Source organism: Musca autumnalis, unplaced genomic scaffold, assembly GCF_047663935.1.
Source record: "Musca autumnalis isolate F117 unplaced genomic scaffold, ASM4766393v1 scaffold_3, whole genome shotgun sequence".
NCBI lineage: Eukaryota > Metazoa > Arthropoda > Insecta > Diptera > Muscidae > Musca > Musca autumnalis.
The window spans coordinates 38,688,668-38,760,756 of record NW_027411866.1 but is presented as its reverse complement, the minus strand read 5'-3'; the positions used below and the strand labels follow the sequence as shown (position 1 = coordinate 38,760,756).

Sequence of the window (72,089 nt, the reverse complement as noted above, 5' to 3'; positions counted from 1 at the left end):
ATCCTGAGATGACAAGCAAAGAAAGTCCCGAGTGTAACTTTACCTAATTTTATACACATTATTCAAGATAGGAATTTTACATTAGCAGTCAATCCCCCATTATTATAAGTCTTCTTTTGTTAAAGTTTGGATTTTACGGACAGATTTATAGAAGTCCAATGAACTTAAAGTTAAAAGTGATCATTAAATTTCAAGTGGACGTCTTGGAAAAATTATATTTTTAATTCCTCCAAATTGGTTTATTTTACATTTTCAAATCCATCCAATAGTAAAAGAAAACATATAATTACCCAGTAACTTTTATTTTATTTTCAAAGAATATAAACATTTGTTAAAACTAAATAAATATTAAGCATTTTTAATTCGTTGCAGTAATGCTTTCTTGTAACTTTTCTTCGAAAAACGACCTTCTTATTGTTAAAGGCAGTGACTTTTGACGTAATAGATAATTAACATTTCCATTTGCTGTAAAAGTATCGTCTTTAAGGAGATTTCTCAATGCAATATTTTTCTTCAGCAGCTTGTCGTAGTAACTCAAGCCAGCCTGGACAAAACGTTCACCTTTAGAAGACAGCTCTTTGTCAATTTCAGTATCAAGTGTCACTTGATTGAAATCTTTCATAAAACACCATGTACCAATACCAAACAAACCTAAAATTGTGTACATGACCAAGCGTAAACTAAAAGGTCTAGCCAAAAGACCCAAACTGGAATTCAAATAACTACCAACCGTATAGACAGTTAAAAACGACAATGAAGGGAAGAGCGAATTCATTAGAACATATTGAGTTTTGGCCTGCAACAATGCCTTGCAAAACGCAAATATTTGTTCTTCTTCGGTAAGTATAAGTGCTTGCTCCAAGAATCTTCCACTCTCTGATGTCCAATCAATTGCTTGATCACGAAAACGTATTTCACTACGTTTTATATCATTGACACTATCATATTCAAAGTTTGCTGGTACACCCACAATGGCACCAAAGCGTGTCTTTGTGCATCCCACTAATGATACTTCGAAACCAAATACGGAGAACGGTTTTACAAGTGACAGTTCGTGTTTCTCCAAGCCACAAATTTCTTTGGCCTTTTCAAATCTATCCAAGATTTTCGGTGATATTTTTACAGGCTCTCCATGTTTATAACACTGCAGGAAGTTCTTATAATATTCCAGTCCAAAAGTGTTGGGTACGTAATTGAACAAGAACAACCCCAAGGTCGTGGCACCAGCAGCAACAAATGCCTTTTTACTTCCACCAGTTCCGATGAATTTTGTTTTCATAGTCGGTTTTATTCAATTATTTGTTTTTAAAAAATTAATAAAATGCAATACAGCACGTAACAGCAATAACACCGGCGCTAGAGATGACAAGATGACAAACAATCGATGACAGCCTCGATAAAGTATTTCATTCTTGGTCTGTTCCATCCCAGCAAACCAATCGTACCGATATCGTAACGAAATCGGAACAAATTTCGGACGTTACGTCCGATATCTGTAGTGGGATTCTGTAACTCATTTTTGCTGTTATCGATAATTGTCGGTAAAATTAAAATGCTTATAATTTCGATAATTAACGAAATTTTTCGGTAAGTTAACGATGAATAAGAAGTATTCGCTAGCCTCTACCGACACAAACAGTGATACCAACTTTTCTTTATGTTTTTAGTCATAATTTTGCGATTTAATTTTACCGATTTTTGTCGGTAACAGCAAAAATGAGTTACAGAATCCCACTACTGATTCGAAATCGTAACGATATCTTAACGAAAGTTGTATGAAGTGGTTGACATAATTTCGGAACGAAGTGTCGGAGCGAAATCGGATCGATTTCGGTCAGAATTCGCAACGAAATCGGAAGGAAATCCTGGGAAATTCGGAATTCGAATTTCTTCCCCCGAATTTTCGTACAGATTTCTGAACGATTTCGGAATAATGTCGTATGAAAATCGGAGGTACCTTCCGAACTTTCGTAAAGATTTCTGAACACTTTTGGAATAATTTCGTATGATTATCGAAGGAAAATATTTTTCTCTGATGCCTCTTTTTTATTGCTAAATTTTCTTTGTTATGTTTTTTATTGGAAGATTATTGGTATGTTCCTTTACTTTTGAAAATTGTAAAACCGGCAAAAGTAGTAAAAGTTGTAAACTGGTCCCATATAAATTGTATGGTGTCTGAAGTAAAGGAACGCTTTTCGAGTAAAAAGTGGTAAAACTTGAAGATTCTTGAACGTAAAGGAACAGAGCTTATAATTTCACAGATATCTAATGATTTTCACTGTTGTTATCATTTTGTAGTTATAATAGAACAATGTAAACTTTGTGTACGAATATGTTGAGTCTATCAGCACTAGCTTCAATTATTATATGTTGCATATATATTTAAAATATTTAAAAAATGTATATGCAATTTTATAACCAACCCTTTTGTTTTTCGACAACAAACTAAAATGTTGCTTATTTGATATATACAAAAGGTGGTTGTTGTGCGAAGGGAATTTTTTTTTCCGACATATCGATCCGAATTCGTAACGAAATCGGAAGAAAAACATTAGCAAATTCGAAGGGAAATTTACTTCCGACATTTTCTCCGAAATCGGAACGAAATCGGAACAAATTCCCTTACGAAAAATCGTATAGAAATCGATACGAAATCTGTACGATTTTGCTTCCGAAATTGTTTCGATATGTCGGACATCCGACATTTGGTTTGCTGGGATGGTACAATAATGTTTGGTTTACATTCGGCGTCGTTTCGTGATTTCGAAGGCGTTTCGTGATTTTGAGCGGAATCAAGCAAAATTTATCATGATTTCGCATACAAAAATGAAATCATCTCATTTCGTGATTTCAGCGAAATCAACATTGAAATCACAGTACACATGATATACAACCCTGGTTTTGCCTAAAAAAGTACCAAAAGTTGCAACACTTTTCACGGATCAGAATAAACAAGGTAGATGGTCACTTGCTGCAAGAAATTTTAGTATCAAAATTTGTAAACAATGTGAAAAAATATTGAATTACTTTGTTGCAATGCTATTTTTCATTGTGTTCCCGTACTTTTTTAATGGTAATGTTAGAAAAAAGAGGGAATTGTCAAAAATTGCTTCCCCATACAAATTTCTTAAAAAATAGGGGAACGGAACAATTACGGAAATTGCAAAAACTCCAGCAGAAATGTCAAAATTAACGTATCAGCTATCGTATTTAGATGCCAATGAACATGCTGCTAGTTTGTGCTAGGCCAAAATTGTATGGCAGAAAGCAGGAGAAGAGGGTGTTATTCAGCGCTATTTTTGTTTGCTAGATTCAGAGTACGGAAACGCATTTTTGGCACTAAAAGGGGAAACTGCTGCAAGTAGGAATATTTTGCAAAAATAGTAAAAATTAGTAGATTCTTGCAGTACTGGAACATACCAAAAATGTATTATTGTGATGTCTCAACGATAAAATCATTTTTTATTTTTTCATTTGTTAGTACTATACACAATTAATACGATATATAGATAATTTTACGATAATTTTCAAAATAAAGTTGTAAAGTCCTATATTGTCGTATATTTTTGATGACTAATTCAATTAACAACAACTTGTTTTGAAAATTCATGTTCGATCAGCTGCGCATATGCATCCACCTTGATCATTGTGATATGTTTGAAATCAACAAAAAAAAAAATAAGTGTAAACACCGGGGTGTATTTCAGGATTTCGTGAAATCCTGTGGATTTGGAGCGCAAGTGTAAACTTGGCATAAGAAAGGTAGATGCATCGGCGAATTGCTACAGCAAAGGAACTTTTTTGTAATGTAAAAGCTGTGTTCCAGAACTAAAAAGTTTTTACAACTTTTACACATTTTACTCCAAAAACCGTTCCCGTACACAAAAAAGTTGTAAAATGTTCACTTCTGTTTAAACAAAAATGGCGCTGAATGACGCTCTCTTTAAAAACTTTTTACGCGACAAATTTGGGCGAGTAAAAAAATAGTTACATGGTTGCCGGCGTCTGATTGGCTGATACGCCGACTTTGACATTTGTTCCAGTTTTTTTTTTGACGTATTTTCCATTTTTCCGTTCCCGAACTATTTCAAAAAACTTGTGTGTGACAACAAATTTTTTGCAGTTCTCTCTTTTACGAGTTTTACTATTAAAAAGTACGGGAACGAAGCTAAAGTGTCATATTTTTCGCCAAATGGTCTTTTGTTGTCTCTTTTTATCGTTTGTGTTTGTCTATAAAGTGTAGACATGCTATCTCTTACTTACCGAATCATACGGTTTTTTGTTTTGATTTTTCATGGCGAATACGTTTTAGATTCGATCAACTGGGCTGAGGCATCTACCTTTGTAATTGTACCATGATGTAACACCTTCTTTTTCCGCCATGGTTCCATCTAGAGACACATAATTTCATGCAATTTTTTCAATGAAATCACTCTAGTGTGGATTGGGACTATGAACGCCAAAATAATGGAAAAGTTTCGTCGCAAATTTTGCGCGTGTGACTCCTGAGCTAGTTAGAATTTTTTCGATAACAGTAGCAGATAATAGCTTTGTTTCAGAACTCAAATGTTTTTACACATTTTGCACATTTTCCCCCAAATGCGTTCCCGTACACCAAAAAAGTTACAAAATGTTCACTTCTCTTTGAACAAAAATGGCGCTGAAAAGCTTTCTCTTTAAAAACTTTTTACACGACAAATTTGAGAATTAATTGAGCGGCTTCCAGATTTTTTGACATTTCTACCATGTGTACTCATTTTCGACAGTTTGCTCTTTTGACATTTTTGGCGGAATAGGAAGGTGTTACATCGATAACAATAATCGGGCCATTTACCACACCAAACGTCAAAATATCGCATTACTGTGAATTGCTTGTTTACTTTTTGTATGTAATTTTATTCACAATAATGTTTTTTGACAACTAATGTGATAATCATCTGTTTTTGCCGCTGTACCTGTATTATTGTGCCATGGTTCCAGCCCTGCAATATGCTACTAATTTTTAATACGATAACAATTTTCCCTTTATGTTATCGAAAAAATAGCAAAAATTAATAGATCTTGCAGTTGTGGAACAGACCATTAAAGCTGTGTTCCAGAACTAAAAAGTTTTTACAATTTTTACGACTTTTACACATTTTACTCGAAAAAGCGTTCCCGTACACAAAAAAGGTTGTAAAATGTTCACTTCTCTTTAAACAAAAATGGCGCTGAATGACGCTCTCTTTAAAAACTTTTTACACGACAAATTTGGGCGAGTAAAAAAATAGTAAGCAGTAGTTTACACTATATGTAAATGTCATATGACATGAAATTTTCCATCGTTATATATTCGCTAATATGTGTAATATTGGAGATTTTCCTTACGCCATTTACTCTGTGCGTCCACACAAGCAAACATGTAAAAAAACTACGTCTCCACATTGCCTCCGTGGGTAAATATGGAATGTTTTTATTTCGTGTCATATGACATTGATAGATAGTGTAAATTACCTCTAACATGGTTGCCGGCGTCTGATTGGCTGATACGCCGACTTTGACATTTGTTCCAGTTTTTTTTGACGTATTTTCCATTTTTCCGTTCCCGAACTATTTCAAAAAACTTGTGTGTTTAAAAAAAAAATTTTGCAGTTCTCTCTTTTATAGCCCGTTTCCACGGTACGTCGTTCGTTCTCTATTCGTTGTTCGACCCATAACTACGAATAAATTACTTATTTCCCCACACAAAATTCTATGAACGAACGACGATTTTTCTACGTTGTTCGATTAGAAATACTCTCTGAACGACGAATAAGTATGTCCCATCCCTAACAAATGAGAGAATTTATCGAAAAAAATAATTATGACATGTCTAAATTCAAAATCGAAAAATTTGTTGAAAACACAAAAAACTTTAGAAAAAAGGAAAAAGATGAATGAAAATTAATGACCTTACATTTTATATAGATGCAGAAGGAGGATGGTTGTGTTTCCTTCTTGATTCCAAACACATTTCTTGTCCATTAGTTCAAAATCGCGTAAAAAATCAGAAACAAAAAGGAAACAAATAACTGAAAGACTGTATACACAAACATTGTTTTGACATGTCTCTCTCTCTTTAATTTTGAAAATAGAAACATATAAAAATATATTGAAAATACAAAATTCCTTTACTTTTTTAATAGTAAAAGTAGCAAAAGACCATTTAGATGATGATCAAAATCAATTGCGGTGTAATAAAATGCAGAGCAGTAGGCTTATTCTGTAACTTTTATCGATTGAAAAGTTGTTAAAATTTCTTTTGTTTTTGTAACAACTACAAAACAAACAAATGAAATTGTTGTAAAATAAACAATGAGTAAAGTTGTTAAAAAGTTACTGAATAGGGGGGCAGAGGAAGTTAACACAGTCACGATTAAATTTAATGGAGAATTTTTATAATTTGTGTTAATGTAATAAAAGCTTCGTTCCCGTACATTTAATAGTAAAACTCGTAAAAGAAAGAACTGCAAAAAATTTGTTCTCACACACAAGTTTTTTGAAATAGTTCTGGAACGGAAAAATGGAAATTACGTAAAAAAACTGGAACAAATGTCAAAGTCGGCTAAAAGCTAAAGTTAATATGTGCTAATGTAAGCTTTGTTCCTTTACTTTTTTTAATGGTAAAAGAGAAAAGTGTCAAAATTGCTCTCTCATGAACATTTTTACCAGAAAAGTAAAGGAACGGAAAAATGGTAGATCTGGTAGCAATGTCAAAAAGAAACATAAAAAATCAATTTTCTTCTTTTATTTCACAGTTTTTAATTTTGTTTTGTCAGCGTTCGAATTTTTCTTCAGTTTTTCGTTCATTTTTTTCTTCATTGTGAAATAATCGTCAAACAAATGTCGAAAAATGAGTTCCCCTATTTTTTACCTGCAGAAATTTGACTGGTAGCCTGTGGTAGAAGAGAAAGGCATATGTGCTCTCTCTCCTCTCTTACTCTCTTAAAAATTGAAAAAGATGTACTCCAACGGCACTTGTACTGATTAAACTGCATCCACACACGATCAGTTTTGCCGGACAGCTTTGCTCAAAAAATCGTCCATCTCATTTCGCTCACCCCAATGACATCGACGTTAAATTTAGCCATCTGTTTTTCTAGTTGGGCCAGGCGGGTACAATCGTTCAGGGTTCTTAACTGATGTATTGAATATTTATTGAAAGACTAAAGAAAAATGCGAACACATCAGGGATGCACAAAGAGAATCGGACACATTTTCTCTTAAATATTTCACACTGCATTTTTGTTGGCTTTTCTTAACTTTTTTATGTTTTAAAACTTCCATTGTATTCTAAAATAGTAAAAGTTGCATATTGTTTAGAAATATTTATAAAACAATGTGTATATTTTTGATTTTACTTGTGTCAATTATGGCTGAGATTAGGAGTAATCGACGCTAGAGTACTGTTTTGTTCACCATTGGTATACATTAACGTTCCATTCATGGTGGAATAAGAAGGTGTTACATCAAATCCATGGTGGAATAAGAAGGTGTTACATCAAATCATGTCAAACGTCAAATTTGCTCACAATGATGCATTACTGTGAATTACTTGTTTACATTTTGTATGTAATTTTATTCACAATAGACAGACAACGATAGAGTACTGTTTTGTTCACCATTGGTATACATTAACGTTCCATTCATGGTGGAATAAGAAGGTGTTACATCAAATCATGTCAAACGTCAAATTTGCTCACAATGATGCATTACTGTGAATTGCTTGTTTACATTTTGTATTTAATTTTATTCACAATAACACATTTTGACAACTGGTATGAAGATCAGCTGTTTTTGGCGCTACACCCAAGATCTATTTAACAGGTCACGTAAGTAGCACAAATACAACTCTGTTTTTGCCAAAAATTCTTCAATATGTCAAAACGTTTGTTTACGTTTTCATACAATTTATTCACAATAACAAAAAATTTGACAGATTGAAACCAATCATCTGGTCATTTTACGCAACCTTATTATTTCATCATGGCTACACCCTATTATTCCACCATGATCAAATCATACCAAGCGTTAAAATTGTTCACGATAACGCATTACTGTGAATTGCTTGTTTACCTTCTGTATGTGATTTTATTCACAATAGTGTATTTCGACAGCTAGCGTGATAATCAGCTGTTTTTCCCGTTGTACCCCAGCAAAAAATTTTGGAAGTTGTGCAATTGGAGTTATGATTTCACAACATCTTTCGATGTACTCGAACAGAGTTATGAAAAATGCACTCAGTTCGATACATTTTATAAGCAGTTGCTGTAGAGATCCCTACAGAAAAATACAGTTGGTTGATCCCTACACATTTCTTCAAAAGATAAACGAGAGTGTATACATATCGAAGAATTTGTTATAAAATAAAGAAATAACAACTTAAGTTGCGAACATTTTTGCGGTAATCCACGATACGGAAATTTTTAATGGAGTGGAGTTGGAGTCTATGCCGAAAGCTGAGCTAGTGATGGGAAGGAAATATAAAAAAACTTTAGGATGATGAAAGAAAATCAGATGCGCTTGGATTAAATCGACAACGGACGAACTAAGCTCAAATGTTATTGAATTTAATGGAAACTTTTTTTAATTTGTGTTTATATAATAAAGTTCTTTGTGTTCTTATCTTACACAAATAATAAATGCATTTTATTTATTTTGGGATATTTCGCAATGGCTTGCATTTTGATTGCATCTTTAGCCTGACTAAAAATGCAATCCGAAGATCGCATATAAATTCAATCCAAAGCACTGCATCTTAAGCCGTGATTTGGATCGAAAATGGAGTGCATCCTAGCTGTGTGCTGTGGAAGCAAAATGGAGTGCATACCAGCTGCGCGCTCTCTTGTAAAATTCATAAGTGAATTCATAGGAAAAATTAACAAAAACAAAAGAAAGAAGCGAACACTGACAAAACAAAATAAAAACAGTGAAATAAAAAAAGAAAATTAATTTTTTTGTTTATTTTTGACATTGTTAACAGATCTACCATTTTTCCGTTCCTTTACTTTTGTGGTAAAACTGGTCATAAGAGAGCAATTTTGACTGTTTTCTCTTTTACCATTTTTACCATTAAAAAGTAAAGGAACAGTAGTGGGATTCTGTAACTCATTTTTGCTGTTATCGATAATTGTCGGTAAAATTAAAATGCTTATAATTTCGATAATTAACGAAAATTTTCTGTATGTTAAGGCCCCCATCAGACCATCTGTTTTTTCACATGTATGACATCAGCTGTTCTGTATATTAGTATACCCAAAGTGACAACATACATGTGAAAAAGCAGATGGTCTGATCTCCGCCTAACGAGGAATAAAAAGTAGTCGCTAGTAGAGCTGGCAAAAAATCGATGGCACTATCGATAATATCGATTGTTATTTAAAAATTCAATATCGATAGATAGTTTTGTCTATCGATATTATCGGAATAAAAACCCCTAACCTGAAATCCATTGAAATAAATAGAAATTTCCCTACTTTTCGGTTATGTGTGTGTAAGAAAGTAAGTCCGTAGTCACACGTACACATTTTTCGGTAAAATAAAATGTATTTTTTTTTAATTTTTTATAAAATAAAAGCATTTGTTTATTCTCCTTTACTACTTTTGCATAATTTCAAGAAAATCGTTGACATTTCCGGCATTTTCATATCCAAATTAATGGTGATGACAGCTTAACGATAATATCGATAGCAATCGATATTTTAAAACATTATATCGAAAATATCTAATGTTGGGAATATCGATGGTTTGCCAGCTCTAGTCGGTAGCCTCTACCGACGCAAACAGCGATGCCAACTTGTCTTTATGTTTTTAGTCATAATTTTGCTATTTAATTTTACCGATTTTTGTCGGTAACAGCAAAAATGAGATACAGAATCCCACTACAGAGCTAGCAATGTCATAAAAACTTGAACTCGATCTAACCCTGCGTTTGCACATGACAGGACAGTTCATGTATTGATTGTCAAAAACCCAAAACTTGCCTGTGTGACGTAGGCGTCCAGACAACTGCAAAAGCAGTGGTAAAATTGTGAATGAAAATCAACGATTTCTTTTCGTTTTCCGTTCACATATATTATTTTTGTACATATTCTTTTGTTTTCATCACATTAGAATTATCATCCCACTTTTTTTCACAAAAATGTCAAAAATTGTTTAACCCGACTGTCTGTGAAAAAATTATGGACAGCTGGAAGACAGCCCACAAATGTATGTTTGTGTTAGTAAATCAGAGTTGTATTTGAAGACAAACTATCTGGTGTAAACGCCTAGTAAGAACGCATAAATTCATGAATGTTTTCAATGAAATCACTCTAGCATGGGCCGGGACTAAGGCCGCCATCAGACCATCTGCTTTTTCACATGTATGACATCAGCTGTTCTGTAGTATTAGTATACCCAAAGTGACAACATACATGTGAAAAAGTCTGATGGCCGCCTAGTCGATGGTCAGACTAGCACGATTTCAACATGGCGACGTCAAGTTTATAGGCGAGGGGTATGAAGTAGTGAAACCCATGTACATGGTTTTCTGTGTTTGTTGTGTTGCCTCTTCTTGTCGTTCGTTGCAAGATTTTTTCTTCCATTTTCTTTCATTGTGATTTTCTCAAGCCAACGTTAACAACGAAACAAGCATAAAAAGATTTAACAAAAACATTTTATTAATGAAATAGACAAGATTTAGCTATTACCTTAATTTAATTATTAATGTTAATTATTTTGTGTTGTTGTTTAGTTTATTTATATATGTTTGCTTTGTTTTTTGGTATGAGAAACACAACAAATGCGAATAGTAAAATAAAGGGACACGAAAAAATCTTAAATTTCTCGTTAACGTGTGTGGACACTAACGAAACTTGAAAAGAAACTTTAACGAAATTGGTTTCAAGAAACCTTGCTAGTCTGACCATCGACCTAAGTGGTCAATTCTGTCAAATAAATGATGTCAATTCCCAAAACACCTGTTTTAAATGCAAGTGTAAAATGTTTTTTTTTTCTCTCTAAAAAAGTACATCCTGGAAAGTAACCAGACAGACCTAATTTTTGCCATTTTTCCGTTACCGTACTTTTTAAACAAATTTGTATGGGAAAGCAGTTTTTTAAAGTTCGCTCGTTTGGTAGTTTTACAATTAAATGGTCTGTTCCTTTACTATTGAAAATGGTAAAACCCGCAAAAGTAGCAAAAGTTGTAAACTGCTCCCATATGAATTATATGGTGTCAGAAGTAAAGGAACGCGTTTCGAGTAAAAAGTGGTAAAACTTGAAGATTCTTGCACGTAAAGGAACAGTGCTAAAATAATACCGTCATGGAGCATGGTAGAACAAATACAAGGTAAAGTTAATACTACAACAAATACAACTCGAACAACAACCACATAGGAATTTGTTTTTGTTTGTAAACCTTAGTGTCAACGTAAATGTAAACAAAACAAGGAAATGTCTTTAAATAATTGGAATTTAAAAAACTAATATTTTTTCACATTTGATTGAATATTTTGGAAAACATGAATGAAAACTCGTTAGATTTTCAATTTGAATGTTTCCATATCATTCCACTAAATGCATAATTTCTCGCAGAAAGTAGAATACTTGCAAAAATGTTTCGGGTCGCTGGTAATTCATTGAAAAAAGAGAAGATGTTTCAATCATTTGCTTTTGAAAACAAAAAAGCACATGTTTATTAGGGCTTTATTCTTTTCAAGTTTAACAAAATACCACACATATTAACAAATATTGTACCGCCTCTATAAGCGATGTTTTAGTGTGCGGCATGTCGTTCGGACCTGGAGGAGGTTACATGTCAATGATATGAAGCCGTCTTTATGGGAAATAGTTTTTATTTCTGATGAATAAATTTGTTCTTCAAAAATATATATCCCTAATATACATCGAACATAAAAATAAATACATAAATTGTCGAATGGAATTTGACACTAACACTACAACCCAGTTCAGTCAGCTGGGTATTGCTGCTACCTTTTCTTGTTCTACCATGGTCATGGAGCTAGTGCAGTAGTTATACCCCGTTTATATATAACCGGATTTAACAAACCGACTGGGTTTTAAATGTCAATTCCATTGCTTATATTTCAAACAAATCCTCTCAAAGAAGGTTAACCCTGCAAAAAGCTCTAATATAAACAGCATATTAGCATGCCAACCTTGCACGCTGAACATCACATTATTCCGAGTATTTCACATATGAAAAACTGTTCTTTATTTAATTTACCCCCCGTTTACACATGCAAGTGACAGTTCGAAAAATACCAATACACTCACACATATTCACTGCCACACCAACTAACAACCTCACTGCCGATAAAAATTCCTTGTCAGTAATCAATGTAAAGGCCTGCGTACATAAGCTGCTCTGCCTGATTGCCTTGCTTTCCTGCTTCATTTTTGACATAATAAAAATAAAAGAATAAAGAAGGCCGAGGAAATTTCGAACTGGGTTGCCCTTTTCTTTTTTATTCTTTTATCAGAAGTAAGCAAGGTAAGCAGGCAATGCAGCTTATGTACGCAGGCCTTTAGTGCTTTGAAAGTAACTTCAATTTTTTTCCGAACGTTTACACATGCAAGTGTCAGTTCGAAAAAATTGAAGTTTCGACTATAATAGGTATACACCACTGTCCCCAAGTTACTTGCATGTGTAATCACCGGGTTATATGGGAGATGTCTTCTTACCACTCTCTTGTATCAAAGGGAAGTCATTAGAAACCGCGTTACATGAGGTGGAAAACTACAACTTTACCCTGGCAGCTTTCCTCGACATAGAGAGGACGCTTTCAGCAATGTATCGTGAAAAGGAGTTCTCTCCTCTTATTTGGCTTCAGGTGAAAAATAAAATGCTTGTGACCAGCAAAGGACTATGGTAGAGTTATAGGCCGTTTAGATATGAGTTCATTAGCCGTATTTAGCACATTATTGGGATTTATTTTTCACTGAATCGGACCATAATCAGCCAGATTGACGTATATGCAATGAAATTAACAACTTATAGTACTGTTACACTAGAGTTTTTTGCCGGATTTATTTGAAGTTCGCGCTATGGAATTGACATTTTAAATCCAAACCAACTGGGTTAATCCGGTTAAGTGTAACCGGGGTATTACATCCAATGAATTTACAAAACTCAGTATATTGTAAGCGTTAGAGTACGCTTCATTCATTCATTATAGGGAGTTTGTAAGCACAAGCTTTCAAAACTATCAATGATAACTGAAGCAACGGCCAAAGTCGGGAGCTGTTGGGTTAGAATTGATAATGTCGATTTTATTTGTTTTTAAATAATAATATAATGTTTGAATTATACACTGAATACTTGCGTAAATTCCTAGAAATAGTCTACTTAATTACATCATATCAGTATCTGATAAAAAAAGAAATGACCACAATGTGTATACAATGTACTATAATTCTAATAACCACAACGCAGTTCTGAGCGTAATAAAAAGAATCGACATCAACGTTTGTCTTATCATTTGTAAAATTTTGCAGGATGACTCAACATCGTAACGGACATTATTGGCATTTGGTATTTGCCACTTGTATTGCATTGCAATTAATAAATTTTTCTACATCTGTACAAGTTGATTCTAAAGACAATCAAGTGGAGGAAAACGTAAATTATTCTTATAGTGTTTGGATTGGTTCGCCTACATCTGAAGAGTTTAGCATATTACTAAGTTCAGCTAAAAACAATAGCTTCTTTGACGCCATGAATCAAGCTGCGCAAATCGATTCAAGGTAGTTTGGATATGTGTTGATTTTAACTATTTGTAATATTTATTTTCTAGATTTGATTTTAAATACAAAAATACTTCTTGGGGACACTACATCACCGAAATTGATGGAAAGGAGGAAAGTGTAAAGAAGTAAGTATGACTATTGTGAAGCTTCATTATGCGTATAAAAGCTGCATCGTAAAATTTTTTAATAGAAATTTCGTCGGTTTTTGTTGTTGTGGATATGAGAAAGTAGGGCGGTAGTCACACGTACACATTTTCGAAAAAATATGGCCTGTTCCCGTACTTTATAAAGTGGTAAAAGTCGTAAACGATTTTCATATAAATTTTGTGTGCGGGAACGCAAAATGTCTAAAAGTGGTAAAAATTGTAAAATCTTTTTAGTTCTGGAACACAGCTGTAATTGCATTTTTGTGTATTTTCATTAAACAAAAGCAATTATTTTTTCCTTTTTATCTTTCGTGAATTGCTCGTGCAAAATGTCAACAAAAGCATAGACATTTCCGTCATTTTTATTTCGAAATTAATGGTGAGGAAAATTAACGATAATATCGATAGCTATCGACTTTTTGAAATGATATATCTATGGTATGTTTCAGAATTGCAATAATCTACTAATTTTTACTATTTTTTCCGATAACTTAAAGGAAAAAATGGTATCGTAGTAAAAAATAGCAGCTTCTTGCAGGTTCTGGAACAGAGCTCTAATGTTTAACCTTCTTATGAAGATTTATTTGACATATACGCAAAGAATTTGAAAGTTGAAACTCATTGGATTATCTGAATCCAGTTATATGTAAACGTACTGTTACATTTACGAAATACAGTGGAGTTCAATCGTCAATTCCATTGCGTACATGCACTAAAATCCACTAATTATAATGCTTGGTTTACATTTACGAAATCCACTCGATTTCAACTGTCAAATCCATAGGTTAAATGTCAAACGAAATCCAGATGAGATTTCATTTGACGTTTGAGCTATGGAATTGACAGTTGAAATCGAGTGGATTTCGTAAATGTAAACTTAGCATAAGATGCTCAGAGCCAAAAACGTCCTAACCCAAATGTTCAAACAGGCTCTTCTCCTGTTTTCTGCCATACCATTTTGGCCTAGTAGAAACTAGCAGCATTTTCTGGTTTGTTCCTTTACTTTTGAAAATAGTAAAACCGGCAGAAGTAGTAAAAGTTGTAAACTGCTCCCATATGAATTGTACGGTATCCAAAGTAAAGGAACGCTTTTCGAGTAAAAAGTTGTAAAACTTGAAGATTCTTGAACGTAAAGGAACAGGGCTTTCATTATCATATAAATACGATAGCTGATACGTTGATTTTGACATTTAGGCTGCAGTTTTTGCAATTTTCGTCATTTTTCCGTTCCCGTATTTTTTAAGAAATTTGTATGGGAAAGCAATTTTTGACAATTCGCTCTTTTTTCTAACATTGCCATTAAAAAAGTACGGGAACACAATGAAAAATATCATTGTAACAAAGTAATTTCTATTTTTTCACATTGTTTACAAATGTTGATACTAATTCTTGGTTTATACTCGGAATCGTTTCGTGATTTCGAAGGCGTTTCGTGATTTCGCGCGAAATCAAGCAAAATTTACCATGATTTTGCATACAAAAATGAAATCATCTCATTTCGTGATTTCGGCGAAACATAGAAATCACAGTACTCATGATATACAAACCTGTTTTTGCCTAAAGAAGTACCAAAAGTTGCAACACTTTTCACGTATCACAATAAACAATGTAGATGGCGAATTGATTCAACAAAAATTGTAATATCAAAATTTGTAGACAAAAAAAAATATACAGTATGCAAAGTTCATATTCGTACACCCCTAAAAAATGAATAAAATCGTTATTAATTCCATATTTTATGTGTAAATATGAAATAATTGATAGGAACTATCATAACAAAGAATAACAAAACAAATTTTTAATTTATTCCGTCATTTAGGTATAGATGGCGCCTGTGTGGGGGGCAAAGTTCGTATTCGTACACCTATAAGCATGATATATTTGGAGTTTTTAAGAATTTTCAAAGCAAAATACCGCACATTTTTATTCTTTTCTTCTTTTGGAATGCCTCTACTATAAAAATATGTAAAAACAGCGGTAATTTTATTAAAAATTTTGCATGAATAAATAGTCGGACGAATATTTGAAATACTTAAGAAAAATGTGCTAGATATGATTAACTATTGCAAATTATTCCTGAATTTTGGACGAAAATAGCTAACAGCAGTCCTTCTGTAACAATATTCGAGGTCCAATATGAAAATAAATGTCGTCAGCGTTTGGAATTGCAAAGAAACGTAATTCGAGCTTTTGAAAAGTAAACACATTTTTGGTTTTTACTTGGTGAAAATCGCAAGTTTCGTTTTATATTTGACATTAAATGTATTGAAGTTTTAGAATATGGTTTTGAAAATCATTTTATGTTTGTTTTGTTTTAGTTGAAGATTCAATCATATGATTGTCTAAGTCTGGAGTTTCCCCCATTGGCTTAACTTCATCACTTTCCTCTTTGCAGAGAAAAATGTTTACAAAACGCACTGACAGCTTGCAAAATTAACTGATCGCTACCAATATCATGATTTCATCCCGGCGAAGGGAATTATCAATTGGCTTTTCAGTTTTTGAAATGATGAATTTTTAGTGAAAACCTGAACTCTTTAAGCATCGAGTATTCTCATGTTAATGAGAATGATGCTCACTTTTCGGCTTTCCCAAAAAACACCAGAACAAAATATTTGCAAGCTGACAGCACGATTCAACTAAGAAATCATCGATTTCTGTTAAGTTGAAATAACATCAACACAGTTACCTGTGAGTATGTCGTTGGAATTTTATTTACAAAATTCCGTTTTGCGCGAGCCTTCGCTGTTTTTTGTTTGTTTTGTTTTAGTTGAAGATTCAATCATATGATTGTCTAAGTCTGGAGTTTCCCCCATTGGCTTAACTTCATCACTTTCCTCTTTGCAGAGAAAAATGTTTACAAAACGCACTGACAGCTTGCAAAATTAACTGATCGCTACCAATATCATGATTTCATCCCGGCGAAGGGAATTATCAATTGGCTTTTCAGTTTTTGAAATGATGAATTTTTAGTGAAAACCTGAACTCTTTAAGCATCGAGTATTCTCATGTTAATGAGAATGATGCTCACTTTTCGGCTTTCCCAAAAAACACCAGAACAAAATATTTGCAAGCTGACAGCACGATTCAACTAAGAAATCATCGATTTCTGTTAAGTTGAAATAACATCAACACAGTTACCTGTGAGTATGTCGTTGGAATTTTATTTACAAAATTCCGTTTTGCGCGAGCCTTCGCTGTTTTTTGTTTGTTTTGTTTTAGTTGAAGATTCAATCATATGATTGTCTAAGTCTGGAGTTTCCCCCATTGGCTTAACTTCATCACTTTCCTCTTTGCAGAGAAAAATGTTTACAAAACGCACTGACAGCTTGCAAAATTAACTGATCGCTACCAATATCATGATTTCATCCCGGCGAAGGGAATTATCAATTGGCTTTTCAGTTTTTGAAATGATGAATTTTTAGTGAAAACCTGAACTCTTTAAGCATCGAGTATTCTCATGTTAATGAGAATGATGCTCACTTTTCGGCTTTCCCAAAAAACACCAGAACAAAATATTTGCAATTGATAATTCCCTTCGCCGGGATGAAATCATGATATTGGTAGCGATCAGTTAATTTTGCAAGCTGTCAGTGCGTTTTGTAAACATTTTTCTCTGCAAAGAGGAAAGTGATGAAGTTAAGCCAATGGGGGAAACTCCAGACTTAGACAATCAAAATCATTTTATGTCAAGACATACCGGCAATTACGAGAAATAATAAATTTTTAAGGAAGAAAATTTCCCCGAAAATAAAGCTTATCTTCAAAAGGTTACCCCACGTTCTTTCCTGGACAATTTACTTCATTCTTTTGACATTTTTGTACTCATTTTGCATCCTTCGGTAAAGAAATATAATTTTCAAGAAGTAAAAACCATTATTTTTGCAATTTGGCAGCCATAACCCTCGTTCATAGTTCGCGTAGAATTTCAGTCGTACGCATACAGTATGAAAACTTGTACAGTTTCATTTTTCTTCATAATTTCTCACAGTTTTCGACATAAAATTATTTTCGAAACCGTATTCTAAAACTTCAATACACTTTATGTCAAATATAAAACGAAACTTACGATTTTTACCCAATGATTACACATGCAAGTAACTTACAGACAGTTGTGTATACATATTATAGTCGAAACTTCAATTTTTTCGAACTGACACTTGCATGTGTAGACGTTCGGAAAAAAATTGAAGTTACTTTCAAAGCACTTACATTGATTACTGACAAGAAAATTTTGTCGGCAGTGAGGTCGTTAGTTGGTGTGGCAATGAATATGTGTGAGTGTATTTGTGTTTTTCGAACTGCCACTTGCATGTGTAAACGGGGGGTAACCTAGTAAAAATCAAAAATGTGTTTACTTCACCTAAACCCGGTTTACGTTCCTTTACATTTCCAAACGCTGACAACATTTACAGTCGGACCTCGATTATCCGTAATGGTCGGGACCGGAGGCATTACGGATAATCGATTTTCCCGGATAATGGAGGCAATGTTTTATGCAATTTTTGAACATATTTGTAGGTAAAAATGGCATAATATTGTACAATAATATGAAAATCTGCAATTTTTATTAAATTTGTTAAGGTAATCCACCAAACTTTAGAAGGATACATAGCATCATCATCATCAGATTCATCTGTATTCATTTTGTCCCATGGTTTTTGTGATACCATAAATACACAAATTGTGTAATACGGGAGAATTTGCAGTTTTCGTTTGTTTACCTTTTGTTTGCTTAATCAAATTAATTGTAAAGTGTATTTTTACTCCCTGGTAATGAAGTTTATAACGAAAAATGGAAGAAATGCAAAAAAGTCCAAAATGTCTTTTCTATCACGGATAATGGAGGTTCCCGGATAATCGATTCACGGATAATCGAGGTTCAACTGTATTTTCATATTAGACTTCAAATATTGTTACAGAAGGACTGCTATTAGCTATTTTCGTCCAAAATTCGGGAATAAATTGCCAGTAGTTAATCATATCTAGCACATTTTTCTTAAGTATTTTAAATATTCGTCTGTCTTTTTATTCATGCAAAATTTTTATAAAATGACCGTTATTTTTACATAATTCTATAGCAGAGGCATTCCAAAAGAAGAAAAGAACAGAAATTTGCGGTATTTTGCTTTGAAAATCCTTAAAAACACCAAATATATAGTGCTTATAGGTGTACGAATACGAACTTTGCCACCCTCACAGGCGCCATCTATACCTAAATGACGGAATAAATTAAAAATTTGTTTTGTTATTTTTAAATCTTTCTTCGCTATAGTAACCCCCATCAATTGTATCATATTTGCATATAAAATATGGAATTAATAACGATTTTACTCATTTTTGAAGTTTGTACGAATATGAACTTTGCATACTGTATATATATACATAACTTTGTTACAATGTTAATTTTTATTGTGTTCCTGTACTTTTTCGTGGTAAAATTAACAAATGAGCGAAACGTCAAAAAATAACTTCCTATACAAATTCGTTCAAACAGTGCGGTAACGGAAAAATGGCAGAAACTGCAAAAACTCTACCATAAATGTCTAAATCAAGGTATCAGGCGATCAGATGACAGCGAGCAAGCTGTTTCTACTCGGTCAAATTTGTATAGCAGAAAATTTTATTCTGCTTCATATAAAGAGAAGTGCGAGTTTAGTACGGGAACGCGTTTCTGGCAAAATAGTGCAAGTAGTACTAGTTTGCAGGTTCTGGAACACAACTTTCTGCCTGTTCCAGAACCTGCAAGAATCTACAAAATTTTCGTACGATAACAATTTTTCCCTTATGTTAGCTAAAAAATTTGTAGATTATAGCAGTTCTGGAACAGACCATTTATCAATCAAAATTTGTAATTATGGTGCTATTAGGGTAAAATATTTTTTGTACATTTGTTAGTATTATACACAGGAATTATGACATGCACATATACACAATTTTACGATGAATTTCGAAATAAAGCAGTAAATTTATATATTGTCGAATATTTTTAACGACAAATTAAATTTGCAAAAACTTGTTTTGAAAGTTCATGTTCAATCAGCTGCACTTATGCATCTACCTTGATTATTCTGATATGTTTGAAATCAACAAAAAATAAGTGTAAACAATTGGTCTGTTCCAGTACTGCAAGAATCTACTAATTTTTACTATTTTTTTCGATAACATAAAGGAAAAAATGTTATCGTAGTAAAAATTAGTAGCTTCTTGCAGGTTCTGGAACAGAGCAAATGGGGTGTATTTCAGGATTTCGTGAAATCCAGTGGATTTCAGAGCATAAGTATAAACCAGCTATAAAATTATGTGTTGCAGCATTTGACCTTGTTTATTGTGATACGTGAAAAGAGTTGCAACTTTTGGTACTTTTTTGGGCAAAAACAGGGTTGTATATCATGTGTACTGTGATTTCGCTGAAATCACGAAATTTCATTTTTGTATGCGAAATCATGATAAATTTTGCTTGATTCCCTGTTCCTTTACGTGCAAGAATCCTCAACTTTTACCATTTTCTACTCGAAAAGCGTTCCTTTACTTCCGATACCATATAATTCATAGTCCCAATTTACATTAGGCGAGTTTACTTGCGGCAATTGTCAGTTTGTAGGTGAGAGAGGGGGCTGAGAGGCAAAGGGTTACCATATGCCTCACCCCTCTCTCCTACAAAATGACAATTGCCGCAAGTAAACTCGCCCAATGTAAATTGGGACATATGGAAGCAGTTTACAACTTTTACTACTTTTGCCGGTTTTACCATTTTCAAAAGTAAAGGAACAGACCAAAATTCGGCTTTAAGTTGTATTTACATGAAATATTTGAGCCATTTAAATGGTCAATTTAAAGCATGGCATAAGCTGTGTTCCAGAACTAAAAAGTTTTTACAATTTTTACGACTTTTACACATTTTACTCGAAAAAGCGTTCCCGTACACAAAAAAGTTGTAAAATGTTCACTTCTCTTTAAACAAAAATGGCGCTGAATGACGCTCTCTTTAAAAACTTTTTACACGACAAATTTGGGCGAGTAAAAAAATAGTAACATGGTTGCCGGCGTCTGATTGGCTGATACGCCGACTTTGACATTTGTTCCAGTTTTTTTTGACGTTTTTTCCATTTTTCCGTTCCCGAACTATTTCAAAAAACTTGTGTGTGAGAACAAATTTTTTGCAGTTCTCTCTTTTACGAGTTTTACTATTAAAAAGTATGGGAACGAAGCTATAGACTATCAAATTTGATTGCCAAGCCGATGAACCCCTTACCTACGTGTGTGCTTGATAAGTGTGTAGCAAAGCGTTCAATCAGCCTTCAATCTGCAATAGAAATCTTCATATTTTCCTCTAAAAATTAATGAACTTAAATTTTTTTTATTTCTTAACAAACACAATGTTCAAACATTGCTTTTTGACAATTTGAAAATAAACCATATTCATCGGATTGACTGGGTTTCATTTTGAAAATCAAAACTATTTTGATTTTCCTCAATCCATAAAATTCACACACACATTCTCATATTTTGAAAAATTTACACATACTACTACAAATGTTGACATCAACATTTGATAGTGTATGGGGCACTTAATGGTATGTAGTTAAATCAATGACATATTTGACGCCAATACTTGTGAATTATATTTTATAGTTGTTTATTAATCACAAAATGAAATTGCCTCTATTTATGATATTCTTTATCTTTTTAGAAATATATTTTGGATGCTCTATGATTTACCTCAATTTCCGAATAAGAACAAAAAGCCCGGAAATGAATATTTGTCTCCCGTCGGTGGGTTAAAAATAAATCAGAATTTAAATAAATTTATTAATTTTATTAATTTCTCTTTCATCAGGCGTAGATGGCTTGATCGTTGAAAATGACAAACACTATTTGTTTTGGCTTAAAGAAGTTAAGTTTTAAAAATAAAGAAGTAAAGGTAGAAACACAATGACTTTTGTTGCTTGCTTTACGCTCAATTTCATGTAGAAGAATAAAGGCCAAGTACTATCTAATTAAAATGTGATCTTGCATTTCTTTATTCTTGTACATAAATTGAGGCTTGGATAAGCGTGAATTTCTCATTCTGTTCGCACCTTTAAGTTTTAGTAATAAAGTTGATAAAGTTTATTATACTTATAAGTATTTGAGATAATGTAAAATATATAACAAAAAATCATTGCAAATAAACACACTATCTACAGTATGCAAAGTTTATATTCGTACACCCCTCAAAATGAATAAAATCGTTATTTATTCCATATTTTGTATGCAAATATTAAACAATTGATGGCAATTTCTATGAAGAAGTAAGATTTAAAAATAACACAACCAATTAAAATAAAATAAATAATTCGAATATACAAATTTCGAATGATTTGTGATATAAATGCTAGTTTCCAAGCTTAGCCTTCGTCAACCCACTAAAACACCATTCAATATGCCTGATGATCGGTCTAACCACCCGTGAAACGTAGCATAGTGGTTTTATGTGTGGGGGCTTCGGCGGATTCCTAATTTTTCAATGTACCTCTTAGGTCAAAATAGCTCAACTCGAAAGAGAATTAATTCAAATATCACTCTAAAAATGGCCTTCGCCTTAATAAGGCAAAACACAAAATTGATTTCAGCATGAGCAATTTTCGCGTTTCTTCACAATAAGTAGTGGTCTTTCGCGAGTAGAATAGCAGCTAATCGTTTTTCAGGCCTTCTAACAAATCTCTTTTTCAAATTTTTATTTTCACAAAAAATGTCATTACCCACCATACCAATTCTATCGAAAATTATATCTTCCTCAAATGTTTTTTAAAGTTTTGCGATATTTTTATAATATTAAAAAGACTCAAAAATATCGCGAATAAATTAAATTTATTTTTGCTTCATCGTGGTGAAAAGATCAAAGGTAGAAAGTGTATTTGTTTCGCATATTTTGGCGAACTTTTGTAAAGCTTTATGAAATGGTCTGCTGGGTACAAACAAACAACACAAACAGCTGTTTCATAAATGCAGATACTATCGTCTGTCAGGGTGAAAAATTAATTCAAATTAGGACATTTTTAATGCATATTAACTCTGCCGTCTGTCTAGGTTATTAGCGTTCTAAGCCACCATCAACTTGTCAAAGATTGCGATGACAAATATTGATGATAAAAAACTTCTGATACAGAAGAACAAATAAAAGGTGGAAAAAAGCTGCCTTAGTATTTGTAATAAAGCATTGAAAAATAGAGTTACCAGCCAAGTCGGACTAAAGGGAAGGATTGGAATTAAATGACTAACATTAAAATAAAATAAATAATTCGAATATACAAATTTCGAATGATTTGTGATATAAATGCTAGTTTCCAAGCTTAGCCTTCGTCCACCCACTAAAACACCATTCAATATGCCTGATGATCGGTCTAACCACCCGTGAAACGTACATTGTGGTTGAATGTGTGGGGCTTCGGTGGATTCCTAATTTTTCAATGTACCTCTTAGGTCAAAATAGCTCAACTCGAAAGAGAATTAATTCAAATTTTAATTCATTCCGTCATTTCGGTATAGATGGCGCCTGTGTGGGCGGGCGGCCAAGTTCGTATTCGTACACCTAGAAGCACTATATATTCGTGGAATTTAAGCATTGTTTAAGCAAAGTACATGTGCTGTAGAAAAATGTAAAAAACGATATTTTTATTAGAAATCATGGCATAATAAGAAGGTAATCTCAATTGAAAAAACCGTCCTTGAGCTGCCAAATGTCAATGACAACAATAACAAAATATTAGGTCTGTTCGATAACCCAAAAGTTTGTACAAATTTGTACCAACTTTTACAAAATGCTGTTCGATAACAAACTTGTTCAGTAAACGAGAAATGTGAAGTAGTTTAGTTGCAAGTACTTGCAAGAACTTGCAAATACTTTTTACTTGCGAAGTTATCGAACAGGCCTATTGTTTACGTTTCATGTACGTATATTTTTTTGTACCATGATTAGAAATTTTGCACGAATTAAAGGTCGGACGAACATTCGAAATACTTACGAAAAATGTGATAGATATGATTAACTGCGGCAATTTATTCTCAAATTTTGGACGAAAATAGCTAATAGCAGTCCTTTTACAATAATATTCGAGGTCTCATATGTAATAAATGTTGCCAGTGTTTGGAAATGCTACGAAACGTAGGTGTCGATTATGCTTTGCCAATAAACTTGAGTTGCGTTATCAATTGCCAGCGCGACTGAGATGAAATGTTGTATTATTGATGTCAACCCAACTCGGTGGTCGATAAACGTGTTATCGATCAGTGTCTTTTCAAACTTGTGAATTGTATATTCAATCCAAAACACACAATTCGCCAAAAACTATTTTAAAATGATAAGTTCAGTGGAATTACTTTTTGATGATGAAGAAAATGCAAAGGACATTGCATCTATTAGAAGAAATTTGAGGGACAAGTCGAATCCATTGGAATTGCCATCTGTCTTGTAAGTTGATGCATGTTGGAAAGATGTGTGTTCGTTTACTTACAATTTGTACAAATTGTTACTGGATGTTGTTCGTTTACTCTACAGCAGCATTCGGCACACAACAACAACAATCTGAGCAAACACTGTTGTCAGTACATGGTTTTTCAATTAGTGAGTGGAGAGAGAAGCTCTCTTTGCTTGCTCGCGAGTAAAGAGGTGCCGCATTCTGCTCTACAGTACCATGCAATATACCATAGTCGATTACAAGAAATTACTGGACTTGTACAAATTATTGAGTAGACGAACAGACCTAAGATCTGTATAATCAGTAAATTGTTTTAGGTTTAAGGCGAATTTTCTATTGCCAAAAGATGCCGTAGTTTATATTGTGGAAACGTTAAAGGATGATATTAAAGTTACTCTCAGAACGACGATAAAATGTGTCCCACCTCTAACAAATGAGAGAATTTATCGAAATAAATTAATTGTGACAGAAAAAATAAAAAATTAAAAATGTATTAAAAATCCAAAACTTTTTAGAAAAACTGCAAAATATGAATGAAAAGTAAACAGTTTAACGACTAGTATACATTCAAATCATAGCAAATTTTGTCTTCTCTTCCATTGCAGTTGCATTTCTTGTCCATCGTTTCAAATTCGCGTACAAATTTAGAAACAAAAATCAAATGCCTGTCGGAATGTCCGTATACCAAAAAGATATGTTGGCAGGTCTCTCTCGTTAATTTTTAAAATAGAAAAATTTGAAAATGTACTGAAAACGACAAATTGTCAGAAAAAATAGAAAACATGAATGAAACTAATATAATGTAATATTAAATAGATATCTGAAAGAAGGACAAATATTTTTTCAGTTCATATAAAATATGCTCTGTTCCAGAACCTGCAAGAAGCTACTATTTTTTACTACGATAACATTTTTTTCCTTTATGTTATCGGAAAAAATAGTAAAAATTAGTAGATTCTTGCAGTACTGGAACAGACCATTAATTTTACCCGTATTTTGGTTGAAACTTTCTTTAAAATCAGAAAACAAAAACTATGTTACCCTGCGTTTACAAATGCCAGTATTGGCAAGACAATAGCAAAAATACAAACCTTTTTCACAAATACATTTATAAATTTTTAAATATGTATAGAGAAAAGTATGAGTGTATTGGTGAAAATGGTTTGTAACTTTGCTATAGTCTTGCCAATACTGTCTGTGTGTAAACGCCTAGAAAATATGAATCATGTTGCTATGAATTGTGTACCATGTCGTATGAACGGGTTAATTCGTGTACGTAATTATGAGAACGAACGACGTGATTCAAATGCTGGTATGAACATGACATTATATCAATGATTATTATGCATGGTTATTAACAATTTTAACTCATATTTTTACCTGATTTCATACCCAGCAAAAAGTTTGCATCCGCAGATGCAGTTGAATCACTACAAGTGTACGGTACATTTGCCGTTGGAGTACATCTTTTCCTATGAATTCACTTATGAATTTTACAAGAGAGCGCGCAGCTAGGACGCACTCCACGCTTAATATGCAGTGGTTTGGATTGAATTTATATGCATTCTTCGGACTGCATTTTTAATCAGTCTAAAGGTGCAATTAAAATGCAAGCCATTGCGAAATATCCCAAAATAAATAAAATGCATTTATTATTTGTGTAAAACAAGAACACAAAGAACTTTATTATGTAAACACAAATTGAAAAAGTTTCCATTATATGCAATCACATTTGAGCTTATTTCCTCCGTTCTCGATTTAATCCAAGCGCATCTGATTTTCTTTCATCATCCTAAAGTTTTTTATGTTCCCTTCCCATCACTAGTTCAGCTTCCGAAATGGACTCCAACTTCACTCCATTAAAAATTTCCGTCTCCTGAATTACCGCAAAAATGCTCGCAACTTAAGTTTTTATTTCTTTATTTTATAACAAATTCTTAGAAATGTATACACTCTGGCATGGTATAAGTAAAGAGGTAGATTTAAATGAAAAAATCTATAGAACCCTTGTTTTCCTTGAATACCTAAAACTTCAAAATAAGAGCAACAAGTGGGTTTGTTTACATAGCATTTTTTGTGCATTTTGTATGATGAAATTATAAGGTGGTGTAAAACGACCAGCTGATTGGTTTCAATCTGTCAATTTGTTTGTTATTGTGAATAATTTGTATGAAAACGTAAACAAACATTTGACATATTGAAGAATTTTCGGCCAAAATAGAGTTGTTGTTGTGCTACTTACGTGACCATATAAATAGATCTTGGCATTTTATAAAAAAACGCGAAAAATTAATGAAGTGTTAGGTTTTCTCCACATAATCGAGTTGTGAATATGAGAAAATGATTGTTTCAGTGTAAATCTAACGAATTTCTTCCATACAAATGGTCTAAAAACAATTTTAAAAATCCTTGAATCCGATTGTTTTTAAAATTGTTTGGCATATATTCAAATACCACACACACATACACAGTTTGTTGTATCCCAGCCAGCATTTTTTTAAAATTTTAATCAAATTCGAGTCTTTTTTGATCCGACTGCACGATTAAAAAGCTGGAATATGAGCTCATTTTCTGATCATAAATGACTCCTTTGTCGGTAGGAAAACATAACCTCAAGCGAGTCGTCTAAGCAAATCACAAATGAGTCTTCCTCTGCATTAGTTTCGAGTCATTTTTGCCCATTTTCTGATAGTATATAAAGTCTTTTCAGTCGTATTTCAATCATTTATTGGTGATTTGTTGATTGCTTTGGGACTCTTTTTCGAGTCTTGTTTGGTTCATGTTTATAATCGTTTATGAGTCTTTAGGGAGTCATTTATAAGACGAAATAAATTAAAAGAAAATTCTCTTTATTCTTTTTTGTTTCTTTCCTTTGTTTGGTTGTCTTTTCTGCTTTGTTATGTCTTTTAATTATTTTTTATGTTGCGCGGTGAGTATACTGCTTCTTCATTTCACTTGGCAAAACCTGAACATGTGTTGTGTTTCTCTATGCACTTAATATTATATGTTACATTTATATCAAAGTTTTTTAGAAAGTGTATATGAGAATTATTTACAACCAAACAAAAATAAAAGAAAACAATCAGTTTTTAATCACCTAACTGTTCAAAATATGATCAGAATATACATAATTATAATCACTTTCTAAACACCTGCATGACCCTTTTTTGATTAAGCATTTTTCAATCTTCCAGATGATCAAAATGTGACAATAAATAACAAAAAATTGTCACATTTTAAACACCTCAATGATTTATTTGTGATTGTTACACTTTTGTTGTTGTATTTTAAATTGAACTCTTTTTAATCATTACAGGGAGTCTCTTTCTGATCACACAAGCGACTTAATCAATTTTTGATCACCAAAAGGACTATAAAAAGACTCCTCAATGTGATTTTTGACAAAACAGTCTTCTAAATGCTATCTGGGATGTTGTTTTGAAGTTTTAGGAATACTGGAATGAAAAAATTTAAATTGACATAAAGCTTTGTCTAACCTTTCTTATTAAACCATGCACTCTGGTTTATCTTTTAAAGAAATGTGTAGGGATCAACCAACTGTTTTTTTCTGTAGGGATCTCAACAGCAACTGCTTATAAAATGTATCGAACCGAGTGCATTTTTCATAACTCTGTTGGACTACATCGAAAGATGTTGTGAAATCATAACCCCAATTGCACAACTTCCAATTTTTTTTGCTGGGAGGTTTGTATTTTTGCTATTGTCTTGTCAATACTGGCATTTGTAACTAGGCGTTTACACCAGACAGTTTGTCTTCAAATACAACTCTGATTTACTAACACATACTTACATTTGTCGTTTGTCTCCCAGCTGTCCATCATTTTTTCATAGACAGTAGGGTTAACAAATTTTTGACATTTTTGTGAAAAAGAAGTGAGATGATAATTCAAATGTGCTGAAAACAAAAGAGTATGTACAAAAACAAAATATGTGAACGAAAAACGAAAAGGAATCGATGATTTTCATTTATAATTTTGCAACTGTTTTTGCAGTTGTCTGAACGCCTACGTCACACAGACAAGTTTTGGGTTTTTGACAATCAATACATGAACTCAACTGTCCTGTCATTTGTAAACGCAGGGTTACCTTTGCACCTTTGCCACGGTATAAAAGATCTAACCCTGCGTTTACAAATGACAGGGCAGTTGACTTCATGTATTGATTGTAAAAATCCCACAACTTGCCTGTGTGACGTAGGCGTCCCGACAACTGCAAAAACAGTTGTACAATTTTGAGTGAAAATCGTCGATTGTTGTTGTTTTCCGTTCACATATTTTGTTTTTGTTCATGTTCTTTTGTTTTCAACACATTTCAATTATTATCTCACTTATTTTTACAAAAATGTCAAAAATTTGTCTTCCCTACTGTCTGTGAAAAAAATGATGGACAGCTGGGAGACAAACGACAAATATATGTATGTGTTAGTAAATCAGAGTTGCCCAATAGAAAATCGAGTCTTGGGTGACATTTTCGTCGACGATTCGTTAACGAATGTTCTGAAATTGTCATGTACGACAACTTGCATGACCATGTCTTGCATTGTGTCTTGGCAACAAACCGAAAAATGCTCTAAAGTGTGCTTTGAAACAATTGTATAGATATTTATTCAGATATACAATTTTTGATAAGGGGGAGACTTCTCTCCCTTGTCCCATCTGGGATGTTTGTGGAACAATTATTATACAATTTTTGATTTGTAATAAATGTAAAATTATAAAGTCACAAAATTCGGAAACCGCGTTACTGATTAAACAATTTTTAAATAAATACTTTAAAATTAATTGTAGTTATTTTTTGAATAGTTGTATTTAGGTTAAAGAACACTGAAAATTCCAGCGATTGTAAAATACAACGCCTGTGGTATGGAAAGATTTTAGAATATTTAGGAGATATTCACAATATTCATTTAAAATAATTTTTTTGCAGAACCCAAAAATAAAAGGAGTTCGGATGGGGTAAGAAGTGTAAGGCGTGGTAAAGCTGGAAGAAAATGGCGGATTGCGGGAGCTAAGTATTATTAAGTGTTTAACTAATTTATTTTATCAATATTATATATTTAACAATTAAATAAAAATTTGACACACGACAATATAAACGAAATTGTCTTTAATTGGGTCATCGATGACTAGTAGCAAGACAGTGTCAGTGAAACAGTCGTCGACGATATACAGGGATTTTAGTCATCTAGATCGTCGTCGACTACAACTTCGCTTACCCTGTCGCCCAAGTTGTCGTGCATGAATACTGGGACACTTGTGTGAAAATGTCGTCAACGATCCCAAAGGGCTGTCTGGAAAGAGTCGTGAACGAATTGGAAATGTCGTGCACGATTCATCAATATTGTCTTAAAGACACTTTCTACTGGGTTGTATTTGAAGACAAACTGTCTGGTGTAAACGTCTAGTAAAAAAAGCGAACAGTATTATCGACAGTGGGAACCATCAAATTTTATTGATGCAAAAAATGAGAAGAAAATATCGCTACTATCGATTGTTTGCCAACTCTATTATACAAGCGCGAGTAATGTCAAAGTGAAGTGTTCTCTGTCCTGTTCGCCTACAGAATTAAAATAAAAAATAAATTTAGTTTTACATCAAACGTTTTTCACGTTTAATAAATCAAAAAAGAAAGGAAAAAGTTAAGCAAACGTGTGTCTACAAAAGAAAGCAAAAGTACGAAAGTAATAACAAGGGCAAAATTTATATGAAAAGTTGCATTCCAATTCCTCTCCAAGCCATACAAAAAAGTAGAAAAAACGAATTGGATTTTTTCGGTACAAAACGCACACACACCCATACACCTGAAATGAAATTGAGTTGTGTGGTGGTGTGAGTGACATTGTGTATACCACTCTGCGGAGAAAATTGTGTGGTAAAGAAGAGAAAAATATTGTGTAGTTGCTTGCAAAAAGGAAGGCAAAATTAAACTTGAAAAAAGTTATTTGATTTTACACTTTCTGCAAAGTTGCAAAGTACAAGAAGAAGATTAAGTGTCAAATATAGTTACTTTTGCTGGATAGTGTGTGGTGCGTGTGCTAGCTTGAAATTGTTACGAAGACGGCCACGAGAGAAGTTCATCAGTCCATTATAAGAGCAACGAACTAGGGCGAAAAAATAATATAAAAGAAGATTTGAAAGAAGGTAAGTTATAAACAACATGATATGCGGATTATTTGACATGTTAGGTTCCCACATTTGTTTAATAAATGAGCCAGTTTGGAATAGTATAACATGCTTTTTCTTCTGACAAGGCTAATTCCATAAAATTGCTTGCTTGCTGCCGGTGTTTTTGCAATTTGTTTTGTGCACAAGTTATGAGAAACTTTGGGGGTGTTGCCATATCAAAGGAAAGATGAAAAATATTAGTTCGTAAAAATGCGTTCTAAAATAATGAAATCTATCCTGTTTTTTCAAATGAAACCTAATTCTCAATAAGAATTTTAGTTACTGTGGCATTCAGTATCAGTTTTTTGTAATTGTTGTTCTTATTGTCATTTTTTTTCTATTTCTTGCTATGTCTCACGTACACAATTCACTGACAGTTGGTGTTTTTTGGTTGTGTATTGCATAGTCTTCTTCTTGTTACTCCCCCTCGTTTTGTAATTTGTTTTGTTATTATGAGATTTCCTTGAGATAGAAGAGTACAGCTATATGTGAACTCAGCATTTGGCAAATGGTGACAATCTAGAAAAGTAACGAGTTTGCATTACTAGTTAACACACATTCGCCAAACCCAGTGCTGTAAAAATTAGTACGAACACAAAAGTGTTGTTTCAAAATTGTATCAAAACAAAAGTGATAGAAAATACTTTTGCAGTTTTTTTGAGGAATATGCTTCTCTTATTGAAATGTAAACAATTGATGATTTAAAAGAAAATTATGAAGGAAAAAATAGCATAAGATGTGTTTACGCACTATGCTCGGATGGGGATGAAATTGTTTGCACAGGTAGGTCTCGTCGCCCTTATCACAAATATATATGACACTTGTTTCGGAAGTCCATACTTGCCGAAGTAGCTAAAATTCCCTTGTTTAAGGCCGGCTATTTAGAGAAAAATTTACAATTTAAAAGATATTTTGTTCCCGTGTCCGAAATTAGCACCTGTCCATAGGAGATAGTTTTAAATAATCGGCCAAAGGCCGGCTATTACAAAAATTGTTAGCGTAGTGCGTAAATTCGACTAGTTCCGAAAACATTCTATTGACATGGTTTAGTTAGAATTGTTGGATAAAGGTTTGTGTCAGTTTTAATTATTTCCTTGAGAAATTACTAATACTTCAAAGCCGTATTTGGATAAACCTTGAAACTTCATTCTTTTTCGCGTTTTTATAAATGCACAAAAAAGTTTTATAAGCAACACATTTGTTTCTTTTGTGTTTACGAACGCGATAATTGCATGCAAGTAACATTCAGACAGTTGTTTATACATATTATAGTCGAAACTTCAATATTTTCGAACTGAACTGATACGTTCGAAAAAACTGAAGTTACTTTCAAAGCACTTGTATTTATTACTGGCAAGGAAATTTTCGGCAGTGAAAATGTGTGAGTGTATGGTATTTTTCGAACGGCCACTTGCAGATGTAAATAGGGGGGTAACGATGAAGATATATAAGTTCAGGAAAACCCATTTTTATATAATTTTTTTCCATCTAGATCTACCTTTTATTTAAACGCATTTTACATTTGCACTTAGAAAATGGTGTTGTGGGAGTTTACGTCATTTATTTGACATATATTGTATGGAATTGACAACTTAAATGATGCATGTTGTATAAAACATGCTAACCCAATGATTACACATGCAAGTAACTTGCAGACAGTTGTGTATACATATTATAGTCGAAACTTCAATTTTTTCGAACTGACACTTGCATGTGTAAACGTTCGGAAAAAATTTGAAGTTACTTTCAAAGTCAAAAATCATGTTCTCACACGAATTGTCAAAATTTGTAGATCGATTTACTCGCCTTATCGCAAATGTGGATCGCTGATTTTTGAATGGGGAATTCTTAACTAAATATAGAACGTGTATACGAAGAATTAGATCTGTATGTCATCGAGGGGCTGAGCTACCCATACGTGTAAAGTAGGGGTTATACTTCGACTGGCATGCAGTTTTCTTGTGCGTTTACACATACGATATGTCACTTATCATCTTGAGTTGCCGCAAAGTTTGTAAGTACCTACATATGTATGCACATTGTTCTATCGAGGAACAACAATTACAGAAAGGGGTTGCTCCTAATTAGGTCCTCTTCCATTCCTGTTGCCATTCTATGATTCTGAATCGCTTCCCATATCTGAAAAATATTGGTCAACTTCAACTCTGCCTCAAAATTACGCCAAACTCGATTGAGGTCTTCCTTAAAACACGGATGAACATGTACAAATGCCAAAAGAATATCTAATTGTATTTTATTTGTTACTTTCAACGTAAAACACAAATAAATGCAATTAATTATCATTACAAATGCAAAATAATCGTTTTCGTCGATTTTTTTCTATAAAAAATGTCTAAATTTACATTTTTTGGTTCAACTCACCTTGATTTCTGTAGTGAGAGAAAATTGCCTCACATTCTCACTTTTTTGACATTTATGATAGCTACTTTTCTCACGAACGTGAGTTTTGTTCTCCCTTATGGGGTTTATAATAATGGAGGAGGCGAGAGTGATTGGGCTGATTGTCCGTCCGTCTGTCTGGCTGGCTGGCGCGTACGATAACTCTAGAACGGATGAACCGATTTGGTCTAAAATTTGGCCTTCGCAATGTTTTGTCCAAACTTAGTTTATGTTCGAACATGGGCCATATCGGTCCACTCCTTCCGGTACCTCCCCCACAAAAGTTCGAAAATGTTCGGAAAATTTGTGTTCACGATAACTCTTGAAGGAAGTAACCGATTTGTTCATACTTTGCAGATCGTGAAATTTCTACCAGACTTAGATGAGGTTCAAATATGGACTCAATCGGTCCACTCCTTCCGGTACCTCCCACACAAAATTTCGGAAAAGTTCAGTTTAGAATCTGCTCTAGAATCGCTTTGATTTTTGTTGTAACAAATTGTATTCACTGCCACCCATACGACGGTACAAGTTTCATCAGGGGCAAGACCATACTTCCTGAGAAAATAGCCTGAAAGTTGAAAAGAGCACGATAACCGTCAACCGATTTGGTCCAGAATTTGGCCTTCGTCATATTTTGTCCAAACTTAGTTTCAGTTCGAGGATGGGCAATACCGGTCCACAACATCCGGTACTTCCTCCCAATATTAAAAAAAGTTGGACAATTTTTACCCTCCGGCAAGTTTGTCATACGATCACTTTGCAAAAAAAAAAATTGAATTTACTTGTGAACATTTTCGATCAATAATTTTTCACAATTTTCAACGAGGATAATCACGGCAAGAGTGCATAAATCAAACTAAATACGTGTATGTCGATAAAAGACCATCCTATAGTACTATGAAAAACTGGTTTAATTCCAGGTCAGGCAATGTGCGCTTGCTGAGAGCAAGTGAGCGAAAACTTCAATGTAAAATGCATTGAAATGCATGCTCACTTGCTCTCACCAAGCGCTCATTGCCTGGCCTGGGTTTAATTGAATAGTGGCCGCCACGAAGATCGTAAGGGTCGTCCAAAAACAGCTTGCGTCAGAAAAAAAATTAAACTGTGCGTGAACTGATAGTGCATAATCGCCGTGAGAAAGAGGCATCCATGGGCATTTCTTCAACCAATTAACATACGATATTGTATGATTACCTGACCGCAAAAATGGGATTTTCACGTTAGATCCAGCACAATTTGAAAATTGCTCAAAAGGTTCTTGTCGATTGATGCAAAGAAATTGTGAATAAAAATGGTCGCGGTGATTCAAACGAAGCTTATAAGATTGTCCCAGATGACGAATCTTGGATATATGCGTATGAGCCCGAAACAAAACAGCCATCGACCGTATGGGCCTTCGAAGGCAAGCCAAATCCTACGAAAGTTGTTCCTGAAAGAAGCACTTCGAAGCAAATGGTCGCCTGTTTCTTCGGCAAAACTGACCATGTGACGACTATACGGTTTGATCAACGTAGGAGGTTAATTCTGAGTGGCACACTGCAATTTGTTTACCTGAATTCTCCGGAGAAATTCGAAAAACGAACATGAGAACCTATGTACATGACTTACGAAGGTTTTAGCCGAATGGTAGAAAATATTTTGCAAGAAAAAAAAAACAGGCACTATAAGTGCATAATATCAATGTGAACAAGACCCTAACTATGATATTTGCCTATCACGCCGTTGAACAATTTGGCGCATGTTCGCACAATGCGGAAAATGATCAAAAAAAAAAAAAAAATTGGTTAGTTGTTCAAGCCTTAAAAAATTATCACGCCAAACACCATGGTAGAACAAACCAGGTAAAGTAAATACTACAACAAATAGAACTCAACAACAACCACACAGAAATTTGTTTTTGTTTGTAATGTTACTGTCATCGGTAAATGTAAACAAAACAAGGAAATGTCTATAAATTATTGGAATTTAAAAAACTAATATTTTTCACATTTGACTGAATATTTTGAAAAACATGAATGAAAACTCGTTAGATTTCCAATTTGAATGTTTCCATATCATTCCACTAAATGCATAATTTCTCGCAGAAAGTAGAATTCTTGCAAAAATGGTAATTCATCGAAAAAGGAGAAGCTGTTTCAATCTTTTGTTTTTAAAATCAAAATAGCACACGTTATTAGGGCTTTATTTTTTCTAGTTTAACAAAATACCACACATATTAACAAATATTGTACCGCCTCTATAAGCAGTGTTTTAGTGTGCGGCACGTCGTTCGGACTTGGAGGAGGTTACATGTCAATGATAGAATTACAAAATAGTCAATTTTTTGAATGCTTGCGTTTTAGGCCAAATGTGTTCATATTCCAATTAATTTTGCATCAAAAATTAAGAACATTCAAATATTTTGCTTAAATAAATTAGTTATTGTCTATAGTCGGTAACTATATTCTAATTGTCGGCTGCCATAAATGGTCTAGGTTCAATGAAATTCTATACAAAGCTAAATGACAATATTATTGAAGCATTTTTTAAATCATTTTCATATTTTATTACAGTAATTTTGAGTTATTTGAGTTTAAATACGAAAGATGCCGACTACTGGTACATGGCGGACTTAGGAGCACTTACCCTATATCTCGGGAAGTATAAATTTCTGCTATAAAAGTTACACAACTTTGGAATCGGTATAAAAATCCTATCTGTGGTAATTTTTCCATAGGTTTTGTCAACTGTCGGTAACCTTTCTCTCCTTTTGTAGATATTTTGAAGCTATATACTTTGTGTGTCAATCGATTTTCTGCGGAAAGTTTTTTAAAGCTCGGTGGCATAACCCTTAACACATTTCTCTGTAATATGGGAGTAAGGTTTCCTTTCTGAATTCCAAAACTGTTAAGAAAATTGAGGTTGAACCAACTACGGTCAATCCTGTTCGAATTGGCGCTTACTTAATTTAATTTAATTTATTTCATTATTTGGTAACCAAGCCTTAAAGGCCACATATGTTACAGAAAAAAAAAGCTTAACCTAGAATACTCTAGTTAGAGTAAATCATTAAAACTAAAATTTGAACAAAAAAATTTTCCAAATAGTGGATTTGTTAAATCCGGTTATTATATACATATAAACGTATTATAATACAAAATTGAAAGTTTATTGAAAACAAAAATTTTCAGAAAAATGGAAAAGGATGAATGAAAGTATATGATCTAAAGGTTTTATATTGGTTCAGAAGGAAGAAGGTTGTATTTCGTTCTTAATTCCACATGCATTTCTTGTCCATGAGTTCAAAATCGCGTTAAACCAAAATTAGAATAATAACTGAAGGTCTGTATACACAAACATTGTTTTGACATGTCTCTCCTTTTGAAAATAGAAATACATAAAAATGCATTGAAAATAGCAAAATTTTCAGAATTAATGCAATAAAGAATGAAAAGTTTGCAATAAAATATAAAACTTACATTCAAAGGAAAGGCTATTTTCGGCTTATATTTCCTTTACCGACCCACCTCAGAAAATTATGAAAAAATTACCACAGATAGTGCTTTTTATCCCGATTCCAACAATGTATTGCTTTTGTTGTGGAAATGTATACTTCCCGAGATATGGCCTCCAAATGTTGGCAAACCACCGCAGAAAATTATGAAAAAATGACCACAAATAGTGATGTTTATACTGACTTCAACGATGTATTATTTTGTTGAAGGGTATGTATACTACCCGAGATATAGGCCTCCAAAAATATTAAATTTAAATGAAAATTTAGTTCCCGTTCCCGAGATATGCACCTGTCCATTAGAAAAAAAAAATATCTAATTTAAAAGAAAATTTTGTTCCCGTTCCCGAGATTTGCCTTGTCCATAGGAGAAAGTCCTAAATCCCGGCCGAAGGCCGGCTATTTAGAGAAAAAGAGGTTAGGGCCTTTGTGGATCTTTTGAGGCCCATATCTCGGGAAGTATACATTTCCGCAACAAAAGCAATACATGGTTGCAATCGGGATAAAAAGCACTATCTGTGGTAATTTTTTCATAATTTTCTGCGTTGGGTCGGTAAAGGAAAGGAGTTCCCTATTTTCTTTCCTGTTTATTTAATGTGTATTATGCGTGTTTTTTGTTCCAATTTCCTTAAAAAACAAGATAATAAAAAGTGAGAAAAAATTAAGTATGGTGTCGTGGAAACGAGTTAATTCGTGTACGTATTTTGACAGGCGAACAACGTAATTGAAACGCTCGTGTGAACATGCTATTAGAAAGCAACCAAATTGTACCTTAAAAGATACTAAATAATCCAACGAAGTACTCCCAAATACTCTTTTAATCACCCCTGTTGCACAAAGAAATCAACGAGTAATAGACAATACGATTTTACCGACAAACAACCACAAAATTCTCTGAGCAAGTCTCGTTTTCGCTACTTGTCGTGTACGTATGCGTGAGTGTGTGTGTGCGTGTTAACAAAACCGAAAAAAGGCGAGTGTGCAGCAGCAGCAAAAAGTCGTGTTGGTTAAATTATTATTAAAATATTGCTGAAAATAACCAAATTTATTAAGAAATTTTCACAAATATTTAAAGAAAATCAATTTCTGAAGCTGGTTTTAACGTGTGCGTGTTTTATTTACATGAAATTCGGCCTAAAAATCGTGTGAAAAAGTCTCCAACAGAGTTTATGGTGGTGAGAAAGATGATTGATGATCAGAAAAGAAGAATGTTGCAAAGTAATTTTTTTTTTTTGCGCAAGAAGAATAAAAGAAGAAAAATTATTTGAGTCGCCCGTCCAGAAAGTTCATTACGGTTTATTTTGTGGGGTTAAGAAGTAAAAGTTAAAGTGTTGCCACTAAAGTGTTTAACAATTGAAAAAAAGAAACATTTAAAACAATTAAATCTCATGAGTTTTTTGTGTGAAAAAATCGAAGCAAAAAAACAAAAGTAGGAAATTTCTTTTTTTTTTTCATTTTATTCCACAATTTTTCGTTCGTTGACTTTTCAACGAGTAGCAGAAGAGGAGTGAATAGGAGGAAAGCCTAACAAACAAAAAATACATCAAAGAGGAGGAGATAGCAGTAGGCAGCAGCAAGCAAGCAACCAGCCCAGCGCATCCCTTCAAACTGCCGCAACACCCATTCACTAAACAAGCAAACCTCTTGCTTCAAGCTGATTTGAAAGGGAAAAATGAGGGAGAAAGGGGAAAATAAAAAACTCGTCCTTTGTAACAATTCTTGTGTTTCAAAAAAAGGTGTAATTGCTTCCCCCAAACGATGATAATAATCATTGAATATGCACTCCACATTTGATGTTATTGTGTGTGGTGGGTTGTCTGCTGTGCTGGCTGTGTAATTTTCGAAGATTTCCAACATGTCTCAGTTAAAGGATTAAATACTAAAGTTCTTCTTATTATTTTTGATGTAATATTTTCTTGTTTTAGTTTTTGTTTTCATTCATCAGTGTCGTTTATTTTGCATTAAATGTTGTATACTGTTTGATGTAGTGATGGTTATCTATAGTTATCTCTTTTTAGCCAATGCATTTTCTAATGCACATTGCCACTGTGTTTTACTGTTATGTGCAAAACACAGCACAAAAGAACTGAGAATAGCCAATGTTGCCAGATGCACACATATCGCACTGAATAAAGGTGTTTGTGGGAGAAATTCAAAGTATCTCTAATAAGAATGTATATAATAGCCTGGTTACACTTAACCCGATTAACCCAGTGGGTTTGGGTTTCAAATGTCAATTCTATAGCGCAAACGTCAAATCCTCATGAAGTGGGCTAACCCGGCAAAAAAAAAACTCTAGTGCAAACACCGTTTAACCGGATTTAACAAACCCACTTGGTTTAAAATGTCAATTCCATTGGGTATATGTCAAAAAAATCGTTATAAAGAAGGTTATACTATGTTTACATTTACGAAATCCACTCGATTTCATCTGTCAATTCCTTTGTGTATACGTCAAATGAAAACTCATCTGAAATCGATTGGATTTCATTTGACGTTTGAGCAATGGAATTGACAGTTGAAATCGAGTGGATTTCGTAAATGTAAACATAGTATTAAACTGGAAAAGATCTATAATATAAACAGGCTATGACTACCATCTTTTAATTGGAATATTAATCTAAAAGAGCCTTTGCCCACATTCAGGGATTAGGCCAAGGATAGTAAAACGGCGTTTGCATTAGAGGTTTATGGCGGGGTAACCTTCTTTATGAGGATTTATTTGACGTTTGCGCTCTGGAATAGACATTTGAAACCAAGTGGGTATATTAAATCCGGCTACTAGCAATATATTCTACACCCGGCTTCGGATGTCTCGAACAGATATATTAGGGCCAAGCGTTGCCAATACAAATGTCCTGGTTAATTTTGTTAGGATCTAATATGTTTTACTATGCGTAATTCCTTTTGCAGCCCAAATATAAATCCCAATCACCAAATGAAATATCCACCCTGTGAAGTTATCTTCTCTCTTGTTAATTGAGTTCACTATTTTTCATATTTCAGAACAACTGCCAGTTTTTATTCATGGTAAATCAATGTGAACAGAGAGGGTGTAACAATGATGGAGCAGTTTAATTAACACATTTTTGTGGCCTAAGCTCTGGTCTGAAATTGGCAAATGACAAGTGTCTTCATAACTTCCCATCAAGAGCTATAACCTTCTGTCGTCGTTGGCAGCGTCGTGCCGTTGTTGGAAATCCATAAATGGATCTCTAATAAATCTAGTGATGCGGAAGTTCAAATTTTGTCCAACGAAAAGGATTCTTCACTATTAAATCTAAGTACGCTCAAAGTTGTATGTCCGCCTTAAAAATGTCTAATACAGCCGTTAAGTTTGACTGGGCGCCAGGGTACTGCAGTGTTGAGGAAATGATACAGTTGGTAAACTGGCAAGTCGAGGCTCCCAGTCCTCGGACCTTCGGGTGGAGGACTGTGTCAAGCCAGCACTTTGCTTTTTCCTCATCCCCCACTAAGCTCTACGCAGAGAACATCTTAATAATTTGGCATGGCGTACCGTGTTGTAAGGTATCGAAATCAATCCTATAAGTGCGAGGACAACAATATTTAGTACTGCAGGCTATGTGAGGATGTGAAAGAGACTGAAACAATTGAGCACCTCCTCTATCTGTGTTCTGTGTTTTAGACTGGCAGTTTAAAGACATCATGTGTTTGAAATGAGTCAGAATCTCTCTCTTATTTTTCCTCAATAGACCCGCTGCCCTGCTAACTTATTGCAGGGGCCTTAAGTTCAATTAATCCCTTTTTTCTTTCCTACCTCTCTTTTGTATTTACTTCCTGCCCTTCTCCACTCCCACATCTTTCTATCAGTTTTCAGGATTAGCACAATTGACCACTCGCCTCGGAGTGAAGTAGCTGTCAACAATCAACGGCAGCTGGGCATCCTATAAACTAGCTTAACCTACAATATGGAACATAATTTGGGTTATACTGAGTTTTGTCTTTCCGCCGTTACAACTTAAGGGAGAAAGTGAAAAAACTCACCGGGATTTTTTTTTCAGAATAATTGCCAATGTTTCGACTGGGTGAGCAACTCGTTATTTTACATCACGTACAGGATCCTTGTCTCTTGGTACGGAAGATTGCACTATTCTATTTGGAGTTGTCGTCCACAGAAATATCGAATTGAATTTGCATTATCCTGTTAGAGGATTAACACGTTCGCGGACGTGAATGCTATAGCATTCCGATGCAAAATGACGTGAATGCTATAGCATTCACATTGTCAGCCAATTTTTGTTTATTTACTTGTATACAATCTTAAATTTTGGTGATTAATATACATAATACGATTTATTTCAACAAGATACATTCTATAACAAATAAAAAATAATAATAATCAATAATTAATAAATAAAAACAAAAAAACTAGTTTCAAAAATAATTGGGTGTCATTTTTTTCACCTCTCTGAGTTTGCGTGCGTCCGCGAACTTGTTAAGAAAAAACTAGAGGATCAAGGAAACAAGTCGGGTTTACGCGCGACCTGCCATTTTTACTTTCGAGGGGCCATAACTCTGGAAGTATGGACTTCCCCAGATGAAAAGATATATTTTTGTATTCAGAACAATAAACCCTATCTATGGTAAAAATTTCAAAGAAATCGCAGCCCTACCTTTGGTAAACATCTCCGCAGAATCCCCTAATATAGGAGATCTAAATAAAAACAGATCTGATCCTATAGAGTTTTCTTGAGAAAACATGGAGCGACATTCTTATGTAGCTCAGGCTCCCTTCCCTGATATGTTTTCCAAATTTCGACTATTCTATCTTGCATTTTTTTGTGTTACAAAATCTGATTATTTTGAAACTGCAAACTCCAAATATAACAAAGTACTTATTACTTTTGTTTCTTTCTTTTCAGGATAAACAGAAGACTGAAGTTTAGTTAATAAACTTACATTAACGGAATATAACTACAAATAAAATCCTAAGCAAATCAAACTATTATTTACTTTAAAAAAAGTCCCCACAAACATATAAAACACATCTATTGCGCGAAATAGCCACATATAAAGCTTAACAAAATATTGGCGGCATTCAACAACAGACTAAAAGGAAGTATAGCAGGCAAAAGAAGAAGGAACATTCACTCGAAACTCTTCTCAAAACAAAAACCCAAAAAAGTATTTAAGAAAGGAAAACAAACCTAAAAACAACAACCTGCCAAACAGTTTATTCATTTGGAACAAAACAAGCAAAAAAATTGAAACCCAAAACTCTTTCATTTCTTTGTTTTCCTTTTCCGGCATATATAGAGCTGTAATCAAGATAACAACAACAGCCAACTACACACATACTCTCTCAAAACAACAAAGAAAATCCTATTGTTTTTTTGCATAAACAATACTAAAATAAGCTAGCAACATAAACGTGGGGAGAAAAATACCTATGGTTAACCCCCCTCAAAAAACAATTATCATTTGCACATAAACACATTGTGGAATTTCATAATTCTTCGTTGAGATCAAATACCAGCCAGCCACCAGTAAAAACAAACACTTGCCGTTTTGCTTAAAACGAGAGAGAGAGGAGGGAGGAGAAAATAAAAAAAAAAACTATTTTCTAAATTTTCTACAGTGAAAGTCAAATTAGTCTTTGGTTCTTAAAAGAATCCAAAAACTAGGCTTTACACGCAAGAAGCAACAGCAAGCAGCAGCTAGCCAGCCCCCTATTTAAACAGATCCGAGGAAGAGAGGTGCTTGGGGCACAAGGGGCAAGTTAACGCTAATGAGGATCTATTGGCAGCATGAGTACACTGGGGGGAAGTAGGGGAGAGCGAAATGCCAAGCCCAAGTTCTCAGCACTCGATATAAATCGAATGTACAAAAATAGTCGTGTAAGTTTATACTTTTTATTTGTCTGTCCTTTTTGTTGTTTGCATTAATTCATCATTGTCATCATCATAATTATTTGTGATCTAAATAATTGGCTTTTTGTTTTGTTTTAATAATTGCTGTTAATTTGAATTATACTTTTATGTGCGGCGAATCTATTTGCCTATTTAATTTTATTAAGTGATGATGTTGCTAGTATCTATTTTTGTTGTTATTATTTTGAATATCTCTTTAGGGTGAAACGACGGAACCTTCAGCACAAAAAAACCAAGTGCCACGTAAACATGGAATGCAAATTTTGGGCAAAGTGCCGTCCGCTCGGCGACCACCAGCTAATTTACCATCCTTAAAAGCTGAAACAACTAGTTCGCCAACAATTGCTAATAATAATACAACAACTGGTCAAGAAGGTAAGTGGCATCATAATTAAGGGGAACTTTAAAAAGGTGCAGTCGAACTTCTCTATAACGAATAGTTTTATTAACACAAAATAAAGCTTTTCTATAAGTTTGACTTTATAAGTTTTCTAACTTTTGGGATGAAAAGAGCTTTCTAAATTGACTTTAGTTGAATTTAAGATTTCAGCTTGTGTTGTTATTATATATAGGTCTCGTTCTCCGATTACACCAATATATAACCTAAATAGGCGAAATCCATACTTCCGGAGATATTGGCTTTTGAATATCCGAAAATTCTGTTGCTTATATCCATTAGTTGTTTTTGGATCGATGGAAGTAATATGGGTACATAGATATTTTTATGTGTAGCCCTGGTTTTGCTCCTGTCCACAGAAGGAAGGATTGAATCCCGGCTTAAGTTCCCTATATTAGTAAAAAAATATATAAGAAATATAACGCCTAGCCGAGTTTTCTCGAGAAGTATGTACTCTCCCATAGAACACATATTGGCCTAATGCTGGAGACGTGACCTACATGTGATACGCATTTTAAACAGATTCATGATCAAATTGCTCCTTATAATTCCATAAAGGTCTGATTTCTTTTAACTACGTTGATCAACTATTTGTGATATTCCAATATTCTTTCCTAATTTTGTAATTCCAACATTTTTAGGAGGCGTTCAAACACCAACGTCAGGTCCAACTAATAATCCATTAAAAAGTACCACAACAACAAAAAGCAGCAGCGGCAGCAACATCAATAGCAACACTACAAATAACAACAGTAACAGCCACAGCAGCAGCAACAGTAATAGCAGCGGCGGAAACAACAGCAATAGCAATCCTCTTGGCAATAACAATAACAGTAACAACAGCAGCGGCACTGTAATCGGTGGAGTCGGTAGTAAATTGCTTATCAACTCATCACAATCTGTTGGTAAGAGTAGCAACAGCGGCGGCAGCAATCAATCTCATCACCACCACAATCAACAAAAACCAATAACATGGTCTGCTGTAACAACAGGCAACGACAACCAACGAGGTGGCAAACCGACAGCCACGGTACCACCACTCTACCAGAGTCCACAGTTTCAGCACGAATTTCCGACATTAGATGGCACAGTTGGCGGCGCCGGAAGCGGTGGCAATGTGAATGCGAATCGCAGAAGTGGTGGCAATTCGTCATCGGGCGGAGAACGAGAACGTGGCGGCGGTGGCGAAAAGGATTATCATCAGCAGCAGCAACAGCATTATCATCACCATCATCATTCGAACTCGAATCATCAGAATTACCATCATCGTGGCAATGGTGGTGGAGATTATCATCATCATGGAGAACGTGGCGGCGGAGATCGAGAACGTGGCAGAGGCGATCGTCATCACCATCAACGCAACGATGCACACAATTACAGAGATGGCAACGAAGGAGGAGACGGTGGTCGGGGTGGTGGAGGAAATGGCGATATGTCTCGCGAAATGAACGAAGTAAGTCTAAGACCACAAACAAATGCTGCCGCCTGGTTGGAACAACAGGAAAAGAATGCCAAGGGTGCGGCAGCCGACAGCCAATCGAACCATCAGGGCCAGGGCCCCCAGACAAGTTCGGTTGCAAATCCAAGCGCTGCAGTTCCACTACCTATATTGTCGTTAATGCCGTCATTTATGCAGCGCGGTGTGCCTCTACCACCTGGTGGCGGTGGTGGAGCTGGAGGAGTTGGTGGCGGCATTACGTCCAGCTCCAGTGGACGTTCTCAAACTCCACCAAATTATCAAAACGGCTTAACAAAGGATTCTTCATCGTCATCAGTAAATATTAGACCCCAACCTCGCGGAAATGCACAAGATTATCATCGTTCGAATTCGACAGGTGTTTCCAGTAGTTTCCGACAGGCAACTGCTCTACCCAAACGTCCACCTTTACTAAATACTCCACCACCCACAAATGGAGGTGGCAGTGGTGGCAATAATGGTCATCGCAAAGACAAGGAATACATTGTGGAACCGGAAGTGGCCCAAATGCAACGACCCATTATTCGCGAAGAGGATTTGGAACGCTTAAATGCAATTGCAAATGATGACAGTTGGACAAAACAAGAGGATATCGATTATACTAAAAAACTAACCTTCTCGGATGATGAATCGCCAGAGGATACCCCAACGCAAGAACGTGAACGACCAGTATTTAATAAAAACAGTGGCAATCTCAATGACCAACGTAAAAATTCAAATGCCAGCGGCACATCGTCCACAGCAGGAACTTCTAGTGGAGGAGGTGGTGGTAACTGGCAAAGAAAGGATCGTGACAGTTCGGAACGAGAAAAGCCTTCTAGCGGCGGTGGTGGTATGGATAACATGGAAGATACCCGACATCAAAATGGTCATCGCCCTGGCGTTGGTTCAGGAGGTATTACTATTGATGCCAGTGTCTATGAAAGACTAAAGCAACGTAAGGAAGAGGAAGAACGTCGTGACATGGAGCGTAAACTAGCAGCAGCTAGAAAGAAACAAGAACTTGAAATGAAAATCAATAGCAAGAAGGCAACCACAAGTGGTGGTGACTCAAGCTATGATCAGCCACCACCTGGAGGTAGCGGAGGTGGTGGTGGTATGTCCACATCATCCACAACTGGTTCAGTAGATGAAAATACTTCTTCACGTCGTAGCGGCGGTGGAAGCTATGAACGTTCCAGTACAGCTGAAAGAGAACGTGGCGGCGGAAGTCGTGCAGGTTATGATTCCCGCGATATAAGATCAGCGGCAGAATATTCACGAGGCAGCGGTGGGGGTTCTGGTAATACATCTGCCATGAATGCCACAAATAGTGGTTCTGCTGGTGGTGGTCCTCCAGGTTCTAAAGCCGTTTTCTCGGCTCATTTTCAATCCAATTTACCACCACGTTTCCTTCGTCAACAACAAGCTGGAGGAAGTAGCAGCAGCAGTCTTGGACCAGGCCGTTCTGTATCCAATTCTAACAGCGGCAGTGCTGGAGGCATAGAAAAATCTTCATCTTCCTCGATGAATTATGAAAATTCGCGTTATATGCAAAAAGGAGGATCTGGTAGTAGTGGCGGGCCTCAGCGTAGCGGTGGAGGCTCAGGCCAACGAGGCGAATATCGTGACAATTATACCCGAAGTGGTGGCTATCGTTCACGAAATGACAGTGATAGAGATGATGATCGTTACCACAGCCGTGGTGGAGGAAATAGAGGAGATGACTATGGTCGTAACAGCAGCTTGTCGAGCGGACCAAACCAACTGTCACGTAGCATTTCGGACACCTCTCAACGGAAGACAAGTGTTTCATCAAATGATGAGTCCATTAAGCTGAGCTACACTGGAGATTCAACAAATTTCGGAAGTGGTATAGTCTCTTCATGGGCCGAAGAAACCGAAATGGAGCTTAAGAGGCAAAGAGATGAGAGTTTCTCTTCGTCACATAGCCACGATTCTATACCCATTAAAATATTGCAAAGACCCCACACCCAAAAGAGTGTCTCGGAAGAAGATAGCCCTCCACAGCAGCATAAACAGCATCGCATCAGTGAAAGTAGTGATCAAGCATCAACGAGTTCGTTTGCTCCAACCCAAATATTACGACGTTCCGAATCGATTGAACATCAAAAATTGACTTCAACTTCGTCATCATCAGATATACAAGCCACAAAATTGGCCGAGAGTAAGCAGGCGGAAGAAGAACAAGATCACAGTGCTACGGATTCGTCACCAACAGCCTCAGATTCTCAAAAACAAAATGACTCATTGAATTCTCTGTCACCTTCGACAACAGCTACTGGCAACGAATCTGACAAACAGCAACAACAGTTGGACCAGGGAGAACAACGTAGTGGTTCTTCAGCGTCAGTGACAGTGGCACCACAACCCCAAAGGGAAAAACGACCTAGTCCCAGAAGTGGAGGCGGCGGCGGTGGTGGTCGTGATAGAGACCGAGATCGTGATCGTGACCGTGAACGCGACATGCGAGTATCTCATAGCCGCACATTTGGCGCCAGTGGTAGTTCCTATCGAGGCAATCGTGACAGTGGTTGGAATCAGCGTGGCGGTAATTCAAGAGGTGGTCGCTACCAAGGACAGGAAGATCACTACCAAGACCATGACGACGATGACATGATGGAAGATGGTGGTGGTTACGGCAGACGTTCTGAACGCAGTCCTAAAGTACCACGTAAAGAAGGTGGACGTGGAGGCCTTGGAGGTGATCGTGACCGAGGAGGTCGCGGTGGTGGTGGAAATTCCGATCGTGATGATCGTGGTTTTGCCCCAAGAGGGGAACCATCAAGACGGGGACGTGGTGGTGGCGGTAATATGGGCGACAGAGGTATCCAATCGTCCACGTATAGACGCAGTAACGACGGACGTTCCTCAGCAACTGGGGGTCGACAATATGGTCGCCAGAGTTACCAAGATGACCACAAAGATATGAAACGAACTTCGGAATCATCTGAAACGAATATCTCGGATTTGGATAAAACCAAACAAAATCAAATGGCTCTAAGCGCCGGTCTATCTAAGGTTACCACCAAGGACATTAAAGAGGGAGGAGATCGGGCCACCACAGCCCAACCATCCTCATCAACAACCTCTTCTACAACTAACCAAGTTGCTAAACAAACAACCCCGCCCCAACAGCAACAGAAAAAACCGAATGAATCGGAAAAGAAAACTTCAACATCATCGACCACACCATCTAAGCAGCAACAACATCAGTCTCAGACTAGAAAGGAAAGTGTTTCTAGTACTAAAACAGATGACGATATCCGAACAAGCAACACAAATCTTGATCGGGAGAAAAAATCAGCTTCCAAGGAAAAAGACATTCCTGCAACTGGTGGTGGTGGTACTGGTGGCAGTGTCACCTTGCCACCAAACTCTACGAATACAGCGTCTACAAGAAGCACAAACACAACAACAGGAGGAGGATCTATTGCAACAATGAGCGCGGGAACGCAACAACAAAAGAAACAAGATCTACAAATGACAACACTGCCAACAGCTGGTGCCCAACAAGTTTCTAGTGGAGCAGCGGTTAATAAATCCGTTGCTCCAACGACGAGCAACTTGCAACAGCAACAGCATCAATCTTCAAACTTAACAAAGAACCCAACCGGATTGGGAAGTCTTAAATCGACAGGATCGTCGGCTAGTATTGCATCGATTGGATCTACAACGTCGACATCACAACAAAAATCTACGACACAAGATACAAGAAGTGGTGGCGGAAAGTCGGATGCCCAAACTAATGCCAGCAATAGTAATGTGTCCGCTGGACAAAAACTAGACAATGAAAAGAACAAGCTGGGCTCACTGGGATCTCTAAGCAGTCTGGACAGTAAAACAAATAATTCTGCCCTATTGATAGATGGAGCACCGGTAAATACAATAATTTTTGAGAACACACACTACAAGCAACAAGTACAAGCTGCACAAATGAAACGTTCATCGGAATCTCTGGTGGTCACCTCTTCCGTGGTATCAAATGTTAACGTTTCCGTTAGTGGTGTGGATACGGTCACTAATGCTTTATCTCAAATGACATTTGGCGGTAATGCGGCAACAAAACAAACATCTAGCACTCCTGCAGCTGGCGACTCAAATAATTCCTCTCAAACAGTTGCTGGTGGTCCATCTTCTTCGGATTATGACAAAGAAATGAAGCTAGGCTTCTCTTTTGGGGATGCGACAGAGTCGTATACGACAGCCACTAAAGGCATGGCCCCAAGTGGTGGTGTCAGTGCAGATAATGAGGCCGTTAATGTAGCGAAACAGACTAATAGTGTTCAGCAACAACAGCAGCAACAACAACACCAGCAGCAGCATCAGCAACAACAACAGCAGCAGGCTCAGCAAGCTACAATGCAGCAGCAGCAACAACAACAGCAGCAGCAAACGCCACAGCATCAGCCACCCCAACAACAGACTCCACAACATCAACAACAACAGCAGCAACAGCAACAACAACAGCAGCAGCAATCTCAACAGGCTCAAAATCTAATATCTGCCGCTGATTTGAATATGAAAATTGCCAGTGTAAAGAAAGTTTGGGAAAGTGTCCAACCCATGACATCCGATGCAGCCACAACGGTGCAACAACTTCAACAACAGCAGCAACAACAACAGCAATTGCACCACCAACAACAACAGCAACAACAACAAATGGAACCTGTCGATACCAGTGGCCACATGACAGCAGCATCTTTTGTTGCTGCTGTCGCAGCTTCTCAACAACAACAGCAACAACAACATTTGCCCCACTATGCGGTGGCAGCTGTTCATATGCAACAGCACCATGCACTGTCGTCACCCGGAGCTGGAGTACCCTCTGCTTTTGGTGCACACGCTTCACCATTTGATGCTGCCGCTCAGCTTGAACAACAATTTGGTCCTGCTGCCGCAGCCGCAGGCATTGTAGTAGGTGCCGGTGGGGAAAATTCCGTTGTGGGTGGTTATCCAAGTCCACAACAGCAGCAACAGGCCGCAGAGGTGGCGCAACTGCAGCAGCAAGAACAGCAGCAGCTTATGAAACTTTCCTCGGAAGCGAAACAAAAGCAGCAGCAACAACAAGTATCGGCGGCTGCAAAACAGATGCAACAGCATCATACGTCATCCATGGGAATGTCACCTCCACCCAATATGCAGCAACAACAACAGCAGCACCAGCAACAACAATCGGCAGCTCAACAACAGCAGCAAATGCATGCGCCACAAGCCTTCTATCAGGCATCACCGCAATTTACTGGCATCTCCACCATACCAAGTCCACCGGCAGCAGCAGTTGTCTTCAATTCATCCCAGATGCCACCGCCACCTTCACAAGGTGGTCTTTATGCACCATTCCATTCTATTGATCATTCGAATCGTTCACAATTCTCTGCAGCAGCGGCTCATAGTTTTCCTGGTCATTATGGGGCGACAGCAGCAGCCGGTGGTCCCTTCAATGCTTATCCCATGCAAACACCACCCAATATGGGTACAGCTCCCACACCGGAAATTTATTCCAACCTCACATCGCAATTCCGTATGGGCGGTGGGCCATCACCATTCGGTAATCCAAATTCCCAACAAATCAATAATCCCAATGCTGCGGCGGTGACAATTATCTCATCAAGTTCCAATTCATTAATGTCGACAGTAGGCTCGGTTAAACCACCACCCACATCTCAACAACTGGGTACGATAGGTTCTAAGGCTGGCGGCGGAGGTGGTCCATTTGCCGCTGCTCAACAATATATGAATCTATATGCTGCTGGTCCACCACAACATCAAGGTGGTCCACCAGGTCCTCCTCCAGGTCATCAATTACAATCGAATAGTTACTATTCGAATTCAGCCGGTGGGCCAAGTGGTCCGGCCGCTTTCTATGGCGGTCCACCACCACAGGGTGCTGGCGCGGGAGCGCAAAATTATGGTCTGGCGGCAGCGGCAGCTGCAGCAGCTGGTTTATATGGTCATGCGGGACATCAAGGTGGTCCACCGGGATCAAATGGACCACCAGGACCGCCACAAGGTCCACCTGGTCCCCAATCGCAGCATACAATGAGTAATTTCAACACACCGTTTATGAACTCACAACTGTTGACAGCGGCGGCGATAAATCAATATCGTGGTGGACCCACGCCACAACAAGCGGCGGCAGCGGCTTACATAAAATCAAGTCAGCAACAAGCACACATGCAAGATTCGGTATGTTGAAAATAGTTTCAATGGCTGTGGTTCTTTATTAATTAGAATTGCCATTCTTCTTTTTTCGTTCTTATAGATGGGCCGCCAATTAAAAAGTCCTTTGGGAGCCGATGGCAGTTTGAATTTAGTAAAACATGCTCAATCACAGCCCAGTCCACCACATCTTAAAAATTATGGCAGTGTAAGTAAATAAAACTAACCCCCTGTTTTTGTAAAAGTTTTTATTCTTCTCACACGAATTGTCAAATTTTGTGAATCGATTTACTCGCCTCAGCGCAAATGCAGAGCTCTGATTTTTAAAAGACAAATTCTTAACTATATATGGAACGCGCCTACTACAAATTAGGTCCGTATGTCATCTGAGGGCTGAGCTATGGATGCCTAAATAATTACGAATATAGACGAACGAACAAAAAATAGTTACAAAAACAGGGGGTTAGTTCTAACTTCATTTGAAATGTGAATAGCGAGGGTAGGTTTAAAAAAAAACAGTTACCAATAAGAAGGTAAACGCAGTAACCGTGGATGAATTTTATGAGTCCTTACAATAGCAGATACGGGAGTTACTTGCTAGTGCAGAATTTTGTTTGGGAAAAAGCGGCTAAAATAAATAACTTTTACTTTACTTTTCATTAGTATCTGAAATGACAAGGCTGAATCTGAAGATGTGTCATTTTGGCATTTACTTTTTAGAGACTGTCGCAGAATCATCATTGGGGTGACTGAGCTGAAGACTATTCCTTAAACACACATTTTTGTCTGAATCAGTGATATCTACTCTTCATGGTCAACCACTCAAATCCACTGTAATTGGTGATATTGATCTTTAGCTTTGAGAAGGAAAATATATGGGGGTTATTCTGAACGGAAATTCCTTGTGAGTTTTCTCACTCACTCGAAGTTAAACGGCGGAAAGACAAAACTTACGGTAAATTTCCGTTCAGAATTACCCTTATGATATGATTGATCAATCTGCTAATCTCTCTTGGTTGGTATAGGCAGCTGACTTTTTTCCGAGCAATGATCATGCTCTTAGTCTATTTAACTGTAGTTTTTGGCAACAGATTTTATTGCCTATTCTTCCAAGTAATCGTTAATTATTACTATACTCATATTGTTTTCTTTTCTCCTTCAGTGGGATCAAGTTATGCAACAACAAGCTGCCGCTCAACAACAACAATCTCAACAGGCTGCCGTTCAACAGCGAATAGCAGGTGGTGGTCCCGGAGCTAACAATCAAAATATGAATCCTAATAATCGTGGTGGTGGCGTTGGTGGACCTCCGCCCGGTGCGCAAGGTTCACAACCAGGACGTTATCCCACACCAATACAGAGACCCACAAACTATCCACAACATCCGCAAGGACCCCAGAGTCAACAGCAACAAGTGCAACAGCAGCAACAACAGGTCCAACAACAGCAACAAGTTCAACGAGGTCAACCGCCACAGAATCTACGGCAAGGAGGAGGTGGTAACAATGGTGGTGGTGGCCCACAAGGTGGCCCTGGTGGTCCCCAAGTTGGCGCCCAAGTAGGTGGTGCTCCTGGCAATGGAGGTGGCCCTGGTGGTCCCGGTGGCAATAATCAAGGAGGTGGCGGCAACAATAATCCACAAGCTGCAGGCCAACCTCAACAAATGAATAAACCCTATTATGCGAACAATGCGGCCAATGCTGGCCCAAATCGAGGTAATTAAAAATTACTCAGATTACTCCCAATTCATCATACCCCCTCACAAAAATCTCACCCACCACCCAATCAAAACTCGCACCCACACACATTCAACACGCACACACACTTACACAAAACAATTGCCTTGATTTATTGTTGACCAACATTCTTCTTCAACTACATTCTTGCTGCTCCACAATCTAGTACTACTTATTGCCACAAGACAAAACGACAATACACTCCACACCTCCCCCACTCCACTCCACACACAACTCCTACACTACATTTCTTTATTTTTGATTTGAAATTGTTCATTTATTTAATATGTTTTACAAACAAGAAGAAACAAAATCAACAAATAAAAACTTTAATTAATTTACTTACTTAATCATAATAATAATGCAATAATTGCACATTATACATTTTTTAATTTATATATTTAAAATATTTTTTTGAAAGAAGAATCTACTCTTTAAAATTAGGAAGAATAAAAACAACAAAAAGAAAACAAAGTAATCTTATTATTTGCTAAAGAAATATTAAATATAACTATTATTAACTAAACAACAAAAAGAAAACAACAAATATATTACAACACAAAAATGCTACAAAATAAAATTTGAATAAATTTATATTTATATATGCGAAAAGCACAAAACAAAAAAAAAAATATTTTTCTTTTTTTATTGGTTGTTATTTTATGTGTGTTGCATAAGTATATATTTTCACATTGCTTGCATTCTATTTTTTTTTTGGTATTATTATTTTTACCTCATTCACAATGCTTGTAGTAAATAGTTTGTTCAGCTTTTGTATTTCATGTTCATTGAAATTTTTCCGAAATTCAGAAAAAAAAACTGTTGTTATTGTATTTAAAATTTTTATTTTCCGATCTCGTTATTTGTGCTCATTTAAGGATAATTTTAATATAGCAACACAAGGGGAATAATTGCACTGTTTTTAACAAGGTTATGTTATTTTAATGTAGCCTTTCCAATTGTTTATATAAGGTTTGTTCCTTTCATCCTGGACGATGTGCAAGAATAAGAATGAGAGATATAGAAGTAAGAATTAAGCCATATTACAGTCTTGTGATGGTTGCTGTAAACATATGGAGTTAGAATAGTCCAGCCAGATATAGAAGACCTGGATTCTGAAGTTTCAGCATTTTTAGTATGAACTCCCTATCCACACTGGCTGGTGGATATGGTATATGGTGGTAATACTTTTCTGGAGGGTATCTTAGATATGGAGTAAGCAGTAAGCTTAGCCCCTTCTCACTGTTTCCCAAGGTCATATATCTAGCGATTTCTGAAAGAACTTCACGAATTATGGAGGATGGCGCTGCCGAACTCTGACACTCTGAAAACCGGCTTCAACTAGCAACCAGGGACTGTCGCTGATTCTCTCGAAGGGTCAGCTTTGTCATCAACGGGCATCATTGGCGCCGGTCTGGCATAACGTTTTTTTTTTTTTTTTTTTTTGTTCTTGTCCATGCTCCTTGGAGGTCGATGTAGGTACCTTCTCTGTGCTAGGTTTTTTTCTTAGAGTTCGATTAATCTAGTTCAAAATAGTTCAGACACCGATACAATGATCTGTCCTAACCAATGAATGTAAACAAACAAAACGATTCCCGTACCAATCACACAACGCCACAAACTTTTCAGCTTCTCTGAATCGTTTCATTCTCACAACCAAAACAAATTGTATTGTTCCTATGGAACATACGAAACGATTCGAAATGTTATTTAAAGTATTTTTACTTACGCTGGTCCTAACTACTTCCCCAGACCGAGATAACTAAATAAACCCTTCAATTCACTGTCCTTTTGTGTTTCACTCGTTTTATAGTTCCAATCTTCGGAGTTGATAAATAAAAAAATCTCGGTTTTGGTCGAGGTACTACCGGTATTATCCATCTCTATTTTTTCTACTTGCTTTTTGGTCAAGGACGGCAGCAAAGGAGTACGATGGGTTGACTGCCAGGGAAACAGTCGTCTTGGTGAATTCAGAGAAACCACATTCTTTAAAATATTTTTTTACAAACTTTTTCTGCGCAGCTGCGTTCGTCTTCTCAGATGATAAGGGTTTTCAGTCGACTGACTTCCGTCCCGCCTGGGAAAGTTCTTACAACAGATTTTCCCACCGCTTTACCCTTGCCTTTCACATTTGAGTCGAGCCTAGCAGCATACCCCTTCTTCAATTGTTCTCCTCACGAATCTATTTCGGTTTTGGGATAGGTTCATTAGCCCTCTTAAATGCTTTCTGGTTTGGCCTCAGCTTCGCAACAGAATTTGACTGCACCATGTTACATCAGGCAGTAGGTTTCATCTTCTCCACTTTTTTGCTCGCAGATTCTTTAGAGGCTTTGGTTTAATTAAGCAGAGTTACAGGGCCTGGGAGGCACATGGCGGTAAGTTCTTTCAACTTATCTAATGTACCTGAGTTTACTTCTGATGAAGAAGATTTCCTTCTCAGAAATTCGGATTTCTTTCCACGAATTTTTGAAGAAACATCACTGCACTTTTGTAGCGTTTTGTATATTAAACTTCTTTGGTAAACCTTTCCGTAAGGCCTCGGTACAATGACTCACCTGAGAAAAGTACAAGTGATGCCAAGTTTTCTTTTGAAGTTTCCATATGGTTGCTGTTTGTAACGAGTGATGCGACACACAAATGAGCCATTGTGCCGAGACCATTATAGTAATTGACTGTTATTGGAGTCTCCTTTGATTCTCCATAGTCAGTCAATGTCCCTGTGGCGCTCTGCCGGCATGTACCGATATAGGACTTGCTGGAACTGGTGTTGGTGCCAGTTGAGCATCGAGTCCATACCTCCATCCACCATGTTTCTCTCTCCCTCTCATCATGTCCTGGTTCTGTTCTTATGATATAAGCCTTTCCAGTTTGTCGTGGAGCTCCCGACTTTGTTTCTCTTAGCTATCCTATATTGTCTTTAGATCCCATTTTGGGTCGTCCTTGCCCATAATTTCGGTCCTGTCAGCCGTAGACCGGTTTTGCAACATTTTTGGCTTTATCGTTATCCAAAGAGATCGACGGGTCGTAATATTTCATTGTTGTTTATTTTAGGGAACTACCCGATCCATTTTTGGTTCGACGGGGGATCGAAAGACCCAAATAATGCAGAGGAAAGAAGCAGAATTCTATTAGACACTCTCTGTCGGATGCCACTTCTCTAACCTCAGCATACACTGAGGATGTAGGTGGATTCCCAAGGTTGAACAGACATGTTGGATCAGGTCTGTCGCAGTTTTGCCCAGGCAGTTCTGATTCAACATGTCACAAAAAAGGAAAACCGAAGAGATTCCCACACAACAATCGAATTATGCGACCGGTTTCGCAGGCATATTGGGTGTTTAAGTGGCTTCTCTGGCAATACTTCGAGTCATTTACCGAAGTTATGGTAAATGCGAATATAGTAGTTAACTTTGATTTTTCAAATGCAATGTTTTTCTTCGGATGTTATGGGTTCTTTATTATGTGTGTCTTGCAAGTTCTTGCTAGAAGAAATTTCTCCAGCAAAAACTTGCAAGTTCTCAATGAATAACAGAGAATTAACAGAGACAATGTGAGTTAACAGACAACTTTCAGTAACAATTGGTACAAATTGTTGCAAACTTTTGAGTAACCAGACAGACCTATTATTAAAGAACCCATGACAAGGTATGAAATAGTTTTGACATTTTTACAGGAGTCATGCATGTAACTATTGGCTGACAATTAAGTTTTCATTTTGGTTCGTATATGATTTCTCTCATCAAATCACTCACATTTACATGAAAATCCAATTACAAACTTTTAAAAATTTCAATTTTTGAATATTACCTTTTTCTCTCTATTTCAGCTAATCACAATTAAAACACATTACAGAAGGCAAATTTATTAAAGAAAACATAAAATATAAAACAAAACACGAAAGTAAGTTATAAAAAAGCGCTTTTCTTTGTTTTTAGCGAAAATCCCCCTCCAAAACAAAAACACAAAAAAACTGCTAATAGAAAATAATTTATAAAGGAATTATCTAATATATAATTAAAAGCAACAAAGTATGCAAATTATTTTCTATTGAAATATATGATGAAACAATAAAACTTTCAACGTAACCATTAAAAGATATTAAAAAAGGAAAACAAATTTTGAAAAATAAAATGTTAAAAGAAACCAAAAGGATATACTGTGGATGGATGTTAAAAAATTACCAAGCAGGCCAATTCCATGAAGCATGAATACAAGAAGTAACCAGCAAAATTACCCCTTAATAAAGGCTAACCTTTTTATGGAACAAATAAGGACTTTTTTTCCCTTAGTCCTAAGGAAAAATTACAAAAAAGAGAGAAACTAATCCCCTCAATGAAAACCATGAACTATGAAAAAAAACTTACACACACACACGTTTGTAAACCGGCGAACAGGATAGAAACACTTATGAAACCAACAAACAACAACAAAACAATTGAATTTTTAAACAATTTCTTCAAAACATTACTTTATTAATTACAAAAAACCAAGAAGAAGAAGAAACAAATAACACAAGAGTTTATACAACAACAGTGGAAGAAAAAAGCATAGCTGTTATATTTCTTCTGCTAGAAGAAATAGAAAACTCTTCAAAGGAAACTACGAAATGAATTAAGCGAACGACAGAAGAAGAAAATATTCAAGCGCTGAACTCGCTCGCTCCCTTTACTCACTCATTTTTGGCAAGATCAAGAGCTGAAACCTGAGGAGTAATTATAAAACAAAACATAACCTAACATTTTGAAAATTAATAAAAAACAAAATGGAAATAAATTAACCACCCAAAACGGTTAAAAAGAAAATATTAAATGAATTCATATTGCATAAAAAACAAAACAACAAGAAAAACTAAAATATACATACATACAGCATACATAATATATAATTTTTATTCTTAATTATGGTTTTTTATTTTCAGTTTTTTTTTTTTATTTTATATAAAATGAATAATTTTAATAAATCTAATAATAATATATATTTTTATTAAATTATTATATGAATTTCAACAAACAATATTAGCAACAACAAGAGAGTAACTTCATTCTATTATTATTATAAAAAAATAATGAAGAAAAACACAAAAATCCCCACATAAATCCATACAAACAACTCTCCCCTACACACAAACACACCCCAAACACATATTTAACAAATAAACCACACATTATTTAACAACAACAAGAAGAATTATAAGAAATTACAAAATAATCTTAACCGATTTACATACATATATATTTTTAATTTTTTTAGCATACATTTTCCTCTCTTTTTTATTTTACGTTTTGTCATTATAATCATTTATTATTTTTTAAAAACAAATAGTTTATATTATTATAAAAAATGCAAAAAAAAAAACTTTAAATAAAAATATTTTTTATTAAAAGAAAAATAAAAAACAGAAAAAATACAAATACAACAATAAAAACATAAATGAAACCGTAGTAGGTCATTAAAGAAGCCTAACTTGAAGTGAGAGAGATTCATATTATTAACACAAAACAACAACAACAACAAAATATCTATTCGAAATTACATTATAAAATTGCATACCAACCAAACCAACAACAACAACTCTTTCTGTAACATGATGTTAAACAAACAAAAAAATTAAAAAAAAAAAACAAATAAAAATAAATACAACAAAAAAGCATATGATGAAATTATTGCAAACATTTTCCAAATAAAAATATAAAGAAAACAAAACGAATAAGAAAACTTAAGTTTTATTGTATTTTATTGGGATGGGACGGCAAATGGGAACTAGGTATGTTGTCATCAAGGCATATTTATACAAGGTAGAAGTCACAATCAGCTGTATTCTTACTTTTTTTTTGTAAATTTAGTTTTCAAAATATAATAGGGTCTACTCATGAAATTTGAAACTTCGAAATTTGCTAAAACAAAATTCTTCTTTTCGCAGTAAACGTGTAATAACAATGACCTACGACAGTTCTGAATGCTTTATAATTACATTTGATTAAATATTGTTCTATTTTAGAGGATTTTCAAAATGTATTTATGTTTCTCCTGAACACATTTTTGTGAACGACCCTATTATTCAATATTTATCTTTGACAATTAATTTTCAATAACAACAATGTTTTTGTAAATTTGTTAGTTGTTGTAATTCATGCATTTACATTATATGAATATGCCTTGGTTGTCATAATCCCACGGCGGCCGGTTCTATGCACCGGATTGACTCGGAGGAATCTTCGACCAGGGGCCGTCGCCTCAACAATTAGGAATCTTCGACCAGGGGCCGTCGCCTCAACAATTAGTGTTTATATGTTTAAGTATGTTGTCAACTTAGGATGTCACTAAAGTGTATAAAGCTGTAAAACTTCATTAAGAACAGATGCCAGTATGGCTGACTCCACAATATGGGGGACCGACTTTTTTATCGCTGAGTCCTAACGCCGTGTCTTTATGGGTCGATTCCGTATTGCGACGTGAGTCGTGTCGCGTTACTAGTTGCAATTTTTCCATTACGTATGGCAAAAGTCGCCCGACGACGTCATGTTCTATCGCCATAAAGTTCATTTTCCGGCGACAACAAATTAGCTGTCGCCGTGCATTTTTACAAACGAATAAAAACGAAAAATTGAATTGAAACGTTAGTAACATTTTCATTTATTTTAAGTGAATTTAATTAATATTATATACGTTTTTTGGTGTTTCAGTACTTATACGGCGTTTATATTATAGTTTTTTTGCAGGGTTAACCTTCTTTATGAGGATTTATTTGAAGTATACACAATGGAAATGGCATTTGAAACCCAGACTCACTGGGTTAACCCGGTTATATGTAAACGGCCTATAATATTGGTAAAAATTACTACAAAACAGCAATTTGAAATACTGCTTGAAAAATGGAAGCCCATCCAAACGTAGCTCGTGGAGTCAGCCTTATTGGCGAAACTAAAGCCACTTTTGTTTGTTTTTCTTTTCTTTCGTTTTTTCATAGTAGGCTGTTTTTTCTAAGGGAGGGTTACTAACCCGACGCCCAAACCCAAGTTTTTAACGTTCTTATGGGTGAACGCGCGGCACATGTTAGCTCACTACCTTTAACGGGTGTAAAAGGCAGTTCCCCAGGTGATACCACGGGGAGGTCAGTGTCCACTTGAGATGAAAGAGGGACCAAGATAAATCCTTGGCTTTGCCATGTTAAAACCGGTCAGGACCGTTCCTTGTTATCTTCCATCCCCTACGTCATCCACCAGTTGTGAAATAACAAGAATTGTATTGGCCAACAGATGCTACTATGATTTAAGTAAGCAATTTAAAAACAAAGCCACATCTCGTCAAACAAAACGCTGATACTACCCGTGCTAATGCATGGCTCCGAAGCATGGGTACTTGCGCAAGCAGATAAGGCAGTGCTTGGTGTGTTTGAGAGGAAAATGCTTCGAAAGATCTACGGGCCGATTTGCGTTGACGGTGAATATCGAAGTCGTATGAACCACGAGCTATATCAGCTATACAAAGAATATGGTTAAACGTATCGAGATGCAACGATTGCGTTGGCTAGGCCATATCATAAGAATGAGCGATGATGAAGCCGCTAAAAAGGCGTATGAATACATGCCAGTGCACGCAGAATCGGCAGGCCTAAGCTTCGATGGAGCATAAAAGTGGATGAAGAAATGAAAAGGCGCGGTATTCCAGAAAGCGAAGCGAAAAACAAAGAGAAGTGGAGATCTTTTCTTAGTTCGGTCTATGGAACAAATGTTCTGAAATGGGCCAGCTAAGTAAGTAAGTTAAGCCACTTTTGATGAGGTGTGGAAGGATGTTGTGGAGCAATAAAATATTTGTGTGCGTACACCAGATGAATGGCACAGAATATGGACTCATTTTAAATCCAAACTAAAGCAAAAAGTGTGTAGAAATTGACAACGTTAATTGATAATGTTAATTTGGATGTCAGTTACGACTTTTGGCATTTATAGTGACGATATGTATGTCTGGAAGAAATATTACGACATATTTTTACCAATTCGGATTCTCCCTTCAAGAGTTTTAGCGACAAAAATTGAACTTTTGGAAGGGAGGTGCCAGATGGAGTGAACCGATGAATTGTATGATTTTCTCTTCTGGCAACGCCAACGCAACTACAGTTGACTTGCTATCCATAATAGACCCCTAAAGCATGTTACGGTGAAGCCAAGTGATTGAGATGACCTTCTTGTATTCGGTTATTACAATAAGACCACAGACGTGCCTGCCTTTGCCTCCCAATTTTGTTGATCACTGCAACATCAGTACCAAGCAGCTTTTGATCCTCATTCCAATATATTTTTGATTCCATGGTGTGTCAAACGGGTTTGTAAAAAAGTCTCAAACTAACCTGAACCACTTCTGTTCAATCTGGCCTTTTACGTACACGAATTCATGGTCGAGTATTTGTCAAGAGTTGCGAATACAACAGAACCTCGATTATCTGTAAATCGATTAACCGGGAACCTCCATTATCCGGGACAGAAAAGAAATGTTGGTAAGTTTTTCATTATCTCTATTATTCGTTGTAAACTCCATTATCCGGGAAATTCTATTCTACCGTTTCACAATATGAGAAAAAACACGGCACAAAGTCAGTTTAGATGAATACGATGACGATGATATTTTTGAACTTCATGGAGAACACTGGCTGTTCTGGTGTTTCAGAACAATTTAAATTACAAGTTTACCGAATACAAGAGAAGCTTGTAACTGAAAGGACGGAAATGCATAAGAAACGACAAAGAACATCGAAAACATATTTTTAAATATGTAATACTTATGTATGTATGTAACAACAATAACTCAAAAAATGTTTATGCAGATGTATATTCTTTAATTCTTAATATTATTCGATTTCTTCCGTTTAAAAAAAATATAAAAAAAAACAAATGTTCTTGTAAAAATATGTACTATACATCACGACTCCTTTACCTCCAGTGTAAGGAGAATCGACTTTATATCTAAAGCATTCAATGCACAGATGACATTCCCATGGTAGAGTTAAGAAGCATGGAGCTACTAGATCAATTCACTTCAACAAAATTCTGAAGTTAGAAAGATGATTCACATCGAAACTTGACAATAGAAAAGTAAATGGATGGATGGACAGATGGAGAAGCTTATCGTCCGATCTCATTTTTTCTCTAGTATACACTCTGATGCATGGTGCAATGGTATGCACACCCGCCTTGCACGCTAAAGGTCGTGGGTTCGATTCCACGGCCAAGCAACATCAAACAATTTTCAACGGTGGCAAAATACCCCTCAGTAATGTTGGCGACATTTCCTGAGTATTTCAGCCTTGAAAAACTTCTCCACAAGTGGTGTCTTAAGACACGCCGTTCGGACTCTGCAATAAACAGTAGGTCCCATATCATTGAGCGGCATATCTTTCCTTTACCGACCCATCGCAAAAAATTACCACAGATAGTGATTTTCATGCCGATTCCAACGATGTATTTCTTTTGTTGGGGAAATGTATACTTACTGAGATATAGGCCTCCGAAGTTCCGAAAATTCCCTTGTTTACTTGGGAGAATTTACGATTTAAAAAGTTTGTTCGCGTAGCCGAAATTTGCCCTTGTCCATAGTAAAAAGACTTAAATCCCCGGCCGGCTACTTTAGAAAACTTGCGATTTAAATGAAATTTTTGTATTTTTTCTGCGAAGGGTCGGTAAAGGAAATTTGTTCCGGATTTGCTTTTGGTAGTGAAACATTCATGAGTGGTGGATAATGTTCCAAATTATTAAAAAATCAATGTACAATCCTCAACTGTGTATGTAATATGTCTGTTCGATAACCCAAACAAACAAGTACAAACTTTTACAAAATGCTGTTCTATGGTTTGCTGTTTGTTATGACAAACATGGTCAATAAAAGAAAAATGATATGTAGTTGCAAGTACTTGCAAATACTTTTTACTTGCGAAGTTATAGAACAGGCCTAATGTCTACTACATGATCAGAACAAACAAAAAGTAAAGGCGAAAACCACAATTTTAATTACAAATCACATAAGATCATAATCAAAACGCCATACATACATATTCTCCAGTAATATTTTTAACATCGCATTTCAACATAACCTTTCAGAAGTCGATGTATCCATTTTTGCATTGTTGTGATAGTGGAAAAAATAATGCCTTCCCCCAAGGAGATAAAAAACGTTTTTTGTGTTTTTTTAGGTTTTATTAACGTCAACGCGCACCCCGAAAATTGTCGGTTCACAGAATTCTTAATAAATACATATGTAGAATCTGAAATGTGCTAATAACCACGCAAGAAAATAAATAACTACTACTCGTCTTCATCCGAAAGTACTGTCAACCAGAGAAATGAAGGGAGGTGTTTTAAGAAACACTCCATAGAAGAAACTATTAAATAGTTTACTTCTTCTTGGGCTTCATCATGTTGTAGGCGATGATCAAACCAACAACGGCGTATGTGGCTTTGCCAACCTGTAAATAAAAATGCAAAAATTAGAATTTGCAATAAATTTCCGCCACAATCTGATTGGGTAACAGAGTAAATTTACACACTCAACTTACATTAGCACGGCCAGCAGTAGTCGAGCCATTGAAATATTTTGACAAACCAGTTAATTTTTCTTCAGCCATGGTTGTAGTTTGTTCCTATTGTTTGATGAAAAAAGAAGAATAAAAAATAAATTCGACACAATAAAATTATATAATTTCACGCAAGACTTACTTGTCTCTGGTAAAATTTGACAATACAAGTGTCAGACAGATAACGGAGTCTTGTATTGTATTACCGGCATCGGCGTCATACAGTACAGAGTAACATACAAAAAATGGTACGCCGTAGTGTTTTCAGGCTATCATTTGTGGGTGATCAGCTTACCTGTCATCATTTCTGTTTGATAAGATTTCCTATCGGCCTGTCCTGTGTGAACTTTATAAAATTATAAGTCTTATGCCAGACTATGAAAATTTTCATTAGAAAATGCTTTGCCATTCTCTTTTGAATTTTCATTGACGTCCACACACATATATGAAATCAAATGAAATATTTGTTATTTTCATTATTTTATGCCAGACTATGAAAATTTTCATTAACATGAAAATGAGTTTATAGGTCCCGGTCCAGACTAGCGTGAATTTCATTAAAAAATTTCATGAAATTAGGTGTTCTTAAATCGAATTCCCCACTGCAGCAATTTTATGCTTTTACTCTACCATGGAGGTCGATCTAGAGACGCATAATTTCATGCAATTTTTTTGAATGAAATCACTCTAGTGTGGACCGGGACTAGGTAAGAGGTGTGAAGGGGGTGAAACTCTGTACACAAGGTCCCGGTCCACACTAGCGTGAATTTCATTAAAAATTTCATGAAATTAGGTGTTCTTAAATCGAATTCCCCACTACAGCAATTTTATGATTTTACTCTACTATGGACGTCGATCTAGAGACGCATAATTTCATATAAAAATTTCAGTGAAATTACTGTAGTGTGGCCCGGGACAAGGTTTTGTAATCTGAAATTAAAGCTCATTTAGACTACGCTGGATTAAGCAATTATCTGGCTTTATTTGACATATGTTGTATGAAAATGACAACTTAAATCCACTGGATTTGCTAAATCCAGCATAGTCTAAATCAGGCATTATTCTTTGTGTTTAAATCTCAAACCAATTCAAAGCAATGAAAATATTGCTAAGTTTACATTTACGAAATCCACTCGATTTCAACTGTCAATTCCATAGCTCAAACGTCAAATGAAATCTCATCTGGATTTCATTTGACGTTTATCCTATGGATTTGACAGTTGAAATCGAGTGGATTTCGTAAATGTAAACTTAGCATATGACAACATTCCCTGTAGGAAATGTCAATAGTGAATCTATACTATCTACCAAGGTACATTTATAGAAGGTAGAAGTGACAATCAGCTGTATTCTTACTTCTTTTGTAAATTTTGTTTTCAAAATGTAATAGGGTCAACTCACGAAATTTGAAACTTCGAAATTTGCTGCCATAAAATACTGTTTTTCTTCCTAAACTTGTAGTGAAAATTACCTACGACAGTTCTGAATGCTTTATATTTACATTGTCATTCAAATTTGTTCTATTTTGGAGGATTTTCAAAATGTATTTATGTTTTTCCTGAGAAAATTTTTGGAACGACCCTATTATTCAATATTTTCTTTGACAATTAATTTTCAATACCAACAATGTTGTTGTTGTAAATTTGTTAGTTGTTGTAATTCATGCACATACCTTCTGTAAATTTACCTTGCTATCTACGTGTCATTCGAAAGTCAGTACTGGCATTGGAACTACCCAGCAAAAATTTTGGAAGTTGTGCAATTGGAGTTATGATTTCACAACATCTTTCGATGTAGTCCAACAGAATTATGAAAAATGCACTCCGTTTGATACATTTTATAAGCAGTTGCTGTAGAGATCCCTACAAAAAAACAGTTGGTTGATCCCTACACATTTCTTCAAAATATAAACAAGAGTGTATACATTTCGAAGAAATTGTTATAAAATAAAAAAATAACAACTTAATGTTTGGTTTACATTTACGAAATCCACTCGATTTCAACTGTCAATTCCATTAATTAAACGTCAAACGAAATCCAATGGATTTCAAATGAGTTTTCATTTGACGTATACGCAAAGGAATTGACAGTTGAAATCGAGTGGATTTCGTAATGTACATCAAGCATAAGTTTCGAACATTTTTGCGGTAGTTCACCAGACGGACTAGTGGTGGAAGCATGGCAGAACTACCAGGTAGTGGTATCACACCAGCTGATCGAATATGAAAAGTCAAATCCCTTTATAAAAAAATTATTTTTGTTGTAATTTCCCCAACAACATAAAGAAAGTTTTGATATAACATATTCAAAATTTTACGATGCCACTACCTGGGTAATTGTGCCATGGGTGGAAGGCAACATGAAAAACCTAATGGTAGAATAATGAAGGTAGTCGCATCTCAAAAATGTATGTAAATGCAACTCTGTATATCTGTACTTTACCGTGTCAAATACAAAGCAAAACAAAAATTATATGACAATTAATAACAAAAACAAAATATAATTGTTATTTGTTTTTGAAAATTCCGATAATAAAAATTATTAATCCAAACATTTAAAAAAGAGAAAAAACTATATTTGTGCACCTTTACGATGTTTGCAGCCTGTGTATGTATGTTGATGCATGTTTCGAAGATGAAATCATTCAAAACCGTGTTTCTCATTCATAATTTGTGAAAGCTGGGCCCTATTCCACGAAACAACTTATCAACTTTTCATTTTGCACTTATCAATATTTTTCACAATTCTCAAAGTTAAGTGTTCCACAGAACCATTATTTTTTGATAAGTGATAAGTTGCTAATTATAAAGTGAGTTTGCTTACTTTTCAAAAAAATGTAGCTCTTTTTTTGATTTCTGTTCCACAAACGTTATTTCTGCTAAGTGAAAAGTTGTAACAGCAAAGCGTATTTTGCTAAGATATTGCAAAAAAAATTTGCTCTTTCGTTCCACAGATAACTCTGCTATTTCATTTTGCAGATCAAATTTTGATAAGTTTGTCTTAAATTTGCGAGGTAAACGTTCTCTTTGCTAGAGTTGTGTAGTACCGGAACGAACTAGTTCATTGGAACTATTCCGAGACTGGAACGATATCCGACTCGTTCGTTTATATAGTTCCTTTCGTTCATCTTGTTCCTTTCGACCATCTCGTTTTATTCGCTCATCTCGTTCTATTTTTTCAACGCTTCACATACACAGAAACACACGCATCGTCAATAACAAACAAAATAGAAACGGAATAGAAAAGAACGTATGAATTTCTTTTCTATTCTGTTTCTATTTTGTTTGTTATTGACGATGCGTGTGTTTGTGTGTATGTGAAGGGTTTTGCGTTTACCTACGTCATGTGTAGGAAAATATAATAGATTTTCAACATAAAAAGTGTGTGTTCCCGTAAAAAAATGCAAAGATTGTAAAATGGCAAAGGAGTAAGAAAACTTAAAGAGCTGGGAGCAGATTATGAATTGCCTCACATATCATTAATATTATTCCGAGGTGAAAACTTCTCTCTATCAATTACAAAAATTTACAAATATTTGTTACTAGTCTTTAATAAAGCGCGCATAAATTCTATTGGCCTGTTCCCGTACTTTATAAAGTGGTAAAAGTCGTAAAAGTTGTAAAAGTCGTAAACGATTTTCATATAAATTTTGTGTACGGGAACGCAAAATGTGTAAAAGTGGTAAAAATTGTAAAAACTTTTTTGTTCTGGAACAGAGCTTATAAAATAAAAAATATAAAAATGTGTTTTTATTTGTTTAACATATTTGAACGACGATTCATCCAAAGGAGCGATTTAAATAAAAAGAACATTTGAGTTAAATGTCAAACGAACGAAGGAACTATATGGAACGAAGGAACGATATTAAGGAACTAGTTCCTTTTGATAAAAGGAACGAGAAAGGTCGAACCGTTCAGTGAACTAGATTACCCACCTCTACTCTTTGCCAATGTACATTGTTAAAGCGAGATTTTGTTCCGAAATAGTGAAAACACGGTTATGACAAGAAATTGTAAAGATTTTTCCGAACTTCTACCCTCTGAATCAACCATCCTACTTCGAACTCTCACTATCTGAAATTCCACCCTACGAACAACCCCATTCCCATTGCTTCCAAAACTTACCGACATAGGCCCATCTTTTATTATAGCCCCCATATACCGCCCAATTTCAGCTACTTTGGGGTTATTAGCTACATTTCCAGGCCGAATTAGGTATAATTCAGTCAATCACCAAGAAACGTCTCCACAATAAATTATCGATATAGGTCTACGTTTTTTTTTAGCCCTCATATAGCAGTACCGTCCCATTTCAGCTATTTTAAGGTTTGTAGATACATTTCTAGAACGAATTAGTTATAATTTGGCAAGTAACTTCTCCACTTTGTGGAGTAAGAAAAATAATTACTCTATACCGAACATAAGGCTTTTTACTTGTTTTATTTCGCTTAATTTTATTGTATTTTATTTTTATACACTCAGCATATATGCTAACGAGGGTATATACACATTCATACGGGCAAAATGTGCCTCATCGAAATAATGGTTTTAGACCCCAAGTATGTTTGGACGAAATATGTTTTAGACAATTTGGAGTCGATTGAGCAATGTCCGTCCGTCTGTCTGTCTGGCTGGTGCGCACGATAACGAATGGATCAACCGATTCGGTCCAAAATTTGGCTTTCGTAATATTTTGCCCACACTTAGTTTAAGTTCGAATATGGGCTATATCGGTTCACTTCTTCCGGTACCTCCCCCATAAAAGTTCGAAAATGTTCGGAAAAATTGTGCGGACAATAACTCTTGAAGGGAGTGACAGATAAGTAATTTCGGATAAGTTCAGATTAGGACCTGCTCTTGAATCGCTTTGATTTTTGGTGCAGCAACTTGTATTCACTGCCCCCCATACGACGGTACAAGCTTCATCAGGGGCAAGTCCATACTTCCTGAGAAAATAACCTAAAAGATGCAAAAACCCCCTATGACACCGTGTGTAGTGGTTGGAGCGCAAGATAACTCTCGAACGGATCTGCCGATTCGGTCCAAAATTTGGCCTTCGTAATATTTTGTCCAAACATAGTTTAAGTTCGAAGATAAGCCATATCGGTCCACTCCTTCAGGTACCTCCCCCATAAAAGTTCAAAAATGTTCGGAAAAATTGTGCGGACAATAACTCTTGAAGGGAGTGACAGATGTAATCCATACTTTGCACATCCTAATATATCTACCAAATATAGATGAGATTCAAATATGAACTATATTTGTGCACTCCATCCGGTACCTCCCACACAAAATTTCGGAAAAGTTCAGTTTAGGACCTGGTCTCGAATCGCTTTGATTTTTGTTTACGCAAGTTGTACTCGCTGTCCTCTATACGACGCTGTAAGTTTTATTAGGGGCAAGTCCATACTTCTTGAGAAAACAGCCCGAAAGTTGTAAAAACCCCTATGGCACCATATGTAGTGACTGGAGAGCTCGAACCGAATACTGCGTTCGTCCACACTTTGGATATTGTAATATTTCTTCGAATATTAGATGAAATTCAAAGGTGGAAGGAGTGGACCTTCCGATGTGTCCACCACAAAAGTTCGAAATATTCGCTAAAATGGTACTCTAAATATTGTCGAAACTCAGTTTAAAAAACCCTATCTATCGATATCCCCGCAAATTTTTGCGCTTTATTTTATTATTTATTTTATTTTTTTTATTTTATTTTATTTTATTTTAATTTATTTTATTTTATTTCATTTTATTTCAGTTTAATTTAATTTATTTTATTTACTTTTAATAATATCAGTTTCTTTTCATTTTTTCGCTCGTCTCAATTTTACATGTGTTATTTATTATTGCCAAGTAAAAAATAATGCAAAGATGTTAAAACGTTCTGTGGAACAAATATCATTCACACTTTGCAAGAGAACTGAGAGACTTACCAATATGGCGGAAAAATTGAGCAAGAGAGCACAACAACTGTGCTAAAAGAACTGTGATAGACAAATTTGCTAAGTAATTTTGTGGAACAAAACGAGTAAAATAGTATCAGTCGGCTTTGCCGACAGAGATATACCCTCAGCCTGTGTATATTGAAAAAAAATTTCCCGTATGTATTTAGGGCTTTTGAACCGACAAAAATGTTGATTAGGATTAAAGATCAAAACTTTTGCGGAGGATATACTAAAAGGAATGTATAGACATTGTCCGTTATGGAAAAGGATCTCCAGCCACAACATATGATGCCATAGGGGGTTTTTACACTCTTCGGGCTGTTTGCTCAAGAAGTATGGACTTGCCCCTAAGAAAACTTTTACCATCATAATTGAGACAGCGAATGCAAGTTGCCTCAACAAAAATCAAAGTGATTCGATATCAGGTCTTAAAGTGAACTTATCCGAAATTTTGTGTGGGAGGTTCCGGATGGAGTGGACAAATATAGTCCATATTTGAACCTGATCTATATCTGGTAGATATATTAGGATGTGTAGAGTATAGACCAATTCGGCCACTCCTTTCAAGAGTTACCGTACCAACAATTTTTCCGAACATTTTAGAACTTTTGTGGGGGAGGTACCTGAAAGAGTGGGCCGATATGGCTTATCTTCAAACTTAAACTATGTTTGGACAAAATATTACTAAGGCCAGATTTTGGACCGAATCGGCAGATCCGTTCGAGAGTTATCTTGCGCTCCAAACACCTCACACGGTGTCATAGGAGTTTTTTGCAACTTTCAGGCTATTCTCTCGGGAAGTATGGACTTGCCCCTGATGAAACTTGTACCGTCGTATGGAGGGCAGTGTATACAAGTCGCTAAAACAAAAATCAAAGCGATTCGAGAGCTGGACCTAAACTGAACTTTTCCGAAATTTTGTGTGGGAGGTATACGAAGGAGTGGACCGATTGAGTCCATATTGAAACCTTATTTAAGTCTGGTACACATTTCACGATGGGCAAAGCATGAACCAAACCGGAAGGAGTGGACCGATATAGCCCATCTTCGAACTTAAACTTAGTTTGGGTAAAATATTACGAAAGCCAAAATTTGAACCGAATCGGTTTATCCGTTCGAGAGTTATCGTGCGCTCCAGCCAGCCAGACAGACAGACAGACGGACGGACATTGCTAAATCGACTCCAAATTGTCTAAAACACATTTCGTCCAAACATACTTAGGGTCTAAAACCATTATTTCGATGAGGCACATTTTGCCCGTATGAAAGTGTATATACCCTTCATAGCCTAAAGGCTGAGGGTATAAAAAGGTTATCACTTTTCAAAATAACTACTTCTTGATAAGTGCAAAATGAAAAGCGATAAGTTGTTTCGAGGAATAGGGCCTTGGTGCTGGATTCTTGTTCTATGAAAATTTGAAATGAAAAAATATTTCCTTTATAATTTTTTTCATTTGACAGTTTTCTCCTTTATAAAAGTTTTCATTTCACATTTTCATAGAAACAGAATTGAGCCACTGGTCACATGATGATGATTCCATGGTTTTTTTCATGATAGTTCCGCCGTTTTATATTATGTGTGTTCGTTTACTCAAAATTTGTACAAATTGTTACTGGATGTTGTTCGTTTACTCTACAGTACAATGCAAAAGACCTCAGTCGATTACAAGAAGTTACTGAACTTGTACAAATTTGTACAAATTGTTGAGTAAACGAACACACCTATTGACTGATACAATTTGAAAATATAGATTAAATGGAAAATCTAAATCGATAGTTTTTTTTTAGTGTTTTATTGAAAAGAAACTTTAATTTCTATTAAGATAAATCTTTAGAAACTAATCTAACTAAGAACTTGGCATATATCTTATGTGCAGAATGTACATATAATGTTGAAAAGATTCATATCCACCAAATCTTTTGTCTAGCAACTGTGAGATTTTAGTGAATACAATAATATTGTTTGTCCACATTCAGCTCAAAGACGATGTTGCAGGATTCTTATTTCTTCCGAATAGAGAATTGAAGGGCAACAGCAACAATTGTTAAGATGAACTTGTAAATCCAAATGATGGGAACAAAGCGCGTGCACGAACGTTCTTCATATTGGTGTAATCCAAAATGCTGATTCAATTTAAAAAATAACTGACGTATTTACATTTGTATGTATGTGTACAACAAATATTTGTCAGAATATGTTTGACAATGAACGTACTTCAAATTCAAAATATGAAAAAAAATTGTATCAGCTGTTAGCACGGGGTTACCTTTTATCATTCTACCATGGAAAAACCTATAGGATGTTGAAGCAAAATCGGATGCGCGTGGATAAAATAGAGAACGGAGGAAGTAAGCTCAAATGTGATTGAATTTAATGGATTTTTTTTAATTTGTGCTTATATAATAGCTGTGTTCCTTTATTTACCTGAGGTTACCATTTTTACCATTTCTAACCTGCAAAGCGTTCCTTAACCCCGAAAAGTGGCAAAACTGGAAGCAATTTTTAAGAGAGTGAGAGAGAAGAGAGATCGAAAATGGCTTTCTCTTCTACCACAGACTACCAGCAAAATTTCTGCAGGTAAAAATGGCAGAACTGAATTTTCGACTTTTGTTTGACGATTATTTCACAATGAAGAAGAAAACAGAAGAAAAAGTCGTGGTTAGCCAGCCTTGAAAAAATTTGCTTTATTTACTAATTTTGTGCTTATGTGGAATCTTGGGCTTAGCCCTTTATAAAGATAAAAAAGACTGTAATACGCAATTTGTACTTTTTAGTATTTTCATAATTATATGTTTTGAAAGAAAATAGAAGAAAAAATTTGCAATGAATAACAAGAAGAAGCAACACAACAAACACATTTGACGTTTGAGCAATGAAATTGACAGGAAAAAGACTGCGACATCAAAGACGTATAGCAATAAAGACTCGAACAAATGCATTTTCCAAAAACATATGATAATAGTTCCACATTTTGGTTTCAGATCACTGTTGGGCAGAAATGCTTGGCCTCATACACAAAAGTGTAAAAAATACATGAGTCTCTCGCAATTTGCCCACCATTGTTTCAGATGGCTACACAACTCACTGGAAATGATAACAGCAATGTCAATCGTATTTGATTCCAATTTCTCGCGGCAGAAAACATTAACGTCGTGTTTTGTGGCTGAAATTTATTTCTTTTTTATTGTTGTTCATTCAATGAAAAAATCAACAGTGAATGCCGTCAAACTTGAGTTTTAATGTTTTTCTTGTCAATATTCCAATGAGTAACAGTTTTCATTTAACAGAATGTTGCTATGATATCGTAGCAACAGAGGTTAACTCCCTCTACAGTTAATTTTTCACAATTGACTTTTCCTATCTTAGTCCCGGGCCACACTACAGTAATTTCACTGAAATTTTGATGTGAAATTATGCGTCTCTAGATCGACGTCCATAGTAGAGTAAAATCATAAAATTG

At 35.5% G+C, this 72,089-nt stretch overlaps 4 protein-coding genes across 9 annotated transcripts; 2 read left to right on the top strand and 2 right to left on the bottom strand.

Moving 5' to 3' along the window:
• Positions 1 to 283: 283 nt before the first annotated feature.
• Positions 284 to 1,463, bottom strand: LOC141396921 (transmembrane protein 177-like). The gene has a single exon (XM_073972650.1). It carries the CDS (start codon positions 1,277 to 1,279, stop codon positions 359 to 361), a length of 921 nt encoding a protein of 306 aa, XP_073828751.1. The 5' UTR covers positions 1,280 to 1,463; the 3' UTR covers positions 284 to 358.
• Positions 1,464 to 13,487: 12,024 nt separating this feature from the next.
• Positions 13,488 to 22,107, top strand: LOC141397871 (uncharacterized protein CG3556-like). Its single transcript, XM_073974691.1, has 4 exons — positions 13,488 to 13,767; positions 13,818 to 13,895; positions 21,610 to 21,692; positions 21,757 to 22,107. Exons 1-4 carry the CDS (start codon positions 13,520 to 13,522, stop codon positions 21,822 to 21,824), a joined length of 477 nt encoding a protein of 158 aa, XP_073830792.1. The 5' UTR covers positions 13,488 to 13,519; the 3' UTR covers positions 21,825 to 22,107.
• Positions 22,108 to 29,879: 7,772 nt separating this feature from the next.
• nocte (no circadian temperature entrainment) lies at positions 29,880 to 56,251 on the top strand. Of its 6 annotated transcripts, XM_073979537.1 has the most exons (8): positions 29,903 to 30,069; positions 30,295 to 30,537; positions 41,341 to 42,315; positions 42,549 to 42,723; positions 43,387 to 50,411; positions 50,488 to 50,592; positions 51,547 to 52,099; positions 55,947 to 56,251. In XM_073979537.1, exons 3-8 carry the CDS (start codon positions 42,226 to 42,228, stop codon positions 55,958 to 55,960), a joined length of 7,962 nt encoding a protein of 2,653 aa, XP_073835638.1. In that variant the 5' UTR covers positions 29,903 to 30,069; positions 30,295 to 30,537; positions 41,341 to 42,225; the 3' UTR covers positions 55,961 to 56,251. The 6 variants fall into 6 exon arrangements, with proteins under 6 accessions (XP_073835636.1, XP_073835638.1, XP_073835637.1 ...); XM_073979535.1 differs by having other exon boundaries at positions 29,880 to 30,537; XM_073979536.1 differs by lacking the exons at positions 29,903 to 30,069; positions 30,295 to 30,537 and adding an exon at positions 37,281 to 37,632.
• A 6,034-nt stretch (positions 56,252 to 62,285) lies between these two features.
• Positions 62,286 to 62,834, bottom strand: LOC141396376 (ATP synthase F(0) complex subunit k, mitochondrial-like). Its single transcript, XM_073971782.1, has 2 exons — positions 62,667 to 62,834; positions 62,286 to 62,576 (listed from the first exon to the last, which is right to left on the bottom strand). Exons 1-2 carry the CDS (start codon positions 62,733 to 62,735, stop codon positions 62,505 to 62,507), a joined length of 141 nt encoding a protein of 46 aa, XP_073827883.1. The 5' UTR covers positions 62,736 to 62,834; the 3' UTR covers positions 62,286 to 62,504.
• Between the last annotated feature and the right edge of the window lie 9,255 nt (positions 62,835 to 72,089).

Bases quoted from the DNA above. Each gene is read 5' to 3' on its own strand.
- LOC141396921 (XM_073972650.1), bottom strand. From the start codon at position 1,279: ATGAAAACAAAATTCATCGGAACTGGTGGAAGTAAAAAGGCATTTGTT.
- LOC141397871 (XM_073974691.1), top strand. From the start codon at position 13,520: ATGACTCAACATCGTAACGGACATTATTGGCATTTGGTATTTGCCACT. The intron at 13,768-13,817 runs GTAGTTTGGATA...TTTATTTTCTAG, and splicing joins GCTGCGCAAATCGATTCAAG to ATTTGATTTTAAATACAAAA. The intron at 21,693-21,756 runs GTGGGTTAAAAA...CTCTTTCATCAG, and splicing joins TGAATATTTGTCTCCCGTCG to GCGTAGATGGCTTGATCGTT.
- nocte (XM_073979535.1), top strand. From the start codon at position 42,226: ATGAGTACACTGGGGGGAAGTAGGGGAGAGCGAAATGCCAAGCCCAAG. The intron at 50,412-50,487 runs GTATGTTGAAAA...TCGTTCTTATAG, and splicing joins AAGCACACATGCAAGATTCG to ATGGGCCGCCAATTAAAAAG. The intron at 50,593-51,546 runs GTAAGTAAATAA...TTTCTCCTTCAG, and splicing joins ATCTTAAAAATTATGGCAGT to TGGGATCAAGTTATGCAACA.
- LOC141396376 (XM_073971782.1), bottom strand. From the start codon at position 62,735: ATGGCTGAAGAAAAATTAACTGGTTTGTCAAAATATTTCAATGGCTCG. The intron at 62,577-62,666 runs GTAAGTTGAGTG...TTTTATTTACAG, and splicing joins CTACTGCTGGCCGTGCTAAT to GTTGGCAAAGCCACATACGC.